Genomic DNA, 51,217 nt, shown 5'->3' with positions numbered 1-51,217 from the left:
ATTTTGCAAAGAAAAACCATTACATCGCGATATTGCATGCATCCGTTAGCAGTTCGGCTATCTTCTCTCTCAATTGTAAACAAGGAATAGTTGACATAGGGATCCAAGTGAAAAAGCCTAGTGAAATTTTAAACTTGTTGGCAGAGAGTCCATATCTAGCTAGTTAGTCTAAATGTGACCCCTTAATATTTGGGAGGGGCGGCTCCAAATATCCATTCGAGGGAGTCAAGATAATGCGTGATTTTACGTCTCCATCTAATCAAAATACAAATTTATTTCTTGGGTATGCAATTAAAATGCGTCAACTCAACTTACTGATCAAGGTGACAGAGTCTCCTCAGACTCTCTCGACCTCCTCCTTTCATCATCAGCACTCCCACTACATCACAGATTGCTTTTTGGGCGGCATTGGACACCGACAGCGAGAAAGACACACAGCGGAGATTTATGGACTTTCCAGTCATCTACACCTCGACACCTCGACACCTCTGTCGAGATTTGTGATCAGAAAATCATTTTCGGCAATTGTCGATCATCTGAGAAGACTCGTGAGACAACCTCCGAAGAGATCACTAGCGCGGGGGAATCGATCTGTCGATACGACCAAATCCAGAAAAGTTCATGAGGGTCGAGAGATCCATTGAATCCTCCATCGAGCGAGCGAGAGGGAGAGAGACCGACCGCAAGCCAGCGCAGGTTGACAGCGATTAGCTAGCTATTCGATGATCGATCGATATGGAGCGCAAGCGAGCGCAGGTTGACAACGATTTATTAGCTATTCGACCGATATGGAGCGCACGCCACCGCAGGTTGACAGATTAGCTACAACCCATATGGAACACTCGCGCAGGCCGCCGCGCAGGCATCAGAGACGTCCTCTTTCGCACCCACAGCTCCTCTCTGAGAGACCAACCGATCATCTGCCTATCCAAGCTCTCCGTCAGCAAATTTTGCAGCACATTCATGACAACCGAGTCACCTTCATCCAGGTCCAACCTGTGTTTCTTAATGTCGTGAGGCATAGCTGCTTGAATACATGCTCTACAAATGTTGTTACCCTGGCCAAGGCCTTCCCGCAACTAGGTCATCGGGAGATGACTTCCCGATGCCTGCGTTGTTCTTACGATAGCAGAGTTCCAGATTCATTAGCATGTAATTAGATTATCAAGTATGAGAGAGAGCAAGAGAGGGGTGAGGCGTCGATGAGACCGAAAGAAGTTGTCAGCTAACCCATGCAGTACAACAGGGAGAGACAGGAAGTGGCAAAACTACAGCAGTGCCGCAGTTTATATTGGACGAAGCACGAGAGCGAGGCAAAATAGTGAAAGTTGTGGCCACTCAACCATTGCGCATTACTGCTATATCGTTAGCTTGGCGTATTGCAGCTATGAGGAAGGTTACTCTTGGGCAGGAAGTCGGATATGCGGTGGGACACGAAAAAGAAAGGAGTGATTCCACCCGGCTATTGTATGTGACCAACGAATACATCTTGCAAGTGAGTTCGTCGCAACCGTCTGTTCCCCCGTTGTATAGTTTATCTTGTTTGCAGTCGTGATCATATGTTATTCCTGGAATCCGATGTGCAACATTAGAACCCAGATGGTTCAGTAGCTTCTTCCGGTTTTCATTTGCATTGCTGACAAAGGTGATTTAGTTAGTTTATTTATGCAACTGTTGTGAATATCTTATCATTGACAACGTATCCAAGATTTTTAAACCGAAATTCTTGTTTTGTTTACTAAACGAACGAACGTTTGTCGTAAAAATATTTTGTCCATGTTCTGCTCTATACAAGGCCCATTCTACGTTTCTTCTTATTTGCACTATTGTGCAGTGGCTCAGCCCGGAATGTCATCATCAACCATCAGCGCAAGGGATCACGCATCTTATACTAGACGACGTGCATGAGAGAAGCATTGAACAGGATCTTGTGTACCTTCTCCTAAAAATGATTATGACAACTCCAGTAACCGGAAATCTCAAATTGATTATTATGTCAGCAACCCTTGACCTTAAGTCTTTGCAAGCATATTTTTCCTTTCTTCTTGATGGTTCAGGTAGCTTTCCAATCACCATCCCGCTCAGCAGACTCCAAGTCAAGACAATCTTTGCAGAGGACATACTAGAAGCTCTGCCAACCCTCTCCAAGTCAGGATCAGATTTAGTGAGCAGACTTGTTGACTTTCCAGCCACTGGGAGGAATGTTCCCCATTTCCTGCTTGATCTTGTTGGAGAGCTAGTTTTCCACCTCGTCAAGAGTGGTGATGTCTTTCTGATATTCCTGCCTGGATGGACAGAAATTAACGACCTGGAAACAAGGCTTCAAAAGAAGCTCATTGCTTCAACTGCTCCTCTGCATCTTGAGATAATTTTGTTGCATTCAATGTTGACTCGAGAAGAAGAACAAGAATTGTTTTTATCCAAGCCTCCGTACTGTGGGAAAGTTATCATCTCCATGGAAAGTGGCATCTCAATACCAGGAGTAAGGTATGTCATCGACCTTGGTATGGAAAAGCTCTTGTACTATGATAGGGAAAAGCATGTCGATCTACTTGTCAATTCATGGTGCTCAAGGGCATCACTTACACACAGAGCAGGGAAAGTTTGCCTGGACATGAGTTCTGGGCTTGTTATTCGACTATTTACAAGGACGACTTACGAGCAGCTTCCTGAGCATAGAGAGCCAGAAATGAAAAAGGCGTTTTTGGATATAGCAATTCTGAAGATCAAGGGTCTTCTGTCTTCATTTGGATCAGTTAAAGATCTTCTACAAAAGGCAATGGATTCTCCTCATCCAGACAATCTCAAACATTCATATGAATTTCTCAATGATTCAGGTGCTATACAATTCCAATCTGATGGTGATTTTTCTTTGACACAACTGGGGAGATTAACAGTCAAGCTCTCAGTTGATGTTCATGCTTCTAGGTTAATTATGCTTGGGCTGTTACTGGGATGTTCTGTTGATTGTGTCGTAATGGCAGCTGGATTATGTACAGCTGTAGATCTATTCAAGAGACCATTTTTAAAGCGAGGTCGCATGAGTGCTGTAGATTTTCAGTACCATAGAATAATGAATTTCAAAGCCAGGAAGTTTTATGATAGTAACTTCTACAGTGATATGTTACTCTTCCGTCAAGTATATATTCAAGGGATGAAGCATGTCTGGAACAAACATTGGATCAATAAGAGTTGCTTAAGGCCAGGAAGCTTGAGCATGTTTGTATCAAAAGTGAAGTACCTTGCAGAAGATTTATCTAATTTCATTGAACAAGAGCAACTTAAAAACACAATTCAGAGGGAGAACATTAAGATTCTGGAACTTTTAAGATGCCATTATCAACACTCAGAACAAAGTCAACATGTCTTTTGTAAGGATGAAGATACCATCGCCCTTGCTATCACTGGTGCTTCCTTTCGAAATGTGTTGATAGGGAATGTCCCCAATAGCAGTGTGGCCACGTCTGAAACCATGCAGCTTGCAAATGCAGGAATGAATCCATGCTGTTCATTTAAGCTTTTGAACCTGCCATGTGAGGTAGTAGATGATGTGGCAAGTCTTGAAAATGCTCTAAAGGTAATATGTGAAAGCTAATCAGAAAGATTGCATATTTAGGGCTGATCTAATTGATGTTGTTGATGGAGGATGAGTACTTTTTTTTTGGGTACATAAGCATGGCGATATCCTATGTGCATTTGCACTTCCATCATGAGGTTGACGGGAAGATGAGCAATAATGAAACACAGTTCTATAGAGTAAAACTTGTAGCATGGTACACTTTGACATAGCTCTTTATCTGACATCATTTGCTTAAAACCTTTATAAAGAACATGGAATAGTTAATCTTTCTTAGAGTGATGAAAGGGACCGACCGAACATATATTTTAGAGCCAAAAATGGTGTATACACTCTGATGTTACATTAATTTCCAAATTGTAAATCCACAAATTGAAACAAAGATATGAAACAGATCTGCAAGCTTGCTCTCCTTCTCCTTCATCTACTTTTTTACTTTCATCTGGTGGTGCTGATGAAGACAACAAGAAATCTATTGGAGGGAGTAGTCTTCCTTGGACTGCTTGTCGTGACACAGAGTGCTACATGGCTTACAGCTTAAAGATCTTACTGTTGCCCAGCTTGTTTTTTGAAATAAATTGAATTAAAGAAAATCAGACAATGGAATGAGAGCATAGAATAGCATGTCATATGTCCCAAATATACACGAGGAGAGTTAAAACTCTACCAATCATGAAAAAAAAGAACTGTGGGAGAGCTAGCAATGCTGGCACCCGATCTTGAGCTATGTCGAGAAAAAGCCTATGTGGTAGTTGTAATGCTATGAGCAGAAAGAAGATGCCACAACCCACGCCTTGGGGAAGGTTTGTGTCCTGTCAATTGATCCTAACAAGTCTTCCAGACACGTATACTGCCAACTCCTCAAATCGGTACTTGCCAAATCCCGGACAAAAACTCTCTACCCTGCATGAATTCTCCTACAATGACCTATTTACAATGGGCACACCAAATTCTCTAGAAAAATAGAACGAACCATTCATAGAGACAACCAAGGACAATTGTGCCAAAATTGTTTAATATGAAAAATATTGCTGAAGATAAGTGATAGCTCAATTGTCGATCTTTGAGGACTTGGTAAGCCTAGTCTAATAAAGTAATCATTGTCCTGTTGTAGAAACCCCTAGCGCAGCTCCCCAAGTAATATTGATTGATGGTCATAAGGAACTGAAATCAATTGGCAAATCTCAAACCTGCTGTGGCTAAGTGTAAGTTGAAGTACAATGCTTGCACTCTCTATCTAAGAAAGGTGCACTTGACAAATGAAGAAGAAAGAAAGACTTCTACTACAAAGGGGTGGAATCCGCCCACACTGACTATGGGAGAGCCAGCTCCGTTATAACATCTTTTGGCAAATACTCTAAAGTGCCGGCCCCACCTCTCCCCACCTAATACCAGAGATGCCATGCAGTCTGTCCTGCGGAAACCCAGCAGAAACGTAGATATTCTCCTAAGTGAGGAGCTCCCCGCCTGTGTAAAGAAGCCAACTGACTTATGCTAGTTGAAATGGTCAAACAATAGTGGTGCAGGAGGACTCTAATCTTCTCCAAACTCACTGTCTAGCTCTCCACAAATAAGGCCGACTCAAAGTCTAGGAGTTCCTCCTCATGTCTGATTGGAAGGCACATATGGACCAAGCCTGCTCCCTGAAATCTTAGAAGCAGTCTAGGGCCTCCGCTACAAAAGATATAGGAAGGCACCCGTAACTTCTAACTATGTCAAAGAAAGCCTCTCTGGTGTGAACTCTAATAGTACAGCTGGCTCGAGCTGGCAGACAATGTTGAGATGCCTTTGGCCCATGGTGCAGAGAATTCCAGTCTCTTGATGGTACCCTCTATGTTACAGGACTCCTTGAAGTCCTGGAGAAGATACAACAGGCTGAGAATCGTCGGACCCAATCATGGCCTCCCAAAAGGTGAAGGTATGTCTAGGATGCTCTGCTCCAGATCGATACTTGTCTGAGTGTCATAGATAGTATCCGTGATGGGAGGCTGGATCTAGAGGGTGATCAGTCACCACTGCCAAATGTCGATCTACCCTGCCCTTTGGGAATAAGGCATTATCTGTCCTGAAGAAAGAGAGGAAGCCATCAGACTTGTCTCAAAGATCTCTTGGAAAGCATGGCAGAGCAAGTTGCCAATTGGATCATAGAGTTGCTGAAAGAAGGCTGGGCAGATTCCATCTTCTCCCGACATTTCTGCACCAATAAGGCCTTTAGGACCTTAAGCATATTACTATCCTTAAGCCATGCCTTCAAACTGTCATCATCACATGCGAGACCATCAAAGGGACCTCGGCCTAGAGCTCCTCATTTGTAGCCTCTATCTGCTATGTGAAGGGCTCTTCCTAGAACAACTATCTGTAGTGAAATGTACTCATCTCTGATCCAGAGACCTTCATAGGGGTTTGGGAGGTGAATAATCCAAGTCAATGTAGTGGCATGCTATAAGCCTCACTGGCTTCAAACAACGTTAACAACGTGAGCCACCACTACTGTCAAGGGATTTGCTCCTAGCTTGTGAGTGATCTAGTTCAAGGGCTAGTATGAACTCCGCTCATTTATGATTGGAGTCAATACCACATAAGTCAAAATCCATCACGTAGACGTCGCTCATCACCTGATCCTTCATCAGGGAGTCAAAATGAAGTGGAATCCACTGCTTGATCCTAAGGCGGTAAATTGAGTCCCAAAACGGGTAGAGAGGATAGGTTGAGAGGGGGGATGGGTGGGGTGGGAGGGTGGAGGGAGTTTGGCAGGTAAGGACTTAAGAGGAGGGCTTGGAAGGGAGAGGTTGACGGGGGGAAGGTTGGGTTGAAAGATAGATAGATAGATAGATATATATTAACGTCTCTAAAAGGCCAAACGGCCTATGAGACTAAAACAGTTGATACATCTCCTAGTGTTGTCTCATCAAAGAGAACAACAAAATAAATAAGCTGAAGGCTGAGAGCTACTAAAGGTACTTACAATCAGAGGGATTGCAAGTGACCCAAAACTTATGAAATACCAAGCAAGTATTTACTAAAAGTACCAATTGATCAGCATAGGCAGGAAGCTAATCAATAAAAAGGTTGCACTCTTCTTATGTCAAAAATCCCAATCATGGGCAGCTCTAGGATCTCATAACTCGGTGCCAAACGTTTCCGGTGTTTGGCAATGATGGCACGGATCCGATGAAGATATGGCTGCCGGGCACAGGGTCTTGGGGGCTTGGGCCTCCGTGACCTGGATATGGCGATGGCTCGGTCCAAAATCACACCACTAGAGTGTGGCAATCTGCCTGTGTGTGATAAGGTGGTGGTGGCGCCAGGGGTTTCTGATGGCGGGGAGGGCATAAAACTAGTTGAGGTGCTGGAATTGGTGTGGAAAGGGGCAGGGGAGGGGTAGTGTTGAGCAAGGGGTGTGGAATTGGTGGCAAAGGCCTGATAGGCCTACCACCTTCCTTTGCCCTAGCTTCCCTCAACTCAAGGTCTCTAGTAAAATCTCAAGAGGGAGGGAGCCTGGGTCTTCTACAACCAATTGTAGCTTCAGTCCGTCGTCATTTATGAGCGATAAAGCCATCATCATGGGAGAAGACTTAAAGACCATGCTGAAGCAAGCACCAATAGGGAGAAGGATGTCGCTTTAGTATTCCATGGGCAATGTAGGATGGCCGAAAACTGTGATACATGGTGCTTAGTCTCCATGTCGCCCGTGGTAATCCCATAGTACCAAGGCATGAGACAAACTAAATGCAAACCTAGATATATTGAAATTCACTACAATAGAAGTTGGGGTGGTCTTCGTCGAGGTAAAGAAAGACTCATCTTCCATAGTCTTGGATATGGTCCCCTTCCTTCGCTGGAACCAATTTCGAACCTTGCGCCATGTGGGGAATGGCCAACAAAGCATGCCACCACTACATGGTCCTAAAGTTGCTCTACACCGTGCTCTACCAGTTGATGGTCCTCGAGGAGAGAGGGTGATTTGAATGGTGATCAGATATGAGGATGCTGCCACTGAGCTCCTTTGGCCAAATGAAAATAGGGTATGATCAAAATCCTTCCCTCTGGGACAAAGCTCTGAAACCTGCTGGTGATGAATGCCCTTGGGAGAAGGGGAGGAAAAGGTGGAGGATCATGAAAGGAAGACGGAGGATCTAGTGGGAAGGAAAAAGGGGTGGAGCGAAGGGAGTAAAGGCTGTCCTACAAGCGAAGAGAAGGAAGGGGTAAGAAGCGGAAAAAGTGATGAGGTGAGGAAAGTGACACCAGAGGGAAAGGCTATTAGCTAGCCTCGGTCGAGAACAAACCAAAATTGGGGGGGGGGGGGGGGGGCAGAGGGGAGCGGGGGAAGAGAGTCTGTGGGCAGCAAGCTGCCTAAGGCAGATGGACAGGCACAGCTGTCTCATGATTTATACAAAACTCGATGGCGACAGTTTCTATGGGGTTTTGCCGGCATAACACCATGTTTGCATAACCCTCATCATGAAAATAGATTTGTACATCTAGAGATATGCCATAAGGACGCGCCAGAAAGGGAGCCAAGCACACCCAAGAGAGTCTGTGGGCAGCAAGCTGCCTAAGGCAGATGGACAGGCACAGCTGTCTCATGATTCATACAAAACTCGATGGTGACAGTTTCTATGGGGTTTTGCCGGCATAACACCATGTTTGCACAACCCTCATCATGAAAGTAGATTTGTACATCTAGAGATATGCCATAAGGACGCGCCAGAAAGGGAGCCAAGCACACCCAGCAGTGATATTAGCAATGGTAAGATGCCGGCAAGTCTCAAGATTTTGAGTCTTCTCCACTAATTGCAAACGTGGAGTAAGGAAATGAAGCTCATGTCCTGAATGGACAAATTTTTAAAATGTGCTAAGAGTGGAGTTGATCAAGAAGTTCTATGATGTGGCACTTGAAAATATATGTATTTGACTACATCATTAACATCAAATGAATACCTAACACTCAGTCTGCATTGATGACGTACAGGTTCTGGGCCCAATATCCAGGGTTCTTATTTCTGAGAACAGCTCTGCCTTGGTAGAGTGCTCTGATATTATGAAGGAACCAGGCACCAAGACAATAAAAGACCTTCCTGAAGCTGCACAGATACTCAACTTTTTGGCGAGCCAAGAGAGAAGTAATGATTTGAGTATATACTTCAAAACTAACAATTTGAAAGAGGTAAACAGAGTCCATCTTGGTAGACAATCAAAAGTTCGACAGATCATTTGGTCAACTTACATACAGGGAACCAGGTATGGTGTCAGTTTTGATCGTTACACCAGTCTTATCCATTCTGCAACTGAGGTCCATCCACGTTTCCCTTTCCATGTTGCTGTAGCTGCACGCTTTGTTGAAGTGGAGTACAGAAAACTACATGCCTCGAATGTTACAGTTTTGCCCAATGAAAATAACTTTTGCGTGCTAGCTCTACTACTTTTCCGGCCATTTCAAGTAATCTTGATATGCACAGATTCTGCACAGAATCAGATTCACAGTCTACTTTATGGTCCTTTATTACTCAAATTGGCTCCCCAATTCCTTTATCTTCACCAGCTCCAGGCCATTGAACAACTGCGAGTTAAATTAAACTCTAGAATGACAGGAAATGGATTATGTATGGGGAGCATTGAAGAGGACATTCTGCAACTTTTTTACTGTATGAAATGTCGAAGTTACTGTCAACCATATACAGCCCCTGATATATGGCTAGAGTACCCATCACTAAAGCTAGTCAATCCTGAAAATCTTCTTGTATCTTGCAAGATAAGGTCAGGATCTGAGTCAGATGTGCCTGTCGATAAGGGTAATAATGATTCACGAAATTTTCAATCTAAGAGGAACAACACTTCCGATCCTGGACCAGTTCTGGCTTTGTCCACGCCTTCACGCCATAGGAAATTTGCACGAGCAAATCGCTTGAGACTGGATACTCAAGACAGTGACGAACAATCTCTTCTAAAATCATTTAAATTGATTGAACCTGATCTGGATAGAAAGTGTTTTACAGAGTGGATTGAAGGAGCCACACGTTTCAACGAGGTCTTCTATTCCCTGCTTGAGAGGCTTGTTACAGAATGCAAATATGATAAACCAGCCAGCCTTGCACTCAAATTCATGCATAAAAGACGAGACAAAATTGTCAGCAAGAAAAAACACGTTGAATTGGAAGGCTGGTACCATTCAATATGCAATCCAGAACACTCGTATGAAACATCCAAGAGCATAAGGAAAAATCTAGGTCAAATGATAAGGTTGCAAAAGCAAACGGACATACCAGGTTGGATGATTCCAAAGCTGACTTTGCGAGAGGGTTACCTCCCCATGGTCAGCAAGAAGATGAATCTCACAATGGATCAAAGAGGCATTTTAAAAAAGAACTTGGGGCGTTTACAGCATAACGTACATATTTCAGTACCTACAGTCCAGTCCAAAAGTGATAACATAGTTGTTTCAGGACATCCTAAGGAAGTAGCAGAGGCAATAAAATGGATTGAATCTATTGCAGTGACCAGACATATTCAGACATGGTGGGATAGAAGGATGACCATACTTTGATCCAGGAGAACTTTCAGATCATGTATTTTGCATGGAATTAGACTTTAAGGAAGGACCAAGGGGGGAAAAGAAACAGTATGGACATCAATTGACTGAGTTTTTCATAGAGAAGTGTCATAATGACCCAAACCAACCTCTGTATGATTCAAAATTCAAGTTGGATGAGTTTTTTCAAACTATCAAGAACTATCTTGAGATGATTGAACCATCTATGGAAATTGATCTTCAGGCCAGGTTTGGAAGAGCTGTGTTCAATTGTACAAATGCAGAAAGACACGTATTACCCCTTCACGAAGGTAAACCATTGAGAGATATCATCTCTGCTTTAAAAACCCAGAAAATTAAAAGGGGACGATTTGATGATACGATCACAAAGGAAGACTTTTTCTTTCTTAAAGCCTGTGTCCAACTGTCTCAACCGAGATCAGTCTACAGAGAGGAGAAAGTAGTTATCTTCCTTTTAGATCCAGATAATCCTACAGATGGGGATGGTAAAAAGTTAACTATCATGGATTCTCCTAATGAACCTGGGAAATTCTCTTTGGTGAAGCTGCAACAGAAGGAGAAGATAGCAACAGCAGATATTGTTAGATTAAATGCAGGCGCTATCAGAGCTGACATTCGACTTTCATTACAGGTCAGTTGCACTCTCACGCAATCTTCTTATTTAAACATGACTGAGATATGTAGCATGAACATAGGAAAGAAGGGTGATTATAAAGTCTCTTGTCTCAGTTGATCCCATAAAGAATTTTATGTTTGTTTCTTGCAGGAATCTTGAATATCTTTAGATTTTAAAACCTTAGAGGGTCTTCACATAGCCAATTCTTATAAAACAGGCACTTGTTTTTTATGTCTAAATGTTGCTCTTATGTGCACCACAGGCCATGAAGGAAGAAGTGGTTGATGAACGTGACAGGACCTATGTCGCTGGAATTCGCAGAGTTGGTGTAGGGCTTCATTTTCCCCGAGGCCCATACATTGTAAGGGCACAAAGGCACAAAAATTCAGAATATTTTTCTTTCGACGGGTTTTCAGTCTCATTGAGTGAAATTATACAGATATGTGGCATGGAGTCAAGAGAGAAATATGAGGTTGAATTCGAGCCTTTAAAACTTAATGGAGATAGGCTTTCTGTGTTTGAAGCAATGGGCAGTATAACTGTGACAGTGTCAAGCATTCTAGAACAAGCTCAAAGTGCATGTAGCAGGCTTTTGTTGTTTCAGCCATCAAATTCTTCCACTTCATTAACGCAGGGCATTCTATACTGCTGTAAAGGCTCAGAAGAGGAATCAAACCTAACTTCCTTCCTTCTAAACCACATTTTCCAAGATTTGCATCATGAAGCATGTGTAGAAACAAATAAAATAGAGAAAAGGAAGATTATTTCTGACTGTGATGCGTCCATCACAATATGTTCCCTGGTGGAAAACCTGTGGCAAATTGATGGTGGTCAGTCAAAAGGATTCAACTTATCAGAGAAAGTACTTATGTCGCTCTTCAGATCTCTCAAGTCCATCAACTTTCACATGTGTGTCAAACTACAGTCAAGAGCACAACAGATTATTGCCAGCCAAGGTTTTCCACCTAAATTAGCTTTAGAATATGCTTCGCTTTTTAAATGTCATTGCTTCAAGCATGAACGATGGATGGAAGTTCTAGAACCACATGTTGAAGAGCTGATACTTTATGAACAGGACAATATCGAAGGGACCTGGTATCAGCACTTAAAACTGTGGAGCACTTTTCAAAAGACAAAAATTTCAAGTATCTTCAGACTATTTTCAGTACCGAAGAGACATTTGAACCGTGGAGAGCCAGGATACTTTTTTATAGGTTACAATCTTGCCCTTAAAATCGAGAATCAAACATTCCAGAACCAAGGAATGACGAGGAGGTTTATCAGAGGCCTATTTTGCCAACATCATTACACAGCAGCTGTATTTGTCCTCAGTTGTTCATCTTGGTATATCAATGATATGATCCCCTCAGATTGGAATAATAGAAGTCTCATAATGTCATTATTATGGCTTCTGGAACAAGTCAAACATTTGAACCTGACTGTCACAGAGGAGTGCCGTCTTACAGCCTTGGAGGTACTGATAAATATTGAAAGTGCAAACGAAAGCATGAAGGAAATAGAGAGAATGATTTTTGAAGTTTACGAAGTTGAAGAAGATTTGTTCAGGCATTTCCATTATCAAAATATACTTAAAAGCCTTTCATTGAAGGCAGTTCACATGAAGGTAATCTGTTCAAGCACTTTTGCTAATTTTCATATGAGATATATTAAAAATTCCATGAAAAAAATGCTCAATATGTTGACTCATTTTATGGATACAGGAGCTACAAAGAAGAGGACTGACAGAAAGTGTCTGCAGAAGCATGAGTTTCAGGTCTTGGTGTGCAGGGAAGAGTGTCTTATCTAGCTCCCTGATTCCAGGCCTCAACAAAGAGGGTAACTGTCTAATTGGTTGTCCAGGGATATTCATTCCAGCCAGAGATCCATCAGGACAGATAATAGGGGCTCAAATTAAGGTGGATCGCAACAACAGTGGAAAGTATAAATGGTTGAGTAGCAGAAAAATATTTGAAGGTGGTAGGGGACCTAGCTTAAATGGTGAACTCCCTCTTTTCTGTTGTGTACCCTTAGGCACACATGGATCCGTTGTAGGAATATGTGAAGGAGGCCTAAAAGCACATGTTCTATCTGCTCTAAGTGGTCTTCCTGTCATAGGAGCTTCTGGAGCAGCTTTTCCTCAATCAAGGAACCGTCTTGAGAAGTATCTGGCAATCATGAATGCAAAGCATCTGATTTTTTTCCCTGATGCTGGATCACAATGTAATGACCAGGTTATATGAATATCCCCCCCATCCCTCTTTCCTTTAGACTAGTTTGTAAATGTTATCTCTTACCTAATTAGTACAGAAAGCAAGTGGAGCCAATGAAAGGACAGCTTAGGGTAAATTGAATGTTAAAATTGTCATTTTCCAGGTGGCTCGTTGTTATTTTCAAACTTTTCGACTGATTCGAGAGTTGGATTTTGATTTGCTCATAGCTTGGTGGGGACAAGTTAACAAAGTGGAGCATGAAGACATTGATGATCTGCTGTGCAATAGCCTTGGTGTATGTGAAATGCCACTGATATCAGCTTCCCAATTCTGGAACCTTTTAGATCCTAGTGTCCGGAAAAAGTTATCAAAAGAATTTCCGGACTTTAGCCCCTCCTGTCCAGTTTCTGAAACAGAGGATCCAAGAGACACAGTCATTGATTGTGATGAAATCAGTATTGCCAGAGTTCGAAGGAACATGCAACATGAGACAAATAAAGATACTCTGCACTCAGAATTCCTTGTTTCAATTCCTAAGAACATCATAAAGTCCATGCCATCTCCTCCTAATGACTCTGTTACTCCTGTATCTGTCTGTGAGTTCACCATTGAAGTCAAAATGCTCAATATACACCAATTATATCTTATTGATGATGGCATAGATTGGCTTGTTCAAGATCAATTCAGACCAGGCACATTTGTTGCGTTAGTCTGCAAATATGGTCCTGACTCTGGCCTTGATCTTATTCAGTTTTCTGTGCACCAGCGTTGTTTACTGATCAGGGTTTCAAGTAATGTTTCTCTCAAATCAATTGTCCATTCTGCAAGATTGAAAAATATTTTATCAGACAAGAATGTCACCAAAGTTGGAGCAGAGATACAGAAAGATGCTCTTGCCATATTCCACTTTTTGGGACTAGAAACAAATAGTTGCGCTAGGATTTTCCATAATTTATCCAGACAAAAGTGCAAAAAAGGACTGCTAGCTCTGTTCAGGTGAAGATTTGAATTTCTCAGGTGTTTATGAACTTAAAAAAACATGCATTCTGGTTAATACAACATCGAGGATTTAAAACATCAAGAAAACGTATTGGCACCATTCAAAGGAGTCTACTCTCCCCCTTCTCAATCATGTATGTAGTTGCAGTACAGTATTTAGTGTAATAAGACATTTTTAACAAGACTTGGTTTTGGTTATTGGTGGATACATTCTCTATATAGAGAACCATTCCGTTAGTTCTGGCATGGATACAAATTTACAAATATTAAAGACATGCTTAGAAGTGCTTGTCTTCGTAATTCATGGGTCCCGCTTCCATACAGGGAAATCTTTCATTGGGACTGGAATGGAACAAAGCAAATCAGTTGCAGTGCCTGGGGATCCAAGCAGCTGACCCTCAAACAGGTCAATTTCTGACTGATAGGTCTTTTTGACTGGTAGGTCTTTTTCCTCGCTTGAGAAAAGTCCGTTTTTCGCGAAGGAACCTAGACCTCCTTTTTTTACTTTCATATTATTTGTTATGTCCTTGGTGATTTCCTCTTTCATTGTAAGCATGATCAACAGCTTGAAAAAGCAATGCTTTGTAGAAGATTCATAGAAGTTATTTCTGTTTTGTTCACCTCAAAGTAGATGCTCAAGCAGACAAAAGCATGGCATAGATTCAAAGTACCAATTTGCTGTCTTACCAAGCAGCAATAAATAGAAATGGATAAGTGCACAGAAAAATCTTCAGAGAGAAGGGAATACCGTAATTCAAAACTTCAAGTATATTGCACAAAATCTGAGCCAAACGCTCTTTACAAAAACCTCCATCAGAGTTCCCAAAACCCAGCAATCCACTGCCCTGGATGCTCTATGGTGAGTGCACATACTGCTCCTACTTCTTTCCTTGCACTCCTCACATTGCGTGCTCCTCACTGAGCTTCAGGAACCGTGTCAGCTCCTCGAACAAGCACCCTCCTGCATACATGTACTCTCCTACTGGTTGTACGTATGCACCAAGTACTGCTGCAGAATGTGAGGGCTGCTTCCAGTCCGAGGTACATAATACCACCCACAATGGGACCTTTTATAGAGGGCTCCATGCCCCTAGACTGGCCAACCAAGTCTGAAGATCTGGCCCGACACGACCAGACCAGGCCTACATAAGGCCTTCTCCCCTTCTTCCAACCTGTGATTCCAGGGACTACCCTCTGGTCCCTTGTCTGTGCGTTGGTCTGCTGGCTCATGCTCCATCCCTGCTGCAGCCACCATGATCAGTTGCCGACCTTTGCACTGCTGTTGTTGACCACCTCTGCGTGCTGCATCTGCTGGCATGCTTCTATGCCTTCTGCGCTTCCATTTGGCAGCCCACTTTGGCTGTGTCTGTTGCTGTCCTGCCCCAGCCGCGATTGGCCTTCAACAAAAGTCCAATGGCTGGCTGCATACTGCCATACAGCAAGCTCTATTCCAGTGCCGCTGTCATCCCCAAATCTTGGCCTTTGTGTAGCATGGCTACATGACCAGCTCATAGGTCTAGGAATACACCAACATCTTGGAACTCGGCCAGGCCTGATAACGAGACCTATCAAAGCCAATACATATGGCTCCCACAGTACATCTCCCCTTGGCTTCATAACAGGACATGTTAGGAAGCCACACACCAGTGACCAAAATAGGAAAACCAATACATCTTTTTAGGAGGACTATCCAAGGCAGAGGACCTTTAGACTCAATGAAAACCAAACACTCAATACATATCATTTTAGGGGACTACCCAGGGCAGAGGAGATAATAAAAATAATAAAAATAGATTAGAAACAAAAGTCCCGATCATCAGGTACATAGACCTATGAAGAGAGAGAGAGATCTCTGATGTCGGTAGTAAGAGCATGAGTCGGTGTTGAAGCATCATCTTCTTCTTCGTCTTCACTTGTTGCAGTCCCAACCAAGTTGACATAATCCTTGTGTTGTTGCTTGGCAAGCTTCTGGAAGTAGCGATCCTCAGTGTGACCAAGCGTCCCACAGTGATTGAATTTGAAAGGCTTGAATTTGCCTTTGCCATTGGAGTACAGTACAGTAGAGTTTGGAGTGTCTGCATACCGTCTATCATGATCAATAAGCATAGCAACCATATCATGATAACCCATTTGTGTCACACGCAATGCTACTATGATCTCCCGGTACATGCAATGCTAGTATGATCTCCCGGTACTTAGAATTTTCCTCAATGCTCGAGAGGAGCACAACGACTTGCTCATCTTTCGCTATAGGGGCCTTCAGACTAGCAAGCTGAGTGACAAGGGATTCCATATGATTCAAGTGAGCAAGAAGAGAGTCTTTATGATTCATTTGCAGCTTGAAGAATTCCTGTCTGAGGAATACCTTTGAATTGATGATTTTGTTGCTGAACAATTCTTCAAACTTAGCCCATAAGTCGTGAGCAGTGGAGTCAAAATCAAAATGATGAATAACGTCATCACCCAACCTCAAACCAATGAGAGAAAGAGCTTTGTCATTCAGATTCTCCCAGTGTGCAATTTTCTTTTCATCTGATTGTGGCTTTTTCTCCTTGCCACGCACAACATTCCACACTCCATCTTTCATAAGTACAAGATGCATCTTTGTTTGCCATGTAGGAAAATTCTTAACATTCAACTTTTCGAACGAAATGGTAGTTGATTTGGAAGACTCCATGGATGGAAAAGAGTAGAAATGCAAGTGTAACTATGGAAAGATCATCTTGATAAGTTCTTCATGAGCTGGAGCAAGTTTGGAACTTCTTCATGGCAACATGAATAACAGCCAACATCTCCTGCTCATAAGCCTGCATGTGGTACTTTGTATCTCTGAGAACCTTGCTCTCATATGCCACAACTCTTCCATCCTGCATGAGCACACCCCCGATGCTATGTCCACAAGCATTACAATGGACATCAAATGGTTTTTGTAGGTCTGGTAGAATAATCACGGGGTCTGAGCATAACTTCTCTTTGAGTTCCTCAAAGCCTGCAATTTCCCGATCCTTCCATTTGAAGGTGACCCCTTTCTTCTGTAAGGCATACAGAGGTGATGCCATCTCAGCAAAGTAACATATAAATCGCCTATAGTACGAGCATAAATCAAGAAAGCTTCGTACTTCATGGATATTCCTCAAAGGTGGCCAATTTTTGATGGCTTCTACCTTAGCAGGATCCATCCTCACTCCATCTGCACCCAGCGATCCGTGATTAGGAGGGGTGTATGCTTGGACAGCGGACTCACATTGGTTGGACACAGTGGGACAGTGGACTGGTCAGGTCCTTTGGCAGATGGCGCCGTCGCTCATCTACGAGGAGTAGGATAGCGGATGAGAGAGATTGATTGACCTAGTCATCCCTGAGTCCTGGTGGGAGGGACTTAGCTTAGCGTGTGGATGGACAGCAGATGGTTGGGCCAGTTTTCTCGGATTGGTGTCCCCTTGAGGATGATGATGCAGCGAGGCAGCACGCAGCCCAGTTTTTTCCCTGTAGGACATCAGGCAACAGACCAGCACTCGGATTCGGCTTTTTCCCCCTTGTGTCATCTTTCTTTTCCTCTTTATGCTCATGCTTTTTCTCTACAAAAGACTTCCTCTTTCGATGAGGGCATTCATGGGCTCTATGGCCTTCCTGCTTGCAAATAAAACAGCTGGTGTTCAAACAGTGCCTGCTTCTCCTCGGAAGACAACTGAGGTCGTGACGAAGGCTGTCCATGCCTTTGGCCTGCAACAAAGGCTCATTTTGCTGGTTTTTCGAGTCGCTTAGCCTTTTTAAAATCTTCCCTGGCATTACTTTTATTTCTCGAGCTGTTTTTAAACCCATTGATCCGTCCTTGCATCAAAGCATATGCTGTATTTTCATTCTCTATGAGTTGGGACAGATTTGTCACTTGTGTTTTTGTGCAATAATCCCTTATTTCTTTAGGCAATCCACAGCAGTATTTCTCAACCTGCTCTGAGAAGGGAACCTGACGGTAAGAACTGACAAGTAACAAGGCATCCCAAAATTTCTTGTTGTATTCATCCAAATTTCTGCAACCCTCTGCATTAAGCTAATGCCACTGAGTCATAATGTCCACTTCAAACATGGTGGTCAGCCATGCTGTTCAAAACAACTGCTTAAACTCAACCCATGTCGCAGGAGCTCTTCCTTGCAAAAGTAAATTAGTCCACCACTGAAGGGCATTACCCTTCAAGAAACTGACGGCTTTTCTGATTTTTGACCTCTCAGTGAAATTACCTCCGGTGTATGCAGCATCAAACTGTGGCAAATACATCAAGGCTTTCAACCGGTCCTGCATCCCACGGAAATTCTCAAACTTGACTGATGCCCCACCTTCTTTGAAGTCCTTTCGTTTACCCTAGGTGTATGCACTTTTAAATGCCTATTGAGCAAGAAACTTCTATCACATTGTGAGCCAGTGTTTGGCTGAGATTCAAGCTGATTTTGGGGCAGAGGTACATTGCAATTTGAGCAAGTGTTTGGCATTGCATTTTGAGCCAGTGTTTGGCTGTGTTTCATGATATTTTTGGGGCAGGAATATATTGTTTGATTGCATTTTGTATCCCGGGAGGAATTGTGTTTTGGGTACTACTAGCACTACCACTCAGGCTTCTCCTACCATTGCCACAGAGGATCAAAAGAGGTTTGATCGTAGGGATGCCCAAGCTTTGTCTTTGTTGTATTATCAGTGAAGATGCACATTAAGTCAACCATTAAGTCGTGCAAGCATGCAAAAAACGCTTGGGACAAGTTGAAAAGTATGTGGAATGTCAAGAATGAAGCAAGAAGCATTGCTTTGAACAATAAGCTCAATGATCTGTCCATGCTTGAAGGTCAAACTATTTCAGAGCACATTGCTAAGATTACTGACATTCGAGATGAGCCATTGATGAGGACATAGAAGACAAGAAATTGGTCTCTATTACCCTCAAACGCTTGGCTCCCTCATATTGCACATTTGTTACCTCCTTGACCATCATGCTTAGGGCTGCTCCTCTCTCGTTAGGTGAGTTAGTTGGCTTGCTCTTACAGGAAGAAACGACTTCCAATGCTGCCCGTTCCTCTAGTCAAGGTGAGCAAGCACTTGCCACTCATGGAAAGGGTAGATTTCAGCCTACAGGAGGTCATTTTCAGAAAAAGACCAGCCATGCCCATCAGCCCAAGGCAAAGGTGAAGAAAGACAGATGCAATTATTGCAAGAAGCTTGGTCATTACATTGCAGAGTGGAAGAAACGGATTGCCAATGAGGAAAAGAAGCAATGCACAAGCAGTAATTATGTTGCACCAGCTGAGAATGCAAATGCTTCACCATCTCATGCAAATTTTGCACAAGAAGGAAAGGATTTTGTATTTACTGTATTTCATGACAGATTTGGTGCCACAGGGGATTCAATTGCATATGATGCTTCTCATGTTTCATATGGTGATTTTTCATTTGCTGCCATAGATACTTGGTATCGAGATAGTGGTGCATCGAAGCACATGTCTCACATGAAAGAGTGGTTTGAAGAAATCAAATTTGTTTATGGCAGGCATGTTATTTGTGCTAATGATTCATCTTAGGACATCACAGAAGTGGGAGATGTTCCCATCCTTTTGGATTTAGGAAAGAAAAAGCATATCCGTGATGTCTGGTATGTTCCTGACTTGAGAAAAAATCTTGTTTCAGTTCCATCCATGGCCCATGATCAGCACATGATCGTGGAACTTCAGGATGATCAATGTAGGATCAAGGATGCAAAGAAAGGGATGAGATTATGGCTACAAGCTCTTATGAGGCCAGTATGGGTGCTCAGCCCTATAATTTTTGTCATTGGTTAGTGGGGTTAGAGCCTTTAAAAGTTTTCCCTAGGAAACCAACGTTTCCTTGGTGCAGGGGGTTAGGGGCATTAATGTGCCACGTGTCAAGCATGCAGCCTACCAGCTCCACTTTTAGCATATCCCCCCCCCCCTCCCTTTAGGGCAGATGGCATCCAATTCTAGAGCCTGTTCCAGAATTCGCCATCTTCCTTCTCCGTTTGCTGCGCTAGACCTTCTCCAGATTGCTGGTTGCTTCCTTGTGGCTGTTTTCCTCTGTTTCCTTGCCCTCCAGCCTTGTTGCACGCAGTCCAAGCCCGGGAGCATCTTCTGCGACTTGCTGGAGCCCATCTTGGCGCTGATTTGCAGCTGTATGATGAATTTCTCAGGCTGTACGGACCCTCTCCAAGCTGCGGGGACTGTGTAAGGACTGTACAGACAGGCCGCACAGCTTCTATGCTTGCACGCAGCCCGAGGCTGGTTTTTCTTGCTGCAAATTAGCATTTTTGGCTGTGAAACTCTGTTTTGAAGTCTTTGGCAGGGTTCTGGATACTACGGGAACCTATTCTGGTGAGGAGCAGGTGTTTTTGGTTGCAGCCCATGCTGTGGGCGCGCAATCCTGAATTTCCAGCCCAGTTTCTCTTTGTTTTCACTTTGGGATTTATTTCTAGTTTTTCTCTGTTTGAGATTCTCTACGGGATTCCCTGGGTCTGTTGCAATCACTCAGTTACAGAGGGTGAACCCAGGATGATACCAGGTTGTTGAGATCTGAGGATGCCTAAGCAATTGGGATGCATAGTTTGCCAATTCGATGCAATGTGGGCCTAGTGTGGGCCGGTGAATAGTGATAGCTAGTGGGATCAGTTCAGGGTGTGCCCTGGTTGTAATTTTGCTGTTACTTTTCACTAAAGAAGAATAAAGAAATACCACAAGGGGCGCCAAGTGTTTGGGGCCAATCGGTGTCGCTATGTGATCATTGAGCAGGGGCATTCTAGCCTCACCTGTATTTTTATTTATGCTATCTGATGTGGTGTGTTTAATAGGGAGCTAAGTGGTTGTAATTGATGGTGTGATTAGAGATAGTTGTGGTTTACCGCCCTTTGGGGTTCCGAAGGCCGGTTACAGTGGTTCCATTGCTGGGATCACACTCTCTTTCTACAGAAGGTGGGCCTTGGTAGCTTTGGGTGAAGAGAAGTGGTTATTGCTTCCGTATTACAGCCATGATGTCACACTGTGAGCAGTCAGAGACTCTCTCCACGCAGGAGGAGGAAGAGTTGTCAGATGGCCACCATGAGGAACAACCTTATGCCAGTGGTGATGATGCACCTGATGCGGGACAACATGTTCCCCTTGAGTCTATGCATGTAGCCCCTCAGGATGAGGAGTCATCTGATGAGTCAGATGATTCAAAGGACGAAGCTCTCCATAAAGCGTGAGGCATGTATCTTTCAGTGGACAACCACCAGAGGTGCCTTTGCATGGACCAGATATGCCTTTGCATGGAACTAGGATGGGAAATGCCCAACAGCCCGCAAATTTGCAACAAAATCCCTCGCAAGGGAATAAGTTTCAGTTTGTGCATCAGGGACAGCAGTCCTACCCTCAGCCTGTGACGCAACCAGGTTATTTTGGCAGTGGATCAGTTTTCCAAGCCGGGACAGCCCATGGGAGGAATGGGTATGCGAGGCCCTCAGAATGTTCCATTTCAGCCCGGTATGCAACCGGTACAGCAGCCTATGATGGGAGGCATGATGCAGCCCAGGAGTGCAAATGTAATGTATGCCAATATGGGGATGCAGCCCGGAATACAGACAGGGATTCCTGGTATGCAGGGTGGTTCCTTGGGACCCCTGCAGATGTCTGGTACGGGACCCAGCATGGGTAATCCCAGTATGGGAACTGGAACTAATGTACCTGGAATGATGCAGCCCCCATACTTGCAGCCACCAGTGTATGACAATCTGGCACCTATCATTTTACACTTGGCTTCAAAATGCACACTTCCTGAGCAATAACTTGAACTGAATATGCAGCCCCAAAACTGTCCCAAATGCACACACTCAAACTCTCCAAATGCACCTGTACTTAAGTACCCCAAGGACACCTATGCAAGGAAACTGAAAGCACGGGCTGCAAGTACAAACTGGTTCTGCAAGTACAACTTCGAAATGAGCAGAGGCAAGGACCAAGGCATGAGCAAGAGCTTCAGCAAGCAGAAGGTACGTCAGAGTAGAGGCAAATGGCGAGCTGATAGCGAGGCTGATGGTGAGCTGCAGGTCCGGGAGCTGGAGGTGAAATGTGACTGTACGGACTGTACGAAAACCGTCCGTACAGTTGTACGGATTGATGGCGAGCTGCTTGTGGGCTGTACGGTGAGCTGTCCTGGCAGACTGCTAATTCCGTACAGTTGTACGGCCTGTACGGAAATAGCCAAGGGTGCTGTACGGACAGCAAGATGGCAGGCTAGAGCTGATGTACGACCGAAATGGGCAAGGAGGTCGAGGCAGCAGGTACAGGAGCTCTCACGAACTGTGGGTGAGTAGAAGAGTACTCAGCCAGCAATGGAACTTTCTTCTCCACGACAGAAGTGGGCTGGATCGACTAGCTCTGATACCACATGTAGGAATAAGAATGGAGATGGATTGTGAACACGAGAGAACAAGGAGTGAACACAAGTGAACCCCAACTGAAATGTTCAACCGAATGAAGTACAAGTACTTGGAATATATACTTATCGTCCAAGTACTAACACACAAATAAGACTAAGTCCTAGTCTATCCTACATCACCATATCATTGTATATCTCTACAGGTTTGAGGCTGGCTAACAATCTACTTCATCATCTTGACCTCAATAGTTCAACCAAGGAGACATGGGACAAGATCCAGAATCTTTTTGCTACATCTACTGGAACTGAGGAGCAAGCTTCATCTACCTACTACATTGGATGATCTATCCCTCTCTAAAGGTGGTAGATGATGCTTAGTGCTGCTAGTGCTTTTTGTGTCCATAAGAGGAAATCACGAAAGCCTGCGGAATACTTTGTCCTGCTTGAAATATTCTTATATGTATGTTATGTGTAAAAGCCCTCAAGTCCAATGTGTATTTGATAGATTGGGGCATATTCAAAACTAACCCTATCATGCGGTCATGCAGTTAAGTTTAGGACCTAAGGGGTTATCATGTGAACATGTATAAGGATAATTAGTGGATTTACATATGTTTATAGATACAATACACAGTCCTCGTGCCTGTGTGTGGATGGGGGTATGCCTTTTCACTCACAATTTTTCGTGTGTGCGCGTGCGCACGCACAAGCGCTTAAATAAACATCTTGTGTACAAGTGGCACTGTTGCATTTGGTTTCGTAGGGAAGTACAAGTGTGTGAAGGACTTTGGAAGACTTCTTTGAAAGGAAATTCCCATTAAGAAGCATTAATACTGGAAAATATACATTGAACTGTGATAGGACTAAAACAATTGTCGTTTTGCTATCCATCCACAAGCATACTCCAAAGTCCTGACTTGTTACCTGCATCCATTCAGTAACCACAATGAGTTAGTATAACTTCACTGAGAATATTGGGACTACAGGTTTCATAAGTCCTGACTACTTGTAATCGTAGTCGGGAGTATACCTAAGAGGCAAAGCATAAAAGATCTAGATCTAGTTCTACCTCAGAGAAAATAGGGAACGCATAAAAGATTACATTAAACTTCTGGCACCCTTTTCATGTAGCTCAGCAGCTATCTTTGTAGGAATTGTGACAAAAAGACATTAAGACACAAAAGAAGGGAGAAGGCAGACACCCTCAAAAAAAAATGGGCTTGTCAGCACTTTGCCAAGGTAAACCAGCTGCCCTTGGAGATCCAGCATGAGAAACTTTGCAGACCATTCTCATGTAAGTGTTTCCTAGGAGCTTGTATAAGAAGGATCAAGTGTAGCGTACCATACATGCCTGCGGCGGTTAAGTGATTACACTAGTTGTATAGCTAGCCTAGATCTAGCTCTCGAATAATAATATCATTGTTACTCACTAGGAGATTTCAGACTGCATGTGCCTGCAACAAGGGATATATATAGGAACAGCTTAGAGATGAGCCAGCTTCTACCAACCAAAGTTTTACTACCAGAGCTAGATTAGTTCCTAGCTTGAAAGCATGTGACCTGTACATTCTGCCACTGGTCAGACTCTACTCATCCATATCTTGCAGAGGAAACCATCTCGAACTTTAAGAAATAATCATTGGTACAAAATTCAAATAAGAGCTTAAATCCTAACAGCCTAACCATGCTGTAAATAACGAAGCACTCTATAATCCGCAGGTAGACACATTAGACCACTAAACTCGCCAACTGAAACTTTTTGTTTGGAATACCATGATGATGCAGGAAATTTTACATTACTCCCAGCTTGACTATTCCCTCAAGTGGGAAAAATTTTGTATTGAGAGTAGCGGACAATATCTGATAGTAGCTTTTTTAAAATTTTTTTCAAGAAAGAGACTTCTATTAAGTAAGGGATAAAACCCGCGAGAGCAAGCTCAAAGCAGAATACATCATGAAACCACGAGGATAAATAAACCCCTCAAAACGAGGTGGAAAACAACCAAGGCTGAGGCTGAAAGTGCCACCTTAACCCTGTAAGAGTCTCAGAGAAGAAAGGAGAATTCTTCCATTCCTTGAAGAAAGAAGCCCTCCTAGCTGAGGCTGCACGGGGGTCTTCCTGCTTCCTCGTCCATACGACCATCAAAGTATGTATGGTGTTTGTCCAAATACTAGCCAATGTCTGTGAGGGATGAACCTGAGTTCCCTTCAATGCCTCTGTGCATCTGGCTCTCCAGATATGCCAGGCTGCTATGCTCGCCAGTATCTCCCAAGAGGTATCGGCATGTACTGCTGCAATAGGAAGGTGTGGTACTACATCCAAAGAACATGACTCATGGCTGTTGACATGACAGCAAGGCTGTCTCTGGAAAATGATAGAGGGGCGTCATGTGTACACAACATTAGTTCAAACATCACATCAAACATTAATTATATAACAATTTGTCAGAATAGATCACTCCTGTCGATCTCCTCCCTTCGGGATGAGGCAAATCAGTCCCGAGGAGAGGCTCTCTGGCATATATCCGCTGCTGAAAATCCTCTGAAGAGCTGCTAGGAGGGGCTGATGGATCTGATCCCAGAATGAGGTGAAGAATGCTCGGGATAGCCCATCCTCGCCCGGGCATTTCTGCCCATCGATGGCCATCAAGGCCTCCAACATCTCGTCCGTAGTGAACGGTGCCATCAACGTCGCTTGCATGCTGGGCTGGGCCAGGGATGGAATGTGCCTCCACACCTCCTCACGGGAGCGTCGAGTGCAAGGGGCAAGCGGCTCCTGTTGGAAAAGAGTCCTGTAGAAGTCGGTAGCCAACCCCAAGACCTCACCCGGATCAGTAACGATGTGCCCCTCCGCTGTCCTAAGACTCCAAAGCTGATCACCTGCTGCTCTCTGGCCATGCGTCCTGAAGAACTCCCTGCACATCCGGTCGTCCTTCCGAGCCCAGAAAGAGAGAAGCGTGATAGGAAAACTCTGAACGGCGCTGGAGGGTCTCCTCAAGAAGGGCTCTAGCTCGAAGGGCTTGGATATGAAGCTCCTCCGAGCTCGGGGCTGCCTGCTGGAGACGTTGAATGGAAGCGAGGTTCCTCCGAAGAGCTCTCTCTCTACCCCACCACTCCTGTCGAACCTGTAGGGCTGCGAGCTGGCAAATCTAGCTAGACTCCTGCAAAGCCTGTGCCATCGAGTCAACCAGATCCACGCACTCGCCCCAATCTCTATCCCATAGACTGCCGATACTGCTGCGCACGTCCTCCCTCGAGAAAATGGAGTCGGGAATCCGGCATGAACGGGGGGGAAGGGCCTGAACTGCCGAGTCTAATGATAAGAGCACAGGCGCATGGTCGGAAAGTGTCGTCCCTGAAACTATACCCGCCTGACCGCCTCTGCTGATGGCCCAATCACTGACATAAAATCTATCCAGCCTCTCCAGGAGTCTGCCTCCTTCCCTACGAAAGCCCCACGAGAAGTCCAAGCTCCCGTGCCAACGACGGAAGGATGGGTCTCTCCAGCTGTCCCTACCTCCTGTCGCGAAGATAAATAAGTCCCAAGCGGACTGCTCTACCTGAGACATACCTGTAAACTCTGGTCCTCTGCCCTGCTGGTCCTCCAAGGTCTCCAGATTGTTGAAGTCACCTCCAACAATCCAGGAATCCATGTCTGGGAGAATCCCTGTGAGTGTCCTCCAGAAGGTGGCTCTGCAACGGAGGTCTGTGGGAGCATAAATGTTGAGGATTCCTATTCTGGAACCCTCCAATTCCAGGCCTACCCAAAGGGCACGGCCTGAGATCAACGTGCCATGACCGAAAACTCCCTGGGCTAACTGCTCGCACACGGAAGTACAGACACCTCCACTCCTCCCCTGTGTGCCGATCAAGGGCTCCCAATAAGTGTGAGAACGTCCAGGGAGAATCTTCCCGTAGCTACGGGAGTGAGCCGCAGAAAGCTTGTGCTCCTGGAGCAGGATTATATCCAAACGACCAATCACTGCTGGCTGAAGTTCCTGTCTCAAAATGAGCTTCCTAGGACCACGGGTGCCAGAAGAATGAAACCCGTTCACATTCCAGGATACAAGGTGTAGGCTCATGGTGAGGACTGGGAGGCTGCGAACAACTGTCTGCTTGCGGCCGATGTCGATGAAGAAGCTGACATTTCGGAGTGGAGGCGCTGACGCTTATGAGAAGGTTTGGAGGGGGAGGCGGGGTCGTCCTGCCCGTTCTTCAACACCTTCAGCAAAGGCGAGAGGCCTTTGGTGCCATGAGCAAATGCTTTCTCGAGCCAGCTCGAGATCTCTGAAGTAGTCATCCCGTAGAAGGCTCGGAGTTTCTGAGGGGTCCAGGCTCTGACATCCTGGGGGAGGGGCCATGACAGGGGGGGCCTGAGGATCACAATCAGTCTGAAACGTTTGGCGGCGCAACGCCACCGCAGGCGCACGTCACCCTCGGACCACTGAGTCTCAAGAAGCTGCCCACCGGACGGGCCTATCCAGGAGCAAACCTGAGCGTGCGTCTGCTCTCTGAGAGCCTCCCAGACCGAGTCGTCTGTCCAAGTCTCGGTGCCGTCGCTGAGGAACGTGAAAGCAAAGCTAGGGCCATCCCTCGGGGCCAAGGCGGCTATCTTCCCATCCGTCCCTTTGCGGAGCAGGAAGATACTGATGTCGAGACAAGCAGGGAAGGTCCCGAGGTCGGCCACATCCAAGTACTCCCAGAGACCAGATCTGTAAAAGTCGCGAGGAAGGTCTCTCTCCTGAAGCTGAGGCCCACCAGAGTCTGCCACTGAGGGGCTAGCGGACAGGGAAGCCTGCTTCAGTGGTGGTGTAGACTCAGGGTGTCCTGCCAGTGGAGGGGAAGGGGGAAGAGGCTGGGGGTAGGCGACTCAGACTCCACGGAGGCGACTAGCGGGGGAGGTGGAGGAGGGGGAGCGGGGGCTGCCCTCGGCTGAGGAACCATCGGTACAGCTAACTCTGCAAGAGAGCTGAGAGAGGCGGGGGGGGATGGGGATGCACCTGGAACTGGGGCTGAGAAGGAGGAGGATGAGACTGAGGAGGAAGAGGCGAGGACTGAAGCTGCGGGTCGGGAGAAGGGGAGTGCAACTGGGGAAGGGGCTGGGACTGAGTGGAAAGGGGTTGGGGAGCGGGAGAGAGGGGGACCTGAGACTGTGGAGGGCGGGCTACCGTTGAAGAAGAAGCTCTCCCAGGACCCTGGGGCGGCTGCCTGTCAGGTCTCTGAGGTGCTGCTGCAGGTTGGGTAACCTCTGCCTCCTTGCCTTTATTAGAAATCTTCTTGTTCTTTCCTCTTTTCCTTCTAACCTCAGTCCAACCGCCAACTAACTCTGGACTGGACTCCGGCTGCCTCTGCTCCTCCTGACGTGGCTGCTCGGAGGGGGGAGGAGGGGGCGGAGGGGGAGGGGGCGGGGGAGGCCAAGAAGAGCTGGCGAATCGTGGTCAAACAGCCGCCAAGTGCCCAAAGCCGTGACACCTCAGGCACTGGCCTGGCTGTCCGGTGACTACCATGCTCTGGGTGATGCTGTCGGCATCTGTCACGATCTCGATCACTGCAGGGAGAGTCGCAGGATCCGCCACAGCCACACGGACTCGGGGGGCTCCTGTCGTAGTCACCGCGTCGGCGAAAGTGTCGTGCATAACCCAGCCAAAGTGGGAGCCCAGGTCCCTGACAATCGGCCGCAGCTCAGCAGCAAGACCTGGAAAAACTAGCGTCACTGGATGGCGAGGTATACGGAACCGAGCATCAAAATCCATTGCGCTGAATCCACGGTACCACGGGACTATCATAATAATCTTTTCATCCACCGACGTGGGGGAACCAGCAATCAGGTTGCTCGCAGCTTTCACATTGGAGAGTTTGAGCCAGAAGATGTCCCTTCCCATAAGGGCCACCTCCTCAATATGGCCGTCTAGCATGAGAGTGGACTGGAGCCAGTCCTTGATGGCTGATCTGGAGGGGGAATGTCCAATGACTCTGCCATAAATAGAAGTGAGGACAAAGTCATTGGCAACCTGAACCCGAGACGATTGTTGCTCTGTCAGGATGACGCGGTAGGCATCTGGAGAGGGAGGGTCCGACTGGGCCTCCGGTTCCGGGTAGGGAGCCGCCATACCGCCAAGACAAACTGCGAAGCTTCCGATGAAGAAGAGACTGCCACCCAAAAAGGGGGGATAGATGCGGGAGGGTGGAGCTTGGGTGTGAGGAAGACGGGTGAGGCGAACCAGGGCGACGTGAGTCAGGCGGGGGAAGCGGAGGCGCAGTCGAGAGCGGAGGCGGAGAGCGGGAAGAATGGAGGGCGGAGGGCGGTGGAAACGGGGGCGGGAGGCGGAGGTGGCGCGGGGTGGGGGGTGAGGATGGAGAGCGGGTGAGGTGAGGAGGCGGGAGCGGGGGAGGGGCGGGGCGGGGCGGGAGGGCGGGAGGGGGCGGAGAGGAAGGGGCGGGGCGGAGCGGAAGGGCGACCGAGCGCGAGGGGTGGGAGGCGGTGTAGCGAGGGGGTGGGGGGTGAAGCGGAGGGGCGGGGGGGGAGCGGAGTGGGGTGGCGGGGGCGGGTGAAGCGAGGGGGCGGGGGAGTGAGGCGGAGAGGCGAGGGGGGGTGAGGCGTAGCGAGGGGGGGGCGGAGTGAGACGGAGGGGCGAGGGGGAGTGGCGGAGAGGCGAGAGGAGTGGACGGGGGGAGGCGGGTGAGGGCGCAGTGGGGTGAGGCGGAGGGGCGAGGGGGTGAGGGAGCGGAGAAGCGAGGGGTGAGGCGGAGAGGCGAGGGGTGAAAGCGGAGGGGCGAGGGGGTGAGAGCGAAGGGCGAGGGGGCGCAGGCGGTAGCGGCGAGGTGAGGCGGCGGGTGAGGGCGGAGAGGCAGGGGGGTGGGGGTGGTCGAGGCGGGGAGGAGCTAGGGGGAGGTAGAGGTTGTGGGAGGGGAGAGGAGGCTCGCAGGAGCTCTATATTTTGGATGTAAGTGGTCAAACTCTTAGGGATTGGCCAAGTCAGTATCGCAGCCACTTTCTTTGGATCCATTTCTACCCCCTCAGGAGTAATTATGAATCCTAAATATTCAAGTCTTACCATACACAATATAGTTTTCTTTTTATTTACATAAAGACTGGCTTTCCTCAAAGTACTGAACACTATTCTTAAGTATTCATAATGCTCAGTAATACTCTTATTGAATAGCAGAATATCGTCAATAAAATGTACTACAAACTTGTCGATATACGGACGAAGTAAATCGTTCATAAGCATGATGAATGTAGCTGGAGCATTGGTAAGTCCAAAGGGCATTACCAAAAACTCATAATGTCCAAACCTGCTTCTAAAAGTGGTTTTATGCACATTCTCGGCTCTAATACGGATTTGATGGTAGCCACACTTAAGATCTATCTTACTGAAAATTACAGCCCCATGTAATGCATCTAGCAAATCATTTGATCCGAGCCATCGGAAACCTATGCTCAATAGTGATATTATTCAATGCTTTGTAATCTATACAGAGGCGAAAAGTATATCTTTCTTCTTTTTTAATATCACTGGCGAAGCAAAAGGTGAAAAACTTGGTTGAATCTGTCCCAACTTGAGGTATTCTTCCAGTTGTCTTCGTACCTCCGCTTCTTCGGTAAAACTCAACCTTTAGGGAGATCTATTTACAGGTTTTGCCCCCGGGATTAGTTCAATTTTATGCTGAACATTCCGCTCTGGAGGTAACCCATAAGGTAGCTCATCCCTAAAACGATCAGAGAACTCCTCTTCTATTTGATCAGCCAGCTTGGCCATCTCTTTATTTTGAGCCACATCAGTGCTAGCCGAAGAATCATCAACCGGCTCTACCGATGTTGTACAAAGAAACAAAAACTCTTCTTGAGCTTTTCGAATTTCCATCACGGAAACCAACGGTCCTTGAGATATATCCTTTTCACCTCGTAAGACATACAACACATCATTCATCAAGATGAATGACGTGACATACAACACATCATTCATCTTGATTCTTCCTAGAATGCCAAGCCTTACCCAGGGCTATGTCTGCATGAGCAAGCTTAGTCATTTCAAAATCAAGCTTCAGGATAGTCCTGAATTCGAAGCTCCAACTGGGTAACCCTTTGGTCCCATACTTTAGTTGAACTTTCGTCTGCCGTCCTGACTATATATGCATAGTCAGATGGGCTAGTCTTTAGTTTCAGCCACTTTACAAGCTTGGAGTTAATTACATTGTGCGTTGACGCTGAGTCAAACAACACAATGACATCATGATTAGCTACTTGCCCTTTCATCTTAATTAACTCCGTATCATTAAAGGCTGTATATCCCGTTGCTGCGGGCTTTGATAGGATATTATCAGGTGCAATAGTTACTAACTTAGCAACAGATACACATAACAAAAAAGGTACTAACCTTTGAGAAGATCTCGCTAGCTGAATCTGCATCTGTTCTGCTTTGGGACTTCCCTCCATTTCCACGTCGCATTCTGAGACCATCATCTCAGCCATTTGACGATCTTTGTTTCGTGGACAATCTTTCCACTGATGAGGCTGAAGGCATCCAAAACACAAGCCTTCTCTCCTCGCTTTTTCCCTTTGCTCTGGGTTCAAAGAAGACTTCGACCAAGCTCGGGCTGCCATTGGTGTTACTTTTCTTTTCATTCCAATGGTAGTACTTGATTTAGGAGTCTCAATTGGTTTTGCTTACTTGGCTTGACCACAAGGCTGTGAGGGACTCCCTTTGCTAATCCACTTCTTCTTAAACCCAGTTTTCTTCGGGTACCCATATTGAGTCCCAACCTGCAAAAACCCACTTGGTCTGTTCCCTTTTGCATCCTCATAGTTCAGGGCTATGACAATTGCTTCATCTAGCGTGTTCGCATACTTAGTCCGCACTTCCATCTTGATTCGATCATTCAATACAAAGATAAAATCTTTTACTTGGATTGACTGAGGTAGGGGTTTATCAACGTTCATTACACTTTCTCTAAACTTATCAGTGTATTCTGCCACTGATAAATTTCTCTGACGAAGGTTTCGATACTGATCCCAAGCTCGGGATGCTTCGTCAGGAGGTAGGAAGTGTTTTCTAAATTCCTTTTTAAACCCCTCCCAAGTAGTGGATGCTACTCCATCTTTCTGTTGTTTTATCCACCACCTATCCGTTGCCTCATTGAACATATGGGTGGCCTCGCGGATTTTCTTCATATCATTTCTGATTTCACAAATGGCGAAGACCTTGTCCCATTTGTTGCGACACTTGTGGGGTCGGCCGAACTCCTGACTCTACGGGATCCATCCTAGAAGCTTCTTCTTCTACTTCCATTTAGGTCAATGGGTGTTTAAAAAAATAAAAATAAAAATAAAAATAAAACACCGCTTGAAACTGTAATTACAAATCACAAGTCCAACTTCCAAATTTATAGCTAACCAAACCAGGCATATATCACACTGTAACCAAACCCGCTTTTTCCTATACTAGGGAAATTGCTGCAATCTAAGTTGACTCAAACACGGAGGCAAATAAACAAGCATATGCTCCAACGAAGCTTAGAAGGCATAGAGAGCTCCCTGGTTATAATTCTTGCTGCATGTTCCCCTCGCATCGTGGTAAGGGATTCTTGGGCCCCATTTGTAACACAGCGTGTGCTTTACGAAATCAGCAGATAGGCTTACCAGCATTTGGTCTTCTATCCATCTCTTAATGGTTTCATTAAACCATTAAACCAATACTTGGTTTGATCGCGTTAAGATATGGTAGCTTGATACTAAATGAATACCTCCGCGAGATAATCACGACGTCCTTTTAATAGACCTTGTGTCTGTAGATCTTTCGCGTCGCGTTTTAGTGTATCTTATAGGTACATCGCAAAATCCTTCACTCGATTCCTGTCGCTGACTGATAAGGCTACTGTCGGCGGAGCTTGCAGACGTATCCTGCCAGCTCGTAGTTGAGGCTTCGCTTTGAGAGAATCGTTAAGGGACCATGCCCAGTTACCACTTCCTTCAGTCTGGACGCACTGGTAATCGGATACCGAATGTGTCTGAACTATCGCGTAAGTGGCTCTCGTCGTGCGCTGTTCATCTTCCACACCTTCAAATCATCGGCGAAATATACGACACCACCAGATTACAACAGCTAGTCCCTTCCCGCGATACCAAGGAGTCTTGAAGGTAACCTGCGACTGTACGCGATCCTGCCATCCTTTCACACGCAACTCCAAGGTTGACAAAGCACTGCAGATAATGCGAACCAAATGACGCAAACAGCCCGTGAGCTTAAGCATGCGCTTGGCCAGCCCAAAACCTCTCGTGATGCCCCTTTTCCAATCACCTGCAGCTCTGATACCAAATGAAATGACTTAATTTGTTTACTCCTAACTGATTCACGATTCACGGGCATAGGCACCTCAATTTTCCTCCCAGCCAACCTCGGTGGTAGCAGGCTCTCAGCAAAATCTTGTTGTTACGTGAAGCTCCTGCCCACTAAATTCCACCAAGCCCCAAAATTCCCTAGATGGATCTAGTATGCCACATGTCTTCTTTCTAGGGTTCCTCTTTAATGCATCATTTACCCCTCTCTTGAGATATCATTAAAACCATTTGCCCCTAGGCACATTTAATGCATTTAGTATAGAGAAACGATAGGGTTTGCAGTGGAGCGATCAGAAAATAGACAATACTCAGATATAACTGAAGAACGAAACTCAGAAAACATAGTGCCTGTCGGTAATATGAAAAACTGAATACAAGAACCTCAAGCCGTTGTGTCTGATGGACCGTGGCTGAGGTGAATAAGAAAGATGATTCCATGTAGAGAGACAGTAGAAAAGATAGCAGCAGAGGGAGCGTAACGCAGTCCTCCGTGTAGCTCAATGATGACGAGGATGATGAAGGGCTGGAGCTGCCCTAGGAAATGGCTGAAAACCAGCATGCTCTGAGGAAGGAACCTTCAGGCTATCTGGAATAGCAACATGATGAAGAAAAGGAGATGATCTGGGGCAGAAGGAGCTGATCTGGAGCAGAGGAGCAGAAGGGGACAGATCTGGAGTAGGATGGGACAGATCTGGAGCAGAAGGAGCAGAGCTGAAGTAGAGGAGCAGAAGTTGGGACAGATCTTGAGGAGAGGATGGAGCATCCAGGAGGCAGGAAGGAGAGGCAGAAGAGGAGGCAGCAGAGGAGGCAGAAGTGGAGAGGAGAGGTAAATGGAGCAGGCGGGCCTGCAGCAAAAGATGGAGGAGATGAGGAGCAGCTGCAGGTCCTGTCCTATCAAAGGAAGTGTGGGGGCAGAAGCCTTTTATAGGCCAGACCTAGCTGGTCGGCCAGCTGGTCGGTGGGCCTGCCAGTTGGTCGGTGGGCCTACCAGCTGGTCGGCCAACTGGTCGGCCAGTTCTGGTCGGCCAGACCAGCTGGTCTTTCTGGCCACTTGGTTGGCTGAGATGGCTGGCCTTTTGGCTGGCCTGTGAGCTGTTAGATTGCCCCATAAATTGGGGATTGCTTAATTGCTGAATATTTAGGTCCCTTAGCCTTAGATCCACCTAGTCTAGTGCCATGTCACCCTCACCAAGGACCTTGACCTTTATTCCTTTTTTATCATTTACACAAATATAATACAACCATTGATCCTTTAAAGGAAAATGCCGACTGACCCTTCCGAGGTCATGTTACCTCGACTTGAGCCAGAGGGATCTTTAATGCATGTTGAAGCCTTGATACTACCATTTAATGGTAGTATCAAGGCTTCAACATGCATTAAAGATCCCTCTGGCTACATTTATATACATCACTTCAGCAACCCTCCCTATCAAGTAGAAGGCTTGACGTTGGTATTCAAAGAAATATATAATAGCAGAAATAGAGTAAAAAGTTATTATAGCAGACATAGAGTAAATTTCTAACTGAAAAGACCTATTTCCAGCGTCTTGAAATAGATTATGAAACAAGAATGAAATACTTGGAGAGATCAACAGTTGAAATCCTGGTCTGTCCTGCCACAACTGCAAGGCAGCGATATTATGCATCAATTATGATAATCACAGTTGAAACAGCAGATACCTCAACAAACGGACTTTACATGTTTTAAGCCCTCATCATAGCATACACATATTATGAGACACACAGTCATACATCCTCATACCAGCCTGTATGCAATATAGTAGTAAGAAAACCCTCAAGGTCGACAGGTGAAGGCCGAAGGGAAGACGCCTCACGTCTCATACAGAAAAAGAGCAGGACTCGAGTTCCAACAATTGTCACAGACACCCTTTGGAGAAAACATAGATCGTCCACAGCTCCTACAAGTGAACCGTGAAGGGTTTAAACTCATTGAAACAGACTTAGAAAGAGGTGTGATGCTGTCACTGCAAAGATATATTCCAATGTATCTACAAATGTTCCATGGCCAGTTTGTGATTTGGCAACCATACCAGTAATTAGAAGGGATCCGTAAGTGAAGACCGGGAAAGATGAAGAAACAATATACTAGCAATATGTGAAAACAAGATTGTGAATACATGACCTTCATCTTGCATGACCACAATTTATTTTTTTCAAGAAAGAGACTTCTATTAAGTAAGGGATAAAACCCGCGAGAGCAAGCTCAAAGGAGAATACATCATGAAACCATGAGGATAAATAAACCCCTCAAAACGAGGTGGAAAACAACCAAGGCTGAGGCTGAAAGTGCCACCTTAACCCTGTAAGAGTCTTCGTGCATCCTCGTCCATATGGCCATCAAAGTATGTATGATGTTTGTCCAAATACTAGCCAATGTCTGCGAGGGATGAACTTGAGTTCCCTTCAATGCCTCTGTGCATCTGGCTCTCCAGATATGCCAGGCTGCTATGCTCGCCAGTATCTCCCAAGAGGTATTCACAGAGGCATGTACAGCTGCAAAAGGAAGGTGCGGTACCACATCCAAAGAACAGGACTCAACCTGATGACGTTGAATCGGAATGAAATACTTGGAGAGATCAATAGTTGAAATTCTGGTCTGTCCTACCACAACTGCAAGGCAACGATATTATGCATCAATTATGATAATCACAATTGAAACATCAGATACCTTAACAAACGGGCTTTACATGTTTTAAGCCCTCATCACAGCATACACATATTATGAGACACACAGTCATACATCCTCATACCAGCCTGTATGCAATATAGTAGTAAGAACACCCTCAAGGTCGACAGGTGAAGGCTGAAGGGAAGAAATGAGGGCATTACAAACATTACGGATAATTTCACGATCGCCTCACGTCCCATACAGAAAAAGAGCAGGACTCGAGTTCCAACAATTGTCACAGACACCCTTTGGAGAAAACATAGATCGTCCACAGCTCCTACAAGTGAACCGTGAAGGGTTTAAACTCATCGAAACAGACTTAGAAAGAGGTGTGATGCTGTCACTGCAAAGATATATTCCAATGTATCTACAAATGTTCCATGGCCAGTTTGTAATTTGGCAACCATACCAGTAATTAGAAGGGATCCGTTGTGAAGACCGGGAAAGATGAAGAAACAATATACTAGCAACACGTGAAAACAAGATTGTGAATATATGACCTTTATCTTGCATGACCACAATTTATTTTTTTCAAGAAAGAGACTTCTATTAAGTAAGGGATAAAACCCGCGAGAGCAAGCTCAAAGCAGAATACATCATGAAACCATGAGGATAAATAAACCTCTCAAAACGAGGTGGAAAACAACCAAGGTTGAGGCTGAAAGTGCCACCTTAACCTTGTAAGAGTCTCAGAGAAGAAAGGAGAATCCTTCCACTCCTTGAAGAAAGAAGCCCTCTTAGCTGAGGCTGCACGGGAGTCTTCGTGCATCCTCGTCCATACGGCCATCAAAGTATGTATGGTGTTTGTCCAAATACTAGCCAATGTCTGCGAGGGATGAACCTGAGTTCCCTTCAATGCCTCTGTGCATCTGGCTCTTCAGATATGCCATGCTGCTATGCTCACCAGTATCTCCCAAGAGGTATCCACAGAGGCATGTACAGCTGCAAAAGGAAGGTGTGGTACCACATCCAAAGAACAGGACTCAACCTGATGACAATCGGAATGGCCCGAGAAGAGTCATGTCTCTCATAAAAGACTTGAGGCCCAATAAGAGAAAGCCAAGCCACTGAGTCCCATGTCATAAAGAATGGGAGTGCACAAAGTGATTGAAAATCTTGGCTATACCCATCGAAATCATCCTCGCTTATCTTCAACCCCATAAGCAATGTTGAATCGTCTCCAAGGCAGAGAGGCAACGAGGGCAAGTAGGGTCGGCTCCGAATCTTGATCTCCAAAAGTTCATTGCAATCCCACCATAGATAGAAAACCAAAAGAAAAGAGTGATCTTTCTATTCCTGTGGGATTTCCAGAGTCTCCTCCAGAAGCACCTCTGCAAATCCGCAGTGATATCAAAAGCCTCCCAATGAGGAACTCTGGAAGGTCTCCAACCTCTACTACTGAGCTTGAATCTCTTGGCATTACTGATCGTGTAGCGAAAGAAGGGGATGCTCTTCTCTCGATGCCCTGCGTCAATCCACTCCCACTCTCCAGGGTCCCACTGTAAATACCTAATGGGAACTCCCCCGTAGAGCCAAAGTCTCTGAGATCCAGTGGAGAGACGTTGGGGGTCTGGGTCAAGGAACCACTCTGAATCTAATCCCTGTACCAAAAGACCTACAACCCTGATAGGTTGAAAGGCAGACTCAAGCAAGATGTCCTCTGTGGACCTGAACAATCTGCTACCATCATTCACATAAAAAACCAAGGCATTCTCATGTGCATCTCGAAAGGCCAAAACCTAAAGAGGAACACCCCCTCTCGTAAAAGTACAATTTAAGGGTAACCGCAAGCATAAATATGGATAACTCGCTCTCCTCTATCCACTCCCTACCCCCTTCCTCTACCCCGCACTCTACCTCCCGCCTCAGCCCTCTCCTCTCCCTCGCTCCATACCCTCCGCCTTAGCCCTCTCATCTACCCCCCTCTCCTCTCCCCTGCTCCCTATCCCCCCGCCTCATCCCTCTACTCTACCTCTCTCCTCTGCCCATCCCCTTCCTATCTTCCCTCTCTTTCATTCTCTTGTAGCGCTTTTTGGAGCGGACGGAGCCTCAAAAGTGTTCGAATCGGCATTCTCATCTCGATTGGTGATGGATATTCCGTCAGCCAATCCTATTCCACCTCCACCGGCGGCGAAAACTATTACATTTTCTGAAGACGAGTTGCAACAGCTCAAGGACGTAGAAATTGAATGCTCTACCACGTTGATCACACGCATCTTCGGGTCTTACCCTTCCAGATCCCAAGCTAGAGACTGGATGCTTGCGGCTCTTTCCCCAGATCTCACTCCATGACTTTTAGATGTTTGTCTTCTGGGGCGGGTTTTTTCGAGGTTGTCTTTGACACTCCAAAGGCTACGAGCACCGTGCTCAAAGTTGAGTTTTTACACCTGGGACACAGGAAGATTTTCTTTGACACCTTCAATATTGGTTTCGACCCAGTGGAGGCAGACAAGGAAAATTTTTCGCTCTTCATTAGATTTCCTGGGCTTCCCCAAGTTTACCATCGACTTCTTGTTATTAGGAAGCATTTCGGCGTGGTTGTTGAGATCCCCTCCCTCCCTGGGTTGCCGTTGACTGTAGCAGAGGCAACCAAGGTTGATGGGGTACCTAGAGTTAGGGTCCCTTCGATTTTGAGAAAGCTTATGACAGAGTAGATTGGGATTTTTTGGAGGGCACCCTTCTATGTTTTGGCTTTACAGATGCTTGGATCATAGGTGTTTCCTCTTTGTACAGATCAGCCCATAGCTAGGTACTTATTGGTGGGGTAAGGGGTGAGAGATTTCAGATTTCCAGATCAGTCCGTCAGGGATGTCCCCTTGCTCCTTTTCTTTTTTTGTCCGTGGCGGAATCTATGAGTATCTATATTAGATCTCAAGATGACATCTTTGGGCTGAGACTTCCCATCACACGGGAAGAGGAGCTACTTGACAGTGAGTTGGCAAATGACACGATAGTTTACTTGGATGCCACACCACAGACGCTCACTTCTTTCAGGACAGCATTGGATTTATTTTGCTTGGCGGCGGGGGTGCAGATAAATTGGCATAAATCCAATGGCTTTTGGATCAGTGACGAGAACACTCTAGATTGGGGGCTTGACATAGGTTTCACTTGGGTTCAGAGGGGTGTGCCAGTCAGATATTTGGGCTGCCAAGTCGGCTTGGATATTTTCTCCATGCAGCGGTTTTCTCCCGTGTTGGAGAGCATCAGGAGGAAGCTCCTTTTTTGGAGCTCAGCCAAGTTGAACCTTGCCTCTAGAGTTGTGGTGGTCAACCAGGTTCTGTTGGCCACGGCTTGGTTTGTTTGTTCTTGCTGGTGCCGTTCTAGGAATTGCATCATTCAGCTCAGGAGACCGATCATAAATTTTCTTTGGAGTGGGCTTGATGGCACAGCAGATGCTTTAGCCAGGGTGGCTTGGGAGACCCTCATCCTCCCTACACACAAAGGGGGTCTCAATATTATTGATCCAGATTTACAGTGTAGAGCTTTACTGTGCAAGATGGTGGTGCGGGGACTTATGCCAGGGCAGGAGCCGTGGAAGGCATTTTTTATTAGTATCATACAGAGGTGCACACCTTCGTCAGGAGGAGATTGGATGGGCAATATTAGATGGATCTTCACCGCAGCACACCTTAGGTCTTCTTCGTCTCCTCTCATGGTTGCCATCTTGAAAGCATGGGCCAGCTTCAGGAGCACTCTTCGGAGGATTCCCCCTTTCTCTCGCGAAGAGATTAATAGGCAACCAATCATGTGGAATGACAATATATTGGATGATTGTGGTAGACCACTTGGTGCTTCACTCTATATGTAGTGTCCAGATGGGAGAGGGGACCTGCCTCATCTCTGGGTTCATGGAAAGCTCTCTTGAGGTTTCCAGAGGAGACTAAATCTCAGTTGATAGGACATCTCAGAGGGAGTGCAGGGAGGATCTTGCAGATTGAGGCAATCCTTCCAGTGGATTGGGTAATTGAGCATTTCCACTGTGAGCAGATCAGTAGATCCTCCCAAGCATACCTGATTGGGAGCCATGTCTTATGCAAGAGAGACATATGGAAATTCCATAGTCACTTTCGATGAGAGAGACACCAAGGCCACAACGACATGTTTCCAATCTATGCCACAACCTTTCAACCAGTCACTTTTCAGAGGAAAAAGGAAAAGAAAGCAGGACAGAGGGAGGAAGAAGGTTTAAGGGTATTTTTTGTTGGTGGCGAATAAGGGCTTGGAATCCATATTATGGTAATGGGCTGACACAATTCTTAGCTGGTATGTCACCAATCCCAATAACTCCTACTTCAAAGGCATAACTGGAAGGTCAACCTTTTAGAAAGATGAGCTAGTGTGGGTTTATGCTTCAGGTAAGACACAAGGATGTAAAGGTAAAGTGGGATAAATAAACTTGGAGATCATGAGGGTAAGGCACTGCTCATTCCCTTACACTGACCATGTGTGTCAAGTAATAATTGGATAAGAGGATGAGTGTGTGTGTTTGCAGCAATGTTTCTTTGATTGCTTGCAGACTCGCCGGATAGATTAGGATGTATATTTGGCTTATATTGAGATCTTCAGTTGATGTATTTTCGAGCGCCTCTTTTCTGAGGTGACTATTCTTGTAATATAATCAATCAAAGCTTTCACTAAAAAAAAAAAGGCGTGTGTGTGTGTGTGTGTGAGAGAGAGAGAGAGAGAGAGAGAGAGAGAGAGAGGTAATTTTATTCACATCCATTGGAGACCAAAATCATTCATGTGGAAGACGAGTTCAGTAAAAGCATGTGCTTCATACCCAAAGTGTGCAAGCGCATGTGTGTGCATGAGAGAGAGAGAGAGAGAGAGAGAGAGACATCATGACACTCCCTTCCCTGGAAAATGGGCTTTTAACTTTGTGGTGATTGTCATGACGTAAAAAATGCACCATCCGATTTGCTCTTAGTGATGAGCAACATGACATGTTCTTGGTTTAATCCAAATGTATACATGTATTTAACAACTTTCGTTAACCTTTTCTGAGCTAGCTCTAAATCACAGCAGATGAATCATGAAGAAGGCTAAACTAGATATGAAGATGAGTCTAACCATCCCTTCTCCAGCTTGCTCACAGTACGTGCACTGTAGATACCTAAATTGTTCATACTCCTTATCACGTTCAATATGCTGACTGCATGGCTGAAAACTAGAACATTGACATTCACTCCAATGAAAAGTGTATTGCTAAGGTATGACATCAGAAAAGTGTAGGGCTGATTCAGAAGCTGTATGACAGGTCAAATACGCAGTTTTAGAAGCTTGGGCATCTCGCCTAGTCTGGGCACACCAAACAGGGACGTGGAAAGTAGATATACCTGCCTTTTCATTGGCTGAATGCCAACGTCAACTGCTGGATTACTTTGGAAGAACTCTTTTCAGTTTAGAGTCCTTCAATCAGATGGAAGCTACAGCTATTGAGGTGCAGGACAGGATAAGACTATCAATGGACTTTCAGCTTTCTTTGCCTTCAATATTCTTAAATAATCAGACTTTGAGTGCTCGTAAGCTAGATCAATTGCTAGTGCTCCTGCCAAATTGTATTCCTAAGAACAGAGTTTTTAATAATCAAGAAAGACACTGCCATCATTTCTAAACTTTGAGAATCACACTCGCAGGTGATGGGGGGGAGCTTAGATCTACACCAAGGCTACCTTCGACTGCGACAGAGCGACTTTAGATCTCGTGTGATGGGACCGAAGTCAACAGTAGAGCTAAGGTTTAAGGATGGCCGTGAGCCTGAGAAATATGAGACAAAGTTTCGCGAAGGTAGCATGGTTGTTTTGGACCATAAAAGGTTTCCAGAATCATTGGATAATATAGAACCTCGGGAAATCATCAGCGACGTTACCGCTATTAGCAAGATTTTTGTTGATAATAGCAAAAACTGTGATATGGAGAAGCAAAAACTTGAAGATGCTCTGTATCTATTGCTGTGTACTCCTGCAGCATGCCCACCCCATATCCTTTTGGCGCTAGGATGCCTGCCGACTGAGAGCATAAGAATGCCGGTTATACGCTTTGATAAACACGTGCTCAACTGTAAGATCGGACTCAATCCAAAACAGGCGGAGGCATGGCAGCATATGCTCACAACTGCAATGTCTGCAGTGATAGGACCTCCTGGAACAGGGAAGACCACATTGATATCAGCTGTTGCAAAGGCATGGACTCGCGTAGCAGGTCGAGGGGAGACTCTTCTCTGTTCTTGTCACCAGAATGTAGCTGTACGTCACATAGCTGAGGCAATGACGACAGAAAGGGTTCCAGGGGTCTTACTGCTGATTAGTGAAGACTACTACATAGATTGGCATGAGGAGCAGTACACCCAGCTGAAAGACTGCTTAGTAGTTTCTGGACCTCAGGTTGGGCGTAGAATAGAGTCTTGGTTGGCTCGGCACCAAACAGATGGCCCCAGAATATTGCTTTGCACACTTGCTTTGATTGGAAGCCAATCTTTCTATACATGCTTACAGGGCAAAAAAGTATCTTCCATGATTATAGATGAATGTTCTCAAGCGGCAGAAGGAAGTCTGATTGCAACTTTAGCGTGTCTACGACAACTACGAACGCTAAGTGTTGTGGGAGACCCTTGTCAGCTTCCTCCATACGGAAAGGCAATGCAGAGCATCTTTGACCTCATTTCAAGGAAGTGCGAGGTGAGATCGTTACAGGAGCAGTACAGGATGCCATACTGCATTGCTGAATTTGTGTCTCAAGAATTCTACTTGGGAAGATTGCAGACTGCGTCAAGAAAGGTGAGGGAGGATTGTGAAAAGGCACTTCGATGGATCGATGTAGAAGGCAGAGCAGAGAAGGCGATGGGAAGTACGTCGCTGAGCAACAAATCGGAAGCGGAGGCAATAACGGAATTCTGCAAGGCATACAAAGCAAGGGGGGAATCATCAACAACAAGAAAGGAGAGCCATGGAAGGGTAGTAGTGCTAACATTGTATGAAGCGCAAAGGGGGTTGATAAAGAGGATGCTTGGAGAAAGGGAGGTGGCAATGCCGGTGTACAATGTGGATTCATTTCAAGGGCAAGAAGCAGAGATAGTATTGATATCGATGGTTGTGGGGGTAGGGAGGGTTACAGCATTTGCTGCTGATTTGAAAAGAGCTTGTGTTCTTTTATCACGAGCCAAGCGTTTCCTGTTTGTTTTTGGGAATGCTCAGGCCATCACATCCAATGCTAGTGCAGGAATTTGGAATCGCTTGCTTCATTACTGCCTCTCTCATGGTTGGGTTGCCCCTCCCCACCATTTGGATATGCTTATAGATGCCATTTTCCCTTCCTAGCTTTCATTTTCATACAACCAACCATTAGCCTACTCTATGAGCTCGCTCTCTTGGCAGCATGTTGTTTCGGCTCTCTCTGGTCCTCGTTTTGTGTCTCTCTAGTCTTTATTAGGGACTGACCACCCTCTAATACTAGTCAGCAAGTTCTAAAAAATAATCTTAATAGTAATCTAAGGACATGACTTCCCAAAATGTTTCTCACATGGGAAAATATGTCCCCCCTTTTGAATAAAAAATCAAAAATCTCGTAAGTATTAATAGTCCCCACCTTGACTATGTCCCCCCAATGAATATAAATTCAAAATTTAATTAGTATTAGTTTGCCATAAGAAATATTAATTCCTATTAATTGATGAAAAGGAAGAGGGCAAGGGTATGATTCAACTAAGGGCTAGAGGGGGAAGGGGAGGGCTTTTCAATTGAAAGATAATGGAGGGTAGGGGGGGCTTAAAGAGGGGGGAAGGGGGGGGGAAGGACCACTTATGAAGGGCGTGGGGGACCATGAAGGGGTATCAAAGAAGAAGGTACATCCTCAAGGGGGAGGGGGAAGAGGGACCATTTATAATATTATGGTTAGCAACATGCATGCTATATATACCACACAAACTATATATTCTAGTCTTATAAAAATAAATACATAAATAAATAAATAAATTACCTTTGTAAGACTAGAATAAGTCTAATCATACAAATTTAAATTTTTTGTTGTTCACTTGTGAGAAAGACGAGATTGTGGGTTCGAATCCTTTCTTGAAGCTATGCACATAATATATTGTGCACCATCCCATCTCCCTTCTCTCCATCTCATCCTCACGTTCAGCCCTCTCACCATCTCTCCCTCAGCTCTCGTCCCCTCTCCCTCGCTATCTCTCCCTCTACAAAACCCTCCCCCTTAACTCTCTCCCCCTCCCCCCCCCCTCGCTCCCCCTTGCCATCTGTCCAGCCCTCCCTAGCCCTCGCTTGCCCTCGCCTACCTCTCTCTAGTCCCTTGCTTGACCTCCCTCTCCCTGTGATGTTCCATGTACAACCTATTCTAAGTTTCTTGAGTCTACTATCAATCATGGGGTAGGCACATGTTTTTTTCCCTCCCAACCAATTCTCGGTGTTCACAAGCTCTCTCTCTAGATCATAAACGTATGTGAAAGCTCTTACTTGCAAAAATCCACCAAGCCCTAATTCCCTAGATGGATCTAGTATGCCAAGTCTTCACTCTGGTACCTCTTAAATGCACCATATATCCCTCTTAGGATATCATTATTCACTTGCTCCTAGGCACATTACACATTTAATGCATTTAAGATCCATAACCTTAGACCCATCTAGTCAATGCCTTGTCACCCTCATCAAGGACCTTGACATCAATCCTTTTGACCATTTACATGAAACCCAATAAATATAATACAAACATTGATCCTTTAAAGGAAAATGTCAACTGATCCTTCTGTGGTCATGTTACCTCAGCTTGAGCGTAACATTCCTTTCCTCTTTAAGCATCAACGTCCTCAATAATAAAGTTTGGGAAAACTCTTCGTAATTGGTATACGGATGTCCAGGTAGCCTCTGATAGAGGTAAACCATGCCATGCAACCAACACTGTGGATATCTTTCGATTGCGTACTTGCATTATTCCTCGGTCCAGGATTCTTGTTGGTTTGCGTCTTGCATTATCCTCTGTCTCTTGAAACAAAACAACACTCTCGCTTAGTGAGTCACTTGTATGTAAAAATTTCTTTAAACGAGAAACATAAAACACTGGGTGCACCTTACAATCCTATGGTAATTCTAATTTATAGGCCACCTTGCCTATTACTTTTAGAATTAACCGCGGTCCATAATATTGGGGTGATAACTTAGCACACTCGTGCAATCAAAGACTTGTGTAAAAGAACTCTGAGAAAAACTTTTTCTCCTTTCTTAAATTCTCTAACGGACCTGTTTTCATCCGCATGCGCCTTAGCTCTATCCATAGCTTGGCGAATGTTAGCTTTCGCAAGTGCTAGCATCTCCCACATCTAAATCACAAAGTTCGCGGCACTAGGCACTTTTTGAGGTACTCCAACTGTAGTTGGATTTGTTGGTCTATAACCATAGTTCAGCTCAAACGAACTGAATCCTGTAGAGAAATGTTTTCTATCATTGTAGGCAAATTCAAACAATGGCAACCACTTGTCCCATGTGTATTGCCTCAATGAAACATATGCTCTAAGTATATCCTCTAAAATTTGGTTGATTCTCTTTGTTTGACCATCCGTTTCTGGGTGATTCCCAGTACTCATTTCCAACTCAGTCCTTAGTGTCTCAAACATTGCAGTCCAAAAATGATTGGTGAATTTAACATCCCTATTCGACACTATGGATTTAGGTAATCCATGCAGATGAAATATATGTTCAATAAATAAATCCACCACTTACAGGGCACTAATAGACTCTAGTTGGAATGAAGTGAGCCATCTTGGTAAGATGATCAACTATCACAAGGATAGAATCATGTGTCGCAGGTAGACCTATAATAAAGTCCATGGAAATGCTCTCCCCCCTACTTAGTGGTATTTCAAAAGATTGTAAAAGTCCAGGTGGCTTCACCCGTTCTATCTTACTTGATATGAAAAACGTCACATATTCATGAATATTTTTTTTATTTTTAGCCAAAAAAAATATAGCTTCACGAGATCATACGTTTTCTGGAATCCTGGATGTTCCGCACATGGGCTATCATGGCATTGTTGAATGACTCTCTGCCTAAGATCATTATGATCAGGTACTGCTACCTTGCCATTTCTTTTCAGCATACCATCTCTTATGGTATATCTTGCATAATTTTGGCCTTTTCTGGATGCTAGGTCACCCTTTTTCCGGGGTTTCAACACATGAGCCTTAGGCCAAAGGCTCTGGACAAACTCATCCACCTTTTGAGTTTCTCTAATCTCGATCATTAGAACACTCTCTAATATTGTGATACTCATATTATGCATAATGCGCTCTCAAGTTAGGTTGTTTACAAAAATGTTTCAGAGTATCATGATCAACATCAACATAAAACTGTGATCCATATAAATAATGTCTCTATGTTTTCAGAGCAAGGATAACATCATACAACTCTAATTTATGAGTTGGCCAATTTTATTGAGAGAGAGAAAGCTTCTTGCTAAAGGCTACTGGCCTTCCCTCTTAGAGGAGAGCTGCTCCTACTGTAATGCCACTTGCATCAGTTTCAAGGAAAAATGGCTTCTGGGGATCAACTATTTTTAACACCGGTCTTGAGACTATAGCTTGTTTTATGGTGTTAAAACTTTCGTATTGATTCTGTCCCCATATAAAAGGTACTTTATATGACGTTAGATCAATCAATGGCAATACTATTTTGGAATATCCTTTGATATGCCTTCAAAAAAATTGAAAAAATCCCAAGAATGAACGCAAAGCGGTCAAACTCTGAGGGATAGGCCAAGTCAGTATCGCAGCCACTTTCTTTGGATCCATTTCCACCCCCTCAGGAGTAATAATGAATCCTAAATATTCAAGTCTTACCATATGCAGTACAATTTTCTTTTTATTTACATAGAGACTGGCTTTCCTCAAAGTACTGAACACTATTCTTAAGTGTTCATGATGCTCATCAATACTTTTGCTGAAAACAAGAATGTCGTTAATAAAATGTACTATAAACTTTCTAATATATAGGCGTAGTAAATCGTTCATAAGCATGACTGTTGCAGCTATTCAAGTTCAAGCATTCAAATTCAAGTTGAGCTGGATCAGGTGACAACTATGCCATGGAGTTGTCCAAATGACAACCATGTCACCGGTCCGACCAGGTGACAACTATGTCAAGGACCTGTCCAGATGACAACCATGTCACCGGGTGACAACTACGTCAGACAACTAACCAGGGTGACAACTATGCCAGACAGCTGATCAGAAGACAACCATGTCAACGAGCTGGCCAGATGACAACTATGTCGGTGAGCGAACAAGGTGACTGCAATGTCACCTTGTCAAGCAGGTGACAACTATGTCAACTAGAGATAGAAATAACTGTGGTCACTTGCATACTCCGACAGGATCTCTCGTGATCCCACCTGTGAGAATTATGTCAATGGTGGTGCAATGGTGATGCAGGGGTAGTCAACCCAAGAGCTCACATGGAGAAGATAAATGCACACCAGCAATCAGTTAGTCAAAGGGCTAAGTAGCGCATAGAGAGATGCATGGAGAGGTGCACATGGGGTATTAGAGAGGTGCACATGGGGTAATCATATCACCAACTGGGAGGAGGCTGGCAAGTCAAAAGTGGTTGAAGCCATGAAGAATCCTAGGGGTAGAATGGCTAAAGGACCGAGAGCCACCACCAATGGGAGGGAGGAAATGAGATTTTCAGCGAGAGAGAAGGACCCTCCATTGTTTTCATGCGTTCCATCGTTTACAACATCGTTCATGATGCACCATTGTTGTTGACAACATTGTTCTACATGCACCCTCGATGACACCAGTGGCCCTCGCTAACTTGCTCGTCACACTAGTGGCCCTAGGCCTCCGGTAACACTTTCGGAAGTGTTAGGACCCCCCCCCCTCAAATAATTTCTGGCGATCACGGTGGGACACTACTAGTGTTGAGTAGCACAAGTGAAGTGGTGCTCTAGGGTCCTAGAGAGAGGTCTTATGCCAAGTAGTTCTGAAACATTTGAAGGAGCTAGTGAGAGGACAAGGAGGTCCTTGAGGAGAGTGGAGAAAAGACTTCCAATAGACAAAAATCGGTACAAGAATCATTACGTGCGACGGAAGTTTGTGAAGTCCTTAACTCGAGCACAAAGTGAACAATTGACGTGCATTTTCAAGTGTGCATGGCGGATCAACGCAAAGTGAAGCCTATGGGGGCTGTCAAAGGTGTTCACATGAAGATTGGAGGAGTTACATTCGTGTCCAATTTTATTGTACTTTGATATGACTGAGGGTGAGTAGACTTATCCTCTACTTCTCGGTAGACCATGGTAAAAGCCATTCATGATTAGTCAAGCGATGAAGTTCGGTTGCCTTAGGGATCCACATCCCTAGAAATAGACATGGTTACTGGAAGGGCTCATCACTGACCAGTGGAACTTGGGGAAGAGGATTTTGAAGAAGAAGAAGGGGTGGAGGAGTGATGGGCACTTGGGGATTGGCCCGTACGAAAAGAAGAGCTGGCCTATGTGGAGGACTCACCCTTCCAAGATGAAATTTATGCAATAGTAGCACGAGATGATGGTGAGAGCTTGACGTACTTGTTGGAACATGCTGGACCAGATGAGGAAGAAGCTGTCATCTTGGATATGATGGGGGCCTTAGCCATCAACATGGTGGAGTTGTGCCTAGAAGAGGATCCTGAAGCCCATCTTTGTACTTCATGGAATGCGCAAGAGGTAAGCTAGGAAGCCTCTGCACCACCTGGTTTGGTTGACCTAATGTATGAACGGATGCCTTTTGGTCTTTGTAATAATCCTCACCTATACCAGTGGTTGATGACCACAAGTACCAGACAAAGTGGTGGACAAGTCAGTAGGGTGACTCAAAGACAAGACCATGAAGAAACAATGGAGACACATGACCCGGATGCCTCATACCAGGAAAAAGACCATGGGGTCACAACAGAGGAAGACGATGCTAAACAAGAAGATGATGAACTGGCTGAGCACAATGATGGTATTGAAGAAGACACTCATGAATTTGTGGAAGAAGAGGATGACCACATAAATGATGTGGTAGCTGAGCACAATGATGGTATTGGAGAAGACACTTATGGATCTATAGAAGAAGAGGATGATGACCTACTTATTGATGTCAATCGAAGGCGGGTGGTGCCGAAAATGACTCTTGGAAGGGTTATTGAATCCATTGTGCATCCTGACCAACCCAGAAGAGGCCAAGAGAGTGGACAACTTGAAGGAACCGTCCACATTCACACTAGAGTCTGGAACTGCAGACTTGCAAGGCAAGCCCACAGCATATAGGGAGAAGAAGATGTTGCAGACCTTGCTCTACTCGACTTATACATGTCAGAAGTTGACCCCCCAATGACACATGAGGTTCTTGAAACTACATACGAGGTGGATGGACTACCATATAGAGGAATGCTCAAGCAAGCACAAAAGGGCAAAAAGAGAATGGGCCCAAGCGCTGCCTCTACATCTCAACCATTTCCAGAAGACACCCAACCATCCCTTCCGAGGTCTTGGATGGAAGAAGTAGTGGGGGATCTTTCCTTGGATGATACTCTTGCACATCCAGCAGTGGGAGAATCAGAACTGAACAACTCCACATCAGAAAGCATACCTCAGGTTGACCATGCCAAGGATTGGAGGTATCTTAACATTGGGACAGAGGACCAACCACAACATCTCAAGGTAGCCAGTTGGGTCTGGGAGCATGATTATCTCCTTGTTGCATTGTCTGACTTTTTTCAAGAGTATGTTGATGTATTTTCCTGGTCATATAAGGATTTAAAGGGAGTACCCATTGAGTTCATGGAACATCGCATCGATTTGTATCCAGAGGCAGACTCGTTGATCAGGGGACCATATCGCATGAATTCTAACTATGGCAAGGCTATCCATGCTAATATTCAAAAAATGGAGCAAGCGGGGTTGATCTACCCCGTTGACTACTCAGAATGGCTCAGTGGCATTGTAGTGGTGCCCAAAAGAGAGACTGGCAAACTCCATGTTTGTATCGACTATAGGAGTTTGAATATCGCCACACATCGGGATAGGTTCCCTCTCCCCTTCATTGACAGGGTGCTAGAAACCATAGTTGGTCATGCTCTCTACTCCTTCATAGATGGATACAATGGGTACAACTAGGCTCAGGTGCGAGAGCAAGATCAGTTGAAGACTACCTTCGTCACCCAATGGGGAACCTATGCTTACCGGATGATGCCCTTTCGTCTGTGTAATGCATCAGCAATGTTTCAACGTCTTGTCACCAAACTCTTCTAGGAGAACATCGGAAAGCTTCTCAAGGTACTCTTGGATGGCTTCTCGGTGTTCAATGGTAAGAATGCTTCTCATCTCGAACTTGCTGTTCAAATTGATCACATGAGTAAGTTGAGGTGGGTTTTTGATAAGTGCAAAGAGGCCAGGTTGTGCTTAAATCCTGACAAGTGCTTCTTCCTCACCTTGCCGGGGGTTCTCCTTGGCCACATTGTCTTGGTTGAGGGAATGACTATGGACCCAGTAAAGGTGGAGGTGATACTGACCTTGCCTATTCCTTGCACACCTCAAGAGTTCAAGTCCTTTTTGGGACATGTGGGTTATTACAAAAGATTCATCTGGTTCTATGCCGACATGGTGGTGGCACTCACAGAACTCCTTCGCTAGGAATAGTCCTTTACCTGGTCTGCACCTCAACAACTAGCCTTTGACAATCTCAAGAATTGTCTAGTGAAGGCACCCATCTTGTGGCAACCTCAATGGGATGTTACTTTCCATGTACATGTAGATGCAAGTGGACTGGCAATCGGCGCTATATTGGCCCAACTTGATGAAGAGTACAAATTGGACCTACCTGTGTATTTCGTGAGCAGACAACTCAACATAGCAGAAAGAAATTATAGCACCAGTGAACGCAAGGGTTTGGGCATGGTCTATGCCATGACAAAGTACCTGCATTATCTCTTGGGCAATAAGTTTATAATCATTACTGATCATGCTCTCAAGTACTTGTTGAATAAACCCACGCTTGGGGGTAGACTGAGCAAGTGGATACTTCTGTTTCAAGAGTTTGACTTTGACATCCTAGTGAGAGCAAGACGATTGCATCAACTTGCAGATCACTTGTCAAGGATCTCTTTAGGTGAAGCAGCCATAGGAGTTGATGATGACCTTCCAAATGCGGGCCTCTTCTATGTCAGTGTCACAATACCAACAGATGATTGTCTGTTTATGGTGGATTGCTTTCCATCATGGTATGCAAAATTGTACATTCGTTGTCCACAGGTGAGTTCCCCAAAGGACTGACCCCAACACAAAAGGGGAGGCACATTGTTCAAGCTGCTCCTTTCAAACTAATTGCGGGTCAACTATACAAGTTGGGGAAAGACCATATTTTAAGGCAGTGTGTGCTCCCTCATGAAACACAACCCATCCTTCAAGAGGGTCACTTAGGAATGGGGGGAGGTCATATGGCACCAGAGGCCACGGCTAGAAAGATAATGCGCTCGGGGTTGTGGTGGCCAAAGCTGTTCCAAGACTGCTATGCTCTTGTGCGCCACTGTGACTCATGTCAAAGAGGTAAACCAAAGCCTACCCGGAGGGATTACCTACCCCTTCAACCGTCCAGCCCTATACCACCCTTCTATAAATGGGGATTGGATTTTGTTGGACCAATCTCTCTTGCCACTCGAAGAGGGAACAAGTACGCCCTGATTGCTACCAACTACGGCACCAAGTGGGTGGGGGTGGAGGCTAGGCTGTGAAGACATGTACCACTCAAGTTGTGGCTTCCTTCTTGTATCATCAAATCATCTCAAGGTTTGGATGT

General features: G+C 45.2%; 1 protein-coding gene across 1 annotated transcript; it reads left to right on the top strand.

Annotated features, from left to right (window-relative positions):
• The first annotated feature begins 788 nt into the window (after positions 1–788).
• LOC147901196 (uncharacterized) lies at positions 789–42,706 on the top strand. The gene is made up of 11 exons (XM_087376448.1): positions 789–989; positions 1,247–1,495; positions 1,835–3,577; positions 8,550–10,070; positions 10,171–10,758; positions 11,006–12,367; positions 12,465–12,974; positions 13,117–13,949; positions 14,277–14,358; positions 40,648–40,830; positions 41,027–42,706. Exons 1-11 carry the CDS (start codon positions 789–791, stop codon positions 42,704–42,706), a joined length of 8,952 nt encoding a protein of 2,983 aa, XP_087232574.1.
• The last annotated feature ends 8,511 nt before the right edge of the window (positions 42,707–51,217 follow it).

This window comes from Dipteris shenzhenensis, chromosome 6 (assembly GCF_047967505.1).
Source record: "Dipteris shenzhenensis isolate YYH24624 ecotype China chromosome 6, Dip_SZ_1.0, whole genome shotgun sequence".
Taxonomy (NCBI): domain Eukaryota; kingdom Viridiplantae; phylum Streptophyta; class Polypodiopsida; order Gleicheniales; family Dipteridaceae; genus Dipteris; species Dipteris shenzhenensis.
This window is presented reverse-complemented; position numbering and strand designations above follow the sequence as displayed.

Excerpts from the sequence above, each read along its gene's own strand:
- LOC147901196 (XM_087376448.1), top strand. The coding sequence starts at position 789 with ATGGAGCGCACGCCACCGCAGGTTGACAGATTAGCTACAACCCATATG. Across the intron at positions 12,368-12,464 it reads TGAAGGCAGTTCACATGAAG|GAGCTACAAAGAAGAGGACT; the intron begins GTAATCTGTTCA and ends TTATGGATACAG. Across the intron at positions 14,359-40,647 it reads AGCAGCTGACCCTCAAACAG|GTCAAATACGCAGTTTTAGA; the intron begins GTCAATTTCTGA and ends GCTGTATGACAG.